Source organism: Rhipicephalus microplus, chromosome X, assembly GCF_043290135.1.
Source record: "Rhipicephalus microplus isolate Deutch F79 chromosome X, USDA_Rmic, whole genome shotgun sequence".
NCBI classification, from domain to species: domain Eukaryota; kingdom Metazoa; phylum Arthropoda; class Arachnida; order Ixodida; family Ixodidae; genus Rhipicephalus; species Rhipicephalus microplus.
This window is the reverse complement of record NC_134710.1, coordinates 449,269,578-449,341,666: the sequence shown is the minus strand read 5'-3', so window position 1 is coordinate 449,341,666 and position 72,089 is coordinate 449,269,578. Positions and strand designations below refer to the sequence as shown.

General features: G+C 46.4%; 1 protein-coding gene across 1 annotated transcript; it reads left to right on the top strand.

Moving 5' to 3' along the window:
* The first annotated feature begins 23,898 nt into the window (after positions 1–23,898).
* On the top strand, positions 23,899–67,520 carry LOC142775514 (uncharacterized). The gene is made up of 5 exons (XM_075876957.1): positions 23,899–23,934; positions 24,936–24,950; positions 30,128–30,251; positions 54,145–54,204; positions 67,428–67,520. The coding sequence occupies exons 1-5, from the start codon at positions 23,899–23,901 to the stop codon at positions 67,505–67,507; spliced, it is 315 nt and encodes a 104-aa protein (XP_075733072.1). The 3' UTR covers positions 67,508–67,520.
* Positions 67,521–72,089: the final 4,569 nt, after the last annotated feature.

The following is a 72,089-nucleotide window of genomic DNA, read 5'->3' as shown; positions in this document are numbered from 1 at the left end:
CCTGGCGAACTGCGGTAGTGGCGCCAATCCTGAAGCCCCGGAGGAAGGCCACGGCTCTCTCCTCGTACCGGCCAGTATCTCTCACCTCCGCGCCCTGCAAGGTGATGGAGAGGGTGGTTCTAGAGAGACTGGAGTAGATTGCCGACCTGGGCTTCTTCCCGGAGCAGCAGACGGGCTTCAGGCGACACCGGTGCACGGCAGATTCGATCTCAGACGTCGTCACTACTCTCGAGGACACCAGGAGCAGCGGGGACGTGGACATGCTGCTGATGCTTGACGTGGAGAGTGCCTTCGACGGACTCCCACACGTGGCGGTTTAGGCGGCCCTGGACCGCCTCGGCATCGGCGGGAGCCTCCGAGGCTTCGTGACCGCCTTCCTGTCCGAAAGGACCTTTCGTGTCCGTGTTGGAGGGGCAACCAGCCAACCATGGGACATCACTGCTGGTGTCCCAGAGGGTTCAGTACTGAGCCCCTTCCTCTTTAACATGGCACTAGCAGGACTTCCGGCGTCCCTCCCGACAGACACCATGTTCCCGGCCCGCTGCTCCGTCTACGCAGATGACGTAGCACTCTGGGTCTGGGGACCAAGGCGGTTCATCCCAGCCATCAGGAGATCACTGCAGGCGGCCCTCGATGCAGTGATAACCTACCTCGGAGGCATCGGGCTTAAGGTGTCTGCCACCAAGACCGAGGCCCTGCTGATTCAGCCGCTAGCGGCAGCTCGCACCCACGTGAGACGGCTGAGGATTGGCAACCACAGCCTGCCTTGGAGGCTGGTGGTGAAGTACCTGGGGCTCACCATCAACCACCGGCTCACGTGGATCCCAGCAGCCAAGGCTGCTGCCACCAAGGTGTGGCGCATCCAGGGCGCCATCAGAAGGCTGCAGCTGCGTGGCCGTGGCTGCTCCACCAAGTGGGCCCTCCGGCTCAACCAGGCTGCGGCGTCCTCGGTCCTCCTGTACGCCTTACCACTGGTGAACCTGACACCGGCCAGGAGACACCTGCTGGAGGGACTCCACAGGGGTGCACTGAGGGCCATCCTGGGGCTTCTCAAAAACTCGCCGGTGGCAGCGACTCTCGCGGAGGCGGGAGAGTGGCCCCTGATGTTACGTATGCTCCAACGTGCGCTGGGCCACATCGACAACCTTCACCACGCCACCGACGGCAGGGCCCTCCTGGAGCGTCTCCCCAGTCAGCCAGGATCACGGATGGGAGGCTTCTGCCTGCTGTACCACCAGATGGTCCCGGAAACGTCAGTCCCGGTTTATTTATTTATTTATTTTATTTATTCGAGTACCTACAGCGCCCATTTGGGCATTACAGTAGGGGGGAGGAGACATAAAACTTGAAAGTGATACAGGGTATGAATACCGATAACAAAACAAGTAAGCATGCTCAGCTTATACAGTGTGTACACATTCTCGGGAACACGAGGCAATCAAGGAAAAGTAAAACACAAACAGAAATGCAGACAGAAATTGGCATCTTTCATTTCAACAAAAACCTCTCCACCGCCTCACCACCAGCCACCAGAGGTCCACCTCTGCTTAGAAGGGCCAACCAAGCGACGGACGCCTGCAGCCGCACTGCAACAGGCGGCCTCCTGCAAGCTCCAGGAACAACTTGAGGGACGGCTGTAGGTGTTCACGGACGGATATGTGATGCCGGACGGGACCGCAGCGGCCGCATGCGTAATCCCGTCCAGAGCCAACAGCAGGCAGTGCAGGCTACCCTTCCCGGTGAGCTCCACGGCTGCAGAACTGGCTGGACTCCATCTCGCAGCAGACCTGTTGCCCGAGGACATCCCCCTTGAGCCAGCCGCGGTCCTGTGTGACAGGTAGGTGGCCCTGCAGACCCTGGCCAACTCCCGCCGTGCCGGACTGACGGCCTGCCTCCTGACAGCCAAGGTTCGGGCCCTCACCGACGCCGGGGTGTCTGTCTCCTTCCACTGGCTGCCCTCCCATGTGGGCATCGCTGGAAACGAAAAGGCGGACACACTCGCCAAGGTTGCCCACCAGCCTGGTACCCCCACTCCTGTGCCGTGGCAGCCAGAGACTATTAGCAGGCCCGTCTCAAGAGGCTCCTCGTCACAGTCCACACAGACCCGAGGGTGGCCAGCGGGCGAAGACCAAAGCCTCTCCCAGAGACGGGTCTCACCAGGAGAGAACGGGCCTCCCTGTTGCGACTGCGGACCGGCTGTGTGTGGACAGTGTCCCGCCGCCACGCCAAGGGCCTCTGTCCCTCCCCGGCCTGCAGCCATTGCGGGGACCCAGAGACCCTCGAACACCTCCTCTGTGGCTGCCTTGGCTTAGCACAGGAACGCTTGAGGGCCTACGCGGCCTACAGGAGACAGGGTCTGCCCGTCTCCACCCTGGAACACCCGCTGTTCCCGTCTCGTCCACATCCAGCAGCACTCCGCAGCCTGGCGGAGTTCGTGGAGGAGTCAGGAATCGCTGCCTACCGCTGATCCCAAGAGCCATGCTGCCCTTGACCTTGCCGACGGCCTGCTGCTCGCGCTGAAGTGAACCGGACATGCCTCATTACACACCACACACTATTTCTCCTATCCTCCTTCATCCCCCTCCACCTCACCCCAAAGGCACTGCGCCGTGTCACCTGTAGGCAGACAGAAATAAGGGGCCTTCTTCCTTTTCATCATGAACCACTAACAACAACAACAACAACAAACATCACAAATAAGGATGTTTGATAAGTGTGTAAAAAACATTCAACTTTTTAATGTTTTTGTAGCGTGTACCTGTGCTCAATACCCATCAGCTGTGTGAGACAATTAAAATCGCAACTGCCACTCTCCACTGGTTCCGGAAAAGACTCAATAGAAGAATGCAATTACGTTTGCTGGGAACCTATGTTCGTTTGTCAGTTTGATTTCTAGGCATGATTTTAATTCCTATATAAACAAAAATAAAACCTGCAACATATTAAAACAAAATGGCTGCTATTTCAAGATGTGTGTCCCTCTTCGTGATTTTTTTAAACTTACGCCTTTGCAAGCCTCATCTGGTGTCACAAACTTGCAAGTATCCCGTCTCCTCCCCACGACATCTCCCGATCCCCCACCCTTCAATAAAAAGGCACCAATGTAGACCTGTGTAGGCCTCCATGATTGCCTACTGGCGCGTGGCGGGCCATTTTGGTGGCTATAGGGCCAACAGTACCGATTTCGACATGCCTTATTGGAGGTGCTGAAAGATGAAGAAAAGGCCGATCATCGTAAATTTCTTCAAAGTTCAGTAATAGTTTATTTGTAGATACCATGGAATATTGAACCTCACTTTGTGTATAATGCTCTAATGAAAAAAGAATGGTTTCACCCTGTGACACTGCAGAGTCAGAAGCCATCACATGTGCAGGTATCATTAAACTTCTACATAACATTGCTATGGTTCTGCACATTTATACAAATAATTGTCGTTAAGTGAACATTTTGAGTATAATCCTTGCTTGGGTTAATATGTGTGAAACATGAATTTGAGATATAAAAATTGCCATTGTAGGTTATATATATATTGTTACGCCACGTATGTGCCGGACGAAGAAGGAAAAAGAAGCAAGGGGTGTGGAAGAAGAAGATCATCATCATCTGCCTGCGCCGATACGGCTCGTCCCTCGAACCGTGTATCAATAAACCCCCAGACGCCTACTGAGGTCGTAACAGAGTGGTGGAAGGTGCTGGGTATAGGAACCAACGACGGGACCGCTACCCCTCGGATTTCGCCGGAGTCGTCGCCTCGCCGGCCTGCCTCCTTCTTTGGCCATCATGCCTGACGAAACAGAAGCTCGGGAACCAGTCCCCAGCAGTTCTTGGCCGTATCACAGAGAGCCACGAACCTTCTCCGGGAGGGCCAATGACGACGTGGACTCATGGCTCAAACATTTCAAGCGAGTAAGCAACTGCAACAAATGGGATGCTGCCTCCCAACTGTCACGCGTTGTTTTCTACCTCACTGATGTTGCCCTCGTTTGGTATGAGAACCATGAAGATATTCTGACAACATGGGAACGCTTTGTTGAAGAAATCAAGAAGTGTTTCGGCAACTCAGCTGCAAAAAAGAAGCTTGCCGAGCAGAGTCTTGCACAGAGGGCCCAGCTATCCGGTGAGACCTGCACCGTGTATACTGAAGAGATTTTGAGGCTGTGTAGGGAAGTCGATTCCAGCATGTCGGAAGAGGACAAGGTGGGGCATTTGCTGAAGGGAATTGCAGAAGATGTTTACAACTTCCTTATTAGCAGGGAAAGCCTGACTTCAGTGTCTGACGTTGTACGGCACTGCCGCACGTTTGAAACCCTGAAGCAGCGCAGAATAGCGCCTAAGTTTGGTCGTCTGGCAAATGTCACCTCAGTAGCCAGCATAGAAGCGGCCTCAACTGGTGACCTTTCGGCAACCATCCGCCAAATTGTTCGGGAAGAGTTACTCAGACATGGCGAAATGACACGTGAACGGGCAGCTGCCACGTCTCCATCCTATTTCCCGCAGGACACCACTGCCCCACAGCTTACAGTTTATGAACATCCATCCGTCAACGCAACGGAGGTTGCAGGGCCTCGGCGTATTCAGCAGTCAAGTCCGGTTTTTTACGAGCGATCACAGTACCCTCAACGTTTCCGTTCCGTACGCCCATACCACCCACCGACAACTGATTTCATTGAATCTCGGGCTTACGCGAACGCTCGCAGACGTGAACACTTCGAAGAACGGCGACGACCTCGTCCTGCGCCTGTGTGCTACAACTGTGGTCTGACTGGTCACATATCGAGGTATTGCGATCGTTCGCGCATACCACGCTATGATCAGTGGACAAGCTTGACCGATAAACCTGCTGTCCCACCTTTTCAAGGACACTGGCCCACCGACTCAAGACCCGGCAGCAGCTTCTGGCACGGACACTGGCGCAACAACTCCCCTGCCTCTGATCGAAGTGTGACGCCACCTCCTGCGCCTCGATCCCACCGGTCTCCATCGCCACGGCGCCGCCCATCGTCACCACATCAGGAAAACTAAACAGTGCGGCCGATGGGGGTGAGGTCGCTGGTGACTTGCTGCAAAACGAAATACCCCCGTCTGTGTTGATGTTCAAGAACAAGGTAGAAGTTTTTGTTGATGGTGTGTGTACGATGGCTTTGGTGGATACTGGTGCTACAGTTTCGATTATGAGTGCTGCTTTTAAACACCGTTTAGGACAAAAGGTGATGTTTTTGTGGGAGAAGGCAACAACATTCTGTGGCGTTGGTGGTAACTCGCTGTGTCCCATTGGTGTCTGTACCGCAGAAGTGTGCTTGGGTGATCAAGTGTTTGTCACAGAGTTTACGATTCTTCCAAGGAGCACACACGACATAATCCTGGGGATTGACTTCCTTCGAATGTGTGGCGCCACTGTTGATTGTAGAAATGGAGAGGTGTACATATGTGATGCTGCCCCTGGAGAACTATTAGAGAATTCAGACAGGGAGCACGGTGCGCTCCGGGTCAGTGAAGATAGCATTGTGCCGGCATTCTCTGCAGTCTGTGTTCCTGTATACTCTTCACGCATTGAAAACAGTGACAGTGCGTTCGACGCATTAGTGGAGCCCTTTCATCTCAGTTGCATTAAGAAGAACACATTGGTGCCGCATTGCATAGTGTCACTCGTTCAAGGACGCACAGGACTATGGGCGGTAAACTGTTCAGCTGAGTCGGTGGTTCTACCAGGAGGACTGAAGCTTGCCAAGTTCAAAACATACTCACCGATGGCAGTGGCTGCCCTCAGTGATGCTCCAGGTGGGGCCTCAGCCAATACTTCTACGGCCGATTCAAAACTTTTACCTATGATCGACAAGTCACTTACTACTGACAAACGCCGCATGCTTCTGGACGTTTTGTCGAAATACGTGGCGATTTTCGATTTTTCCCATGACCATGCGCCCTCGATTCCCGCGTCTCGGATTCTCCACAGGATAAACACGGGAACAGCACAGCCCATCCGCCAGAAACCCTACCGAGTGTCGCCGTCTGAGCGCAAGATAATTGATGAACAAGTGCGTGATATGCTGCAGAAGGGTGTCATTCGAGAATCATCGAGTCCTTGGGCGGCTCCCGTGATTCTAGTCAAAAAGAAGGATGGTACCTGGAGATTCTGTGTGGACTATCGCCGTCTAAACTCCGTCACAAAGAGAGATGTCTACCCTCTCCCACGCATTGATGACGCTCTAGACTGCCTCCATTCAGCATCCTACTTTTCGTCCATAGACTTACGCTCAGGCTATTGGCAAATACCTGTGCATTCAATGGACAAAGAAAAGACGGCTTTCGTTACTCCGGATGGACTATATGAATTTAACGTGATGCCTTTTGGTCTATGTAACGCGCCCGCTACATTTGAAAGATTCATGGACACCATTCTGCGCGGCCTGAAGTGGAACATCTGTATGTGTTATCTTGACGACGTTGTTATCTTCGGGCGTACATTCAGTGAACATAACGAAAGGGTAGAGCTGGTTTTGAAATGTATTCGAAATGCTGGCTTGGTTCTTAATGCAAAGAAGTGTCATTTCGGAGCTCGACAAACACTGGTGCTGGGACATCTCGTCAACAAGGATGGCATCAGGCCCGACCCGAATAAGACGGCGGCTGTTAGAGCTTTTAAACCACCTGGCTCAGTGAAGGAGCTTCGGAGCTTCTTGGGCCTCTGCTCTTACTTTCGCCGATTTATTCCCGCCTTTGCAGAAGTTGCCTTTCCACTGACCTGTCTTCTCCGCCAAGGTGCTAGTTTTGAATGGACTCCTGATTGTGAAACTTCTTTCAACCAACTGAAGTTCTTGCTCACGTCGCAGCCTATCCTGCGGCACTTCGATCCTTCTGCGGCGACTGAAGTTCACACCGACGCAAGCGGCATTGGCATAGGTGCAGTCCTCATACAGCGATGTAATCAAGTGGAACACGTAATCGCATATGCCAGTCGTACTTTAAGTAAGCCGGAACGCAATTACACTGTGACCGAACAAGAATGCCTTGCACTCGTCTTCGCTGTGCAGCGATTCCGCTCATACCTATACGGTCGTCCTTTCCAAGTAGTTACGGATCATCATTCTTTGTGCTGGCTTATCAACCTTCGGGATCCGTCAGGCCGTCTAGCACGCTGGGCCCTCCGGCTGCAAGAGTACAACTTCACGGTATCGTACAAGAGCGGCAGGAAACACGCGGACGCAGACTGCCTTTCAAGGATGCCAGTTGATGCTACAGTTTGCGACGCTGACGATTTCGATCATCTGATTGCGTCCGTAGCACCAGCGTTCCCGGATAAGGCCACCTTTGAAACTGAGCAGCGGAAGGACGTGAGTTTGAATCCGTTATTCGTGATCGCACAAGCATCCACTCCGGAAAGCCGCTTTTGCGTCCGTGATGGTCTACTGTACAAGAAATCCATCTCCGGCACCGGTTCCCGCTTCCTGCTGGTGGTTCCAGAGGCACTACGGTCATCTGTTTTGTACGCCATGCATGATGACGCCACTTCAGGTCACCTCGGAACGACGCGCACTCTTCATCGTACCCAGGAACGCTTCTACTGGCCACGTATGCGCCAGTCAGTTGAGTTGTACGTGGCCAGTTGTGCGCAATGCCAGGCGCACAAATCTCTCTCAGCAGCTCCGGCCGGACATCTACAACCTGTGACGCCTCCCAGTTCTCCGTTCGAACAAATTGGCATTGACCTGGTGGGCCCTTTTCCGCGTTCATCGAAAGGCAACAGATGGATTGTGGTATGTGCTGACCATCTTACTCGGTACTGCGAGACTGCTGCCCTGCCATCCGCGACTGCTGGTCAAGTGTCGTCCTTCCTTCTCCATTCTATCATACTGCGTCATGGGCCCCCTCGCGTCATCATAAGTGACCGTGGACGTCAATTCACGGCAGACGTTGTCGAACAACTTCTCCGTATGTGTGGCTCAGAGCTCAGACACTCGACGCCTTATCACCCGCAGACGAATGGTCTCGTCGAGCGAACAATTCGAACACTGGTGAATATGCTTTCTATGTACGTTGCTTCGAACCACAAGAACTGGGACGATGTCTTGCCGTTCGTCACATACGCGTTTAATACTTCCCAACATGAGACCACCGGCTACAGCCCGTTCTTCCTCCTCTATGTTCGACCCCCCCGTTATACTCTGGATACAATATTTTCCTTCTCTGATCGGGACCAATCAGAAATCTCCCTAGCAGAAACTCTTTGTCTCGCCGAAGAAGCTCGTCGTCTTGCTCGTTTACGTACAATAGCCTCGCAAGACAGATCGAAAGTTCGTTATGACAGCAAGCACCGGCAGGCCACATATATTCCGGGAGATCTCGTGTTGGTGTGGAAGCCTTTACGCAAACGTGGCTTGTGCCAAAAACTGCTCGCGCACTACATCGGACCTTTTGTTATCCTTGACCGCCTGAGCGCAGTCGACTACCGCATCGCACGTCTTACAGCTAGCGGGAGACGTTCCAGAAAGACAGAGGTCACGCATGTCGCTCGCCTGAAGCCTTTCAGTCAACGCGACACTGCATGAAACGCGCGGCGCGCTTTGTCTGCGAGGGGGGAAATGTTACGCCACGTATGTGCCGGACGAAGAAGGAAAAAGAAGCAAGGGGTGTGGAAGAAGAAGATCATCATCATCTGCCTGCGCCGATACGGCTCGTCCCTCGAACCGTGTATCAATAAACCCCCAGACGCCTACTGAGGTCGTAACAATATATATATATATATATATATTTATATATATATATATATATATATATATATATATATATATATATATATATATATATATATATATATACGCAGGCATGGTGGTTGAGTGGCCGTAGCGTTGCATATAGTCCAGTAGATACTCCGTGAGCGGTCACAACGTGGTTTGTTTCGACGTTCTGGCCTAGAGTCTGGCCTTCATCAGGATTAAAGATACAGTTTGTTGGTGCTCAGCTTTATACAATCTCAAATCAAAGGGCAAAGAAAGAGGAAAAAATACAGAAAAGAAAAACAGAAAAAAGGAAAAAAGAAAAAGAAAAGAAAAAGAAGAAAAAGAGAAGAAGAGAAAAATAATATACGGTGGACTCCCCTCGGGCGCCACCCTTCCACTCTTCCTTCCACTTCCCCCCTTCACTCTTCCCTCCACTTCCCCCTTCATCTCTCTCCCCCTTCTCCCCTTCACCTTTCTGATGTCAGCGGTCTGTGTATGTTTCCTTTCACTAACGCATTCCTCCCGACCAGACGGCGCCTCCTGGCACTGGCGGTTCGGTGTAGGAGAAAAAAGAGCTTTTTTAGGAAGTTCTAAGCCTTTAACTACTTGGAGTCCCATAAAAAATTCGTCGCAGGAGGAGGGGTGCCGCGTATTGTGGCAGAGGCTGTTAAGCGGGCATTTTAGGAAGTTCTAAGCCTTTAACTACTCGGCGCCCTGTCAACATTTTGTCGCAAAAAGAGGGGTGCCCCGTATTGCAGTAGAGGCTGGTAAGTGGGCGCAATGCGAATTCCTTGCCCGCTTCTGGATTACGCGTGTAGTGGGGACCTCCCGGCTGTGCACAGGGTTGCTGTTGGGCATGTCATGCATGACACAATTGATTGGGTAGTAAAATAAAACAGAAAAGAGATCACAGCTGCACTTTTGAAGAGTAGTTACACTTGAAATTGTTTCGGGTTGTCCAGTGCCCTTCGCAGCTGCAGTGCCGTGAACTCAGTTACTATTTTCATTGTTGCCGTTATTGTTTTCTAATGCTTTATTTACTGCAAGTGTACCAGGATTCTCATTTATTCCTCTATCGAGGGTGTTAAATCGGTGAATAAGGTATTACTCTCGTTGTTCACGTTCTCCATTTGATTTAAATGCCGTCTCTAAGAGCGTTACTGATAGTTTGTCGAATGCATGGTCGGGAAGATTGAGATGTTTTGATAGAGGTAGACTTGGGGCTGATTTCGCATGGGCTCTGTGATTATTGAAGCGAATCCTAAATGGTGTTTCTGTTTGTCCGATGTACTGCATACCACACACGTTGCATTCGAGTAGGTATTTCACATTAGAGGAATCGCATGTTAGGTTTCCTCGTATGTTAATCGAAAACTTGGATTGCGTGCTGGTTGTTTTGTCTGTTTCTCGCATCGCCTTACATACAAGACATCTCGGCTTTAAACAAGGGCGGCATGAATTATTGGGGGGTGATGTGTTAATTTGGGAGTGGACAAGGGTGTCTTTGAGGTTACGTGGTCGTCGGTAAACGACGCCTGGAGCGGATGGGAATGCGCTTTTCAGACGTTCACTTTGTGCCAGAATGTTGTAATGTCGTTTAAGGATTTTGCTTACATTGGGGAAGTTTGTGCAGTAAGTCAAGCAGAGGGTTGTTTGTTGCGGGTCTTCTCGTGGTGGTCGCTTCATAAGTAAGTCTTCCCGCTTTAGTTTTCTCGCTTTTGAACAGCGTCATTATTTACATGTGGGGGGTATTTTTGTTTCTCGAGCATAAGTTTTAGCCTCTGTGAGCTCGTGTCAAAGTCAGCGTCTCTAGAGCAGATTCGCTTAAACCGGTGAGCCTGGCTGTATGGAATACTGTTTTTACTGTGGCGTGGGTGATCGCTTTGGTAATGGAGGTATTGTTGTCGCTCCGTTGGTTTGCGATATAGGGTTGTAGAGAGCTTCTCTTCTTCTATCGTTATGGTAACATCAAGAAAATTTACGGTAACTTGCGAGTATGTGTGAGTGAAGTGTATGTTCATATGTACAGCATTGTAAGTGTCAATAAAGCTGAGAAGTTCGTCCTCGCTGTGGGTTCAAATAAGGAAGATGTCGTCTATGTATCTTCTGTATAACATTGGTTTCAAGGAACTTTATGCAAGAAATTCAGATTCTAGCTTTACCATAAATATGTTAGTATAATTAGGTGCTATTTTGGTGCCCATAGCGGTCCCGCTGATTTGTCGAAAATACTCTTGGTTAAACTCGAATGAATTTATTTCGGGGACCATCCTCGTCAAAGTTGCAATGGCAGAGAAATCTGGGGTGCAAGATTGTCTATGGTTTGTGTGCATGTTTTGTAATGCAGCTATGCCGTCATCGTGAGGAATATTTGTATATAATGAAGAGACATCAAGAGTAACCAAGTGCGAGTTTGACGAAAAACTCGTACTTGGTTACTCTTGATGTCTCTTCACTATATACAAATATTTCTCACGAAATGGAATATTTCTCACGAAATACTTTCACCGAAATGGCACCTAATTATGCTCATTTTCGGCCAATAGAACCTCTCTTTCGTGCGACTAAGTGTTCGTGCGATGCCTAGATGGCCAGAGGTGGGGTCATCATGCGTGAGATGCAGAACAGACGTTTGGAGAGACGGAGGAACAACTAGCAGAAAGCGGGCGCCCGTCGTGGACAAGTTTCTCTGGTAAAGAAGACCATTTCGGATCGGACGCAGAATCGGCCTTCGCTTAATAAATTTCTCGCTCCAGGGAACAGAGCTTTCAAGCTTGGGTCATTACGCTGCTCAGCGGCGAAAGTCATGGCATCGGGAAAACCAGACGACAGCGAAGCGATAAGGTGGTCAAAGTTATCGCTTTCACAATCTGTCGATGGTAGCGGCATTCTGGAAAGGCAATCCGCATCAGCGTGTAGACGGCCGGTCTTGTATGAAATGGTGAAGACATGTTCTTGCAGACGAATGGCCCATCGTGCGAGGCGGCCGGATAGGTCACGAAGGTTGACCAGCCAACACAGGGAATGGTGATCTGTGACGATAGTGAACGGGCGACCATAGATGTATCAGCGAAACCGTTGCACGGCAAAGACTACCGCTAGGCATTCCTGTTCGGTCACTAAGTAGTTGCGTTCAGGCTTGCTTAAAGAACGACTTGCGTACGCCACAACGTGTTCCTTCTTGCCAGAACGCTGAAGGAGAACAGCACCGATACCGATGCCACTTGCGTCTGTGTGAATTTTCGTGGGTGACGAAGGATTGAAGTGCCGAAGTATTGGCTGCGAAGTTAACAAACACTTAAGCTTGTGAAAAGCGGCATCGCACTGGGAGGTCCACTGAAACGGGCTGTTCTTGCGTAGAAGGCTCGTCAAGTGGTGAACGACATCCGCAAACTTGGGTACGAACTGGCGGAAATACGAGCAGAGCCCGATGAAGCTACGCAGTTGTTTCACAGATTTAGGACGCTCGACCGATTCAACGGCCGCTGTCTTTTGCGGGTCAGGTCTAATGCCATCTTTGTCCTAACACCAATGTCTGTCGCTCGCCAAAGTGGCACTTTTTTGAATTCAATACAAATCCAGCTTTTTCAATCCAGCTGAGCACGAGGTCTAGGCGAGTGTTGTGCTCCTCAAACGTACGCCCAAAAATTACGACATCATCAAGGTAACGCATGCATATTTGCCATTTTAAACCACGCAATATAGTGTCCATAAATCTTTCGAATGTCGCAGGAGCATTACATAATCCGAATGGCATAACGTTGAACTCGTAAAGTCCGTCGGTCGTAACAAATGCCGTCTTTTCTTTGTCAGCTGCGTGCATCAGAAGTTGCCAGTAACCTGATCTCAGGTCGACAGATGAAAAGTAGGACGCAGAATGCAGGCAGTCTAGAGCGCCATCGATGCGCGGCAGTGGATAGACGTCTTTCTTGGTAACAGAATTCAGTCTGCGGTAGTCAACGCAAAATCGCCACGTACCATCCTTCTTCCAGCAGCCCACGGACTCGCCGTTTCCTGTATTTATATATATATATATATATATATATATATATATATATATATATATATATATATATATAACACAAAATCTCCACGCAACATCCTTCTTCCTCACTAGAATGACGGGAGCAGCCCACGGACTCGCCGATTCCTGTAATAATATATATATATATATATATATATATATATATATATATATATATATATATATATATATATATATATATATAACGTAGAGCCGTGAAGTGTTTTCTTTTTATTAGAGTAACAAGTAACGTATTTAGTTACTTTTTACTGTAACAAATACAACACTAAATGGACCAGTGATGTAAGCCCACACCGTCAGTTGTGGTTGCGGTCTATAGGCTGGCTGTAAACATTACATGGATATATTCCTTTGACCCAGCACGCAATAGTGAAGGGTTGCACGACCATTGAGGATCTCGGACTTTGAGGAATACACAACAGCTTCTTTATGCATATTATCCCACCGAAGCGTGCACTTTGTTTCTCTAAAATTTACAGCCAACGTGAGTGCTGTCGTCACGCCGTATGTTTTAGGTAGAAATTTAGCCTACTGAAATGACCCAAAGACGTCGATCCACCTTGCAACGCGTGGTTATACCCGCTGACTGTTCTGTTTGAAAATGGCATCCACAGTGAAAGCTGTTGCATCTGCTGAAATTTTATTGCAACATTATTATACTGCAACGCTCGCTTGTATTTTTATGTCACTGTCTTGCGCAAAGGCACTGCCGTAGCGGTTCAGTGGCTAAGGTACTCGGCTGCTGACCCGCAGGTCACGGGATTGAATCCTGGTTGCGGCGGCTGCACTTTCGATAGAGGCGAAAATGCTGTAGGCCCATGCGCTCAGATTTGGGTGCTTGTTAGAGCACCCCAGGTTGTCAAAATTTCTGGAGTCCTCCACTATGGTATATCTCTTATAAACAAATTGTGGTGTTGGGACGTTGAACACTACTTATTAACAATTGCCTTGCGGAAAGCACGCTCGGCTGTGTGCGTAAATTCTAGATTATTTGACTAGGCACATGTTCACTCAATAAAAAGTGTCGTCTTGGGCAACCCAAGTACCATCTTTTTTGCCGTCGCAACCACATGGCAATACCGTAAATGAAGAGAGAACGGTGAAATGATTGATACAAAACAGTGAGATGGGGCGTAAGTGCACGCCCAAGTTTTGTTTAAGATGCGTATACCACAAGATATTTTCTTCTATAGAACCAATATGATGCGGATTTGTTAAAACACTGTGATGTTGAATGTCAAGAAAGGAAGAACATGAACTTATAAAGAGACAGTGGAGACGAAAAGTGATAGGTATCGACGTAAAGTTTGATCGGTCGTTCCCCGCCAAACGTCCAAAACGCTTTGTCGACAATCTCAGGTATATTCTAAAAAAAAAGTGGGGCTGATTTACTCCATTGAAACCAGTCTATCGCGAAAATTCTTTCTAGAGAAAAATATTTTTGGTGACCTATATGTGACTGAAATTTCAGCTATAGTCTGGGCCCTATATTGAGTTCTAAGATAAAAGCATATTTACTGAGAGAGTCTATGTATAGGCTGTATTTATTTTGCCGACCTATGGTTTCGAATATTTAAAACCTCCCACTATGGCGTACCTTGGTGTCGTATTGACGTTCTGACTTGTAAAGCCGAAAATTTTATTTTTCAAATTTTAAACTGTTCATATCTTCCCCCCCTCCATTCCCTGGCATTCGTTCTAGGGTTGGTGCTTTAATAAACACCAGTCACATATCTTTAAAAAATGCTTGGATATCAACTATTCATAACTCTCATTTAAGGATGTGGAAATGAAATGATGTCACTAAATTACCGATGAGGGGAAATATCAACTTTAAAAGAACAGTACACGTGACTAAAAATCTAATTCAACGCTAAAACAATGTAACCTGAACGAATAAAGTCACCACACTTCTAAAGCCTCATGCACTGTATATTGCATACCTGCAAGGTGCAGTTATTCGAGCGCTTTTTGCAGTGAAATTTGGCCATGGAGTTAATCCCGTTCATGGCTGTGCTATTTCTATATTTGATGTTTGAATATCTAACGTAGCATTAGGAGTTTCTTTCGGTTATATCCGTGTTTTTGGCGATGTAATTGAGGATTTTATGCTTGTGCTGGCACGAAGTGTATTGTAGATGATGTGTTTATAGAGTACACCGTTCAACGACTGTGATGAAATAAAAACAGCAATTTATGTTAATTCATCCTACACAACTCTCGTGATATGCTCCCAGAGAACAGAAAAACGCATAACGAAGTACATTACTAACGAACAGAAGAATTAAATATTTTTCGGTCTTTTCATGTTGTTTCTGTAGTCCAATCTACAAACAGTCGTATTAAACGAGCATGATGGTGCGAAGGCATGGAATTGGGTTCTGCAGCATGTTGTGAAACATGTGCCACTCGAGGTCACCTTTATTACATGCCATCGGAATCCACACTGAGCTTGATCTATGATTATGTACCTAATCAACGGAAAATAAGAGCTAAGCTCCATATTCATTATTATTGTGGCTTCAAAGACGAGAAAACAGCGCGATTCGCGAGCAATCGAGCGCCCGTTCTCTCTCTCTATTTCGTTGAACTGCTTGTGCCCTGAGATGCCACTTCAATTTCTTTTTGAATAAATGTGGCGACCTGGAAAGTTGTGAGTGCCAAACAAGGCGCTAACAAGAATGAGAGAGACAGGACTGGTGCTTGTGAACGTCGTGTGGAGGCATTACTTAGAGCTCGAAATTTTCCGATAGCAATGCGCCATCTGGCAGGATTTCAAGTTTTGTTAAAATGTAGCGATGACACAGATTATGGTGTGATGGTGTAATGTGGGCCCAGGATCCGGAATAAATCAACCGGCAGTCAGGTGACTCTGTACACACACAGACTTTAACACAACCGATAACTCTTAGAATTCACACACAACACACTATAGCGTTCCTTATTTACATGCCAAACGTCCTACGCGCCTCGGCACACGAACTGTCCTACTCGCTGTTATGACTGTTGCCGCTGCGGCGAGGTCGGTCGTCACCGGTGTTCTTTGTGCAGTCACGCTGCCTTGACCGTGGTGAGGTGGTGGTGGTGGTGATGGTGGTGCTGCAGGCTGGTAGATCTCCAGGCCACTGCAGTGCAGGTTAATGGCCCGTCGCCAACATGAGCCGCGGCCACCTCGTGCCACCACTCGGGCCCCAGGATCCCAGGCCACGAACAGACTATGCTGCCGGTCCCCGTGTCAGCGCCGGCCACAGAGCGGGAAGCCAGCTCACCAGGTCCGCAAGGCTGCCGGACACCTGGTTGAGTGACGCAGCCCGAAGCAGGAAGCCAGCTCACCAGGTCCGCAAGGCTGCCGGACTCGGGCCCCAGGATCCCAGGCCACGAACAGACTATGCTGCCGGCCCCCGTGTCAGCGCCGGCCACAGAGCGGGAAGCCAGCTCACCAGGTCCGCAAGGCTGCCGGACACCTTGTTTAGTGACGCAGCCCGAAGCAGGAAGCCAGCTCACCAGGTCCGCAAGGCTGTCGGACGCCTGGTTAAGCGATGTCGCGACCCGAACCGCCGACCAGCAGCTGCCGTTCCAACTGTGTCACGCTCCAACTGCTCGAGCCGCCCGCCCCGCTCGCGCTTCCTTTTCCTCGTCTTCGCCTCCAAGGCGTACCGCAGAGCAGAACTGCCGTTCCCTCTTCGCCCCGTCACGGGCCACACAATCCACATCATCACACCACCCCCCACTTAAGATAGTTGTGAGCAACTATTCCACTCCACGCCAGGCGGTGAGTAGGCAAAAGTGCAGGCGCGTTTGTAAAGAGGGAAAAAGTTCACACGAATCCGAATGGTTGTGATCCACACAGCACGTAATGAAAAAAAACACACATGAAAAATACACAAGTGGAGAAAGATTAGAGCAATTCAGATGCGACTTAAGTAGTCCGCTCCTACATTGTCTGAGCCTTTTATGTATTCTACGGTAAAGCTGTACTCTTGCATTAGTAAGCTCCATCGTAACACTCGATTATTGACGTGTTTGGCTGACTGCAAGTACCGGAGTGGCTGGTGGTCGCACTGAATAATGAAGGGTTTGCCGCATAAGTAAATGTGGAACTTCTGAACAGCCCACACGAGCGCTAAGCATTCACGCTCTATTGTGGAATAGTGGGCCTCTCTAGGCAGCCGATTGCGACTAGCATAAGCAATCGGATGTAAAATATTGTCCCCACTGTTTTGCAGAAGCACTGCGCCGATGCTTGTGCTTGAGGCATCAGTACGGAGCACGAAAGGCTTCGAAAGATCCGGTGCTTGCAGTATGAGACTTGCGGTGAGCTTGTCTTGCACCCCGGTGAATGCTTTTTCTTGCGTCGGTCCCCACTATACGATGTAATGTTGGCCTTTCTTGGTAAGGTCAGTCAAGGGCTTGGAAATCTCTGCGTAGTTCGGAATGAACTGCCTGTAAAAGCCCGTAAGACCGAAAAAGGATTGTACAGCTTTCTTCGTCGTGGGGCGCTTGGCGGCTAGGATCTTGTCCAGCGTTTTTAGCATTGGTTCTACCTTCGCCTCGCCAATGCGATGTCCGAGAAATGTAATGGTACGCTCTCCGATCTCACACTTGCTCGGTTTGATTGTGAGGTTTGCATTGCGGATTCTTTCGAAGACAAGTCGTAAGGCTTCCATATGTTCATGCCATGTGCTAGTAGCGATGACCACATCGTCAAAATAATGATGCACATTCGGCAAATCACCTAGAACTCTCCTCATAAGGCGTGCAAATGTCACTGGGGCAGTCTTAATCCCAAAAGGCATGTATTTGAAGTGGTAGAGCCCCGACATGCTTGAAAATGTCGTCTTTTCACGACTGTCTGGAGCCATGGGCACTTGCCAATAGCCCTTCGTGAAATCGAATTTCGAGAAAAATTTTTGTTTCCCCACAAGAGCTAGAACAACATCAATTCTCGGAATTGGCTCACTGTTAAAAACCAAGGTCTTGTTCAGCTCCCTAAAATCAATGCACAACCGTGTGGTGTTGTCGGGCTTCTTGACGACAACGATCGGCGCATGATATAGCGACTTAGGTTTCTCGATTATGCCCATTCGAAGCATCTCCTGTACCTCTTTTTCGACGTTCTCACGCAGCGCTAGAGGAATCGGGTACTGAGGCACGTGAACCGGCTTTTCGATGACGAGGTCAAGAGAGCATTTGACAAGTTGTGTCTTGCCGGGAAGGTCCGAAAATATGTCTGCAAACTCTTCGCACAATTGTCGAACTTGTTGAAGTTGGTCTGTCTGCAGTTTGGGCGATATCTTGACGTCTGATGCTGTTTGTGTTTGGCATAGACTGAAAGAGGGGATGTTATCCTCAGAGTCGTTGCTCTCACTGTTCGCCTCTTCCCCAGGTGTTGCACTTGTAGTATTCACTGCAGCCACCTGATGAGGAGACGTTATCCCTCTTTCCTCATACTTCTTCAGCATATTCACGTGGAAGACCTTGATGCTCTGCCCTAAGTCAATTGCATAATCAACATCATTCTTGGCTTCAGCAACTTTAAACGGGCCCTTCCACTGCATGAGAAGCTTATTGGTGTCTGTAGGAAGGAGAATTAAAACCTTGTCACCGGGCCGTAGCCTTCTTTGGCGGGTCTTACGGTCGTAATAAAGCTTTTGCTTTTCACGTGCTTTACCAAGCTCTTCATGAGCGAGGTTACAAGTGTGTTCGCGTCGGTTTCAAAGGTCCACAAGGTAAGTGTACGTTGTTCGCACTTCATCCTTAATGTTCTCGTTCGTCCACAGTTCTTTTAAAACACTCAAAGGTCCACGCAAATGTCTGCCGTAGATTCACTCAAATGGTGAAAAGCCCAAGCTGGCTTGCGGTACTTCGCGATAATCGAAGAGAAGAGGAGCAATGTAGCGATCCCACGACCGCGGCTTCTCTTGACACACCCTTTTGAGCATGGCCTTCAGCGTACCGTTGAATTTTTCGACCAATCCATTGGCCATGGCATGATATGGGGTGGTACGAAAAAACTTTACAGTTAGTAGTCGGCCCACTTCTTTCATGAGTTCCGACGTGAAACTTCTACCTTGATCGGTAACCACTTCTCGAGGCAGGCCCACTCGGGAAAATATTTCAAGGAGGGCTTCTGCAATACTGACAGCGTCGATGCTGGGTAGGGCTACTGCGTCAGGATAGCGAGTAGCAAAGTCAATGAGGGTAAGCACATAGCGGTTTCCCTTATCTGATCGAGGAGATAACGGTCCGATCAGGTCGATGGCGACTCTTTGGAATGGTGTCCGTATGAGAGGCATGTTGCCCAACGGAGCGACTCCGACTTTCCCTTTCGGCGTTGTCCTCTGGCAGACGTCACACGACTTGACAAACCGTCTGATTTCTTCATGCATACCTGGCCAGTAAAAAATCCCCAAGGATACGGTCTGTGGTACGTCGCACGCCTTGGTGACCAGCCATAATGCCCTCGTGTGCAACCTTCAAAATGTGTTGTCAAAGTGTCCTTGGCACGACTACCTGCTTAAAGGTCCTCCCCGTAGAAAGGCGGTAATGTCGATACAGTAGACCAGCCTCTTCAGAAAAGTGGTACGTCGTGTCTTTATTGGAGTGAAACTCCTTCTCAATCTTGCTGAAGCAACTCTTCAGACTTGGGTCGTCTTTTTGGCTCTCAGTTAGCTGCACTCGGATCACTTCTAGCGAACCAACTAGCGGAATCTTCATCATACTCTTCGTCTTCTCCTGCGTCCGGACGACGGCAGAAAGCAAGGTTGACTTTTCCCAGCAAGCCGGGATTTCGCTCGAACCAGTCGATTCAGGGAACAGGGCGTCAGAGTACTCCCAGGTAGTATCTGGCTCCTGTGGTCCTTTTACTCCTGGAATATTGCCGAGCACGAGGTCGTACAAAGGGTTAATCATGCATAAAGCGTTTACATCACCAACGAAGTAGGGCGTGTGTATCTGTATGTTTGCTTCCGGTAGTTCCTTGGCCTTTCCATCCAAAAGCATAACTCTTGCCGTCTTCCCGGTCAGGCATCGATCCGGCACGAACTCGCGTCGGACGATGGTCGTATTGCTCCCTGTGTCGAGTAAGACACGTGCGCGTTGTCCAAGCACCCGTCCTTCGACCACTGGCATGTTGTCGACTAAGAACATAGGTTGGTTCTCGCACTTCTTGGGGCATTCAGCAGCGCATGTCTCATCCTTGGACTTGGCCATAGGGAAGTAATCCTGTTTTTTCTGTTCTATCATGGCCCAAGACACCGACTTGTCTTTGCTCTGATCCTTGCAATTGGTAGCTTTGTGGCCAAGCCGCCCACATATTTTGCATTTCACAGACTCTTTCCGAACCGCACGACAATCCGGAGCGCTATGTCCTTTGCGGTGACACAGAAAGCAACTCGGCTGTTTGTACTGTGACATAGCATCGGGTTTATTTGCCTCCTGTGTATCATCTGCAATTTTACCAACGTTATTGACTCCCTGCGCTTCGAGAAAGCGGTCAGTGCACTCTGAAAGGGATGTAAGGGTTTTGCATTCCCTCTCTTTCAGGAAGATGGCCAGCTTCGGATTACAGCAACGCAAGAATTGCTCGGCTATAACATGGTCACGAAGACCCTCAAATGTTTTGGGCACATCAGCCATCTCAATCCAGTTATCAAAATAGCTCGAGATCCTTGCTGCTAGTTGTTTCCCTGTTTCGCCATCTTCAGGCCGAGGTTTCCGAAATTTGTCTTTATATCTTTGTGCCGTGAATCTGAAGCGCTGAAGTAGGGCTTTTTTCACTTTATCATAGTCGAGGGCCTCGTCGGCAGTCATTCGACCAATGACAGTGAGTGCCTCACCAGTTAAGCACATGCTTACAGCTACTCCCCATTTATCTCTTGGCCATTCTTGCCCAGTCGCCACGCGTTCAAACCTCTGCAAATACGCGTGCAGGTCATCGCGTCGCTCGTCAAATAGCGGTAGTAACTTCTGTGGATTCAGGCATGACGGGTTTGCCGATGGGGCGAGTGCTGCCGCCGCAGATGGCTGACTTTGAACGCTTTCCTGAAGCTGGAGCTTAAGTTGGAAGATTTGCAGCTGCCTCTCGTCTGCTAACCGTTGCCTCTCGTCCGCTAACCGTTGTCTCTCGGCTGCTTCTTTGGCCTCTTCTCTCTCAGCTACGCGCTCATCTCTCTGCCTAACTTGCTCTCCTTCAATCCATTCGCGAAGTTCCGCGCCAGACAAGCCTAACTGAGCTGCTACAGCCGTTAACTTATCGAGATCCATGTCTCTCGTCTTGTGCTGCGTGCACACACCTGACTGGCGATTTCCGCGTTCGAGATGTTACTGGCGGTATCCTGGCAGGCTCGCCAAGTTTGTGATGGTGTAATGTGGGCCCAGGATCCGGAATAAATCAACCGGCAGTCAGGTGACTCTGTACACACAACACTTTAACGCACTTTAACACACTTTAACTCTGTACACACAACACTTTAACACTTTAACGACTTTAACACAACCGATAACTCTTACAATTCACACACAACACACTATAGCGTTTCTTATTTACATGCCAAACGTCCTACGCGCCTCGGCACACAAACTGTCCTACTCGCCGTTATGACAGTTGCTGCTGCGGCGAGGTCGGTCGTCACCGGTGTTCTTTGTGCAGTCCCGCTGCCTTGACCGTGGTTAGGTGGTGGTGGTGGTGGTGATGGTGGTGCAGGCCGGTAGATCACCAGGCCACTGCAGTGCAGGTTATTGGCCCGTCGCCAACATGAGCCGCGGCCACCTCGTGCCACCACTCGGGCCCCAGGATCCCAGGCCACGAACAGACTATGCTGCCGGTCCCCGTGTCAGCGCCGGCCACAGAGCGGGAAGCCAGCTCACCAGGTCCGCAAGGCTGCCGGACACCTGGTTGAGTGACGCAGCCCGAAGCAGGAAGCCAGCTCACCAGGTCCGCAAGGCTGCCGGACGCCTGGTTAAGCAATGTCGCGACCCGAACCGCCAACCAGCAGCTGCCGTTCCAACTGTGTCACGCTCCAACTGCTCGAGCCGCCCGCCCCGCTCGCGCTTCCTTTTACTCGTCTTCGCCTCCAAGGCGTACCGCAGAGCAGAACTGCCGTTCCCCCTTCGCCCCGTCACGGGCAACACAATCCACATCATCACACATGGGTTTTTGTCATGTCAATTGCTACCAAATAAACAGTGGCTGCGTATTTTAGGTTACCATGAAAATTGTCGAGGCCATATTTCAAGAAGAAAGGAGGCAGAAACGCACCCTTCATGCCATGCGTGATCCTTCATCACTCGTGGAAATAAATTTATTCAAGCTGTAACGTGATTGAAGAATTTTGTTACTTCTCGGCAATCAGAGAGGCTTTTACTTCTCCAGTCTCTTTATGAGATATTGCTGCCATCTTTTTCCAACAGGCCTGCAGTTCTGTTGTACCGACATAGCAACACCCATGTTTTTGAAGATTTTTTTCATTCCCATTCAAAAACGTTTCCAGTCATAGTCATTTCTGAAGCGCATAAGAACTGAATTCCTGTCGTTCGTCACCCGTCGCTGCACGTTGGTCCAGTACACACTGCAAAAGGCTTGATGGCAAAGTCGTTTTCTATGTTCAAGTTCCTCGTACCCAACCTTTCGCGCTCTTTGTGCACTTCAAGGAATCCAGAAAGACTAAATACAACCCAACGAGCTGGTATGCATGGCGCAAACATGTTGCGAGTGGTCTCGCAGTGTTCTGCCATTGCGCTCCGTTCGCTGTTCTTTGCGCTCAAGTTGGGTCGACACGCGCCGTCGTTGCGGTGTTTCCCGCGTCTTTTCTTATACACAGTGTTCTGCGAATAAATGCCTCTGTGTAGCCGCTGGTGCCGAGGTCACGGATTACATTTTTCTTTCGTTCCCCAGCTGTGGTGACAATTGGTGGTTTGAATATCGGTTATTTCTTTATTTATTTTAATTTTCTCGTTTGGCTAGTTTTCTGTATTCTTGCCCAAGAAAGGTGATCTAGAACATTTTTTTTCGTGGGAATGACCTTAGGTATTTGCGTATTTGGTTGCAGCTCCACATTTCCAAGTCGTGCGATTCGATTCGGAATGCCCTGCCAACGGCCCCTGTTCTCCTTCTGCTCTAGCAGCCATGGCCGTCACGTTCTTCCAAATCTTCTCCTCCTAGCTACTTCTAAACTCTTTTCTCCTCCCCCCCTCTCCTCAAGGCGCTGAGCAGTGCTTTCGCAAGAAAAGAGAGTGACTCTTTCCTTTTTTTTGACGACAGATTCATCCATTCAGGGGAAGCTTGCTTGCCTTAACTGGTTTGTAAGGCAGGTAAGGTTCGCGGAAACTCACCTCACCCTGAGCTGCCGAGCACAAAACAAAGCTTAGCCGAGAGTCATGAGAAGACAAGGAGATCCCACAGCAAGACAAAAAGTGATGATATTTTGCCTAATGAAGTATTGCGAAAGCCACTACGGCAACCCTTTCCTTTACCACCATCCCCACTTCTAGTCGTACATTGAAGTAATGAGAAAACTCCAGCTATAATATATTAAAAAACCGACGTTTTGAAGCCAATCTCTCACCCCTGAGGAAGAAGCCGAACCAGCTTCGAAACATCGGGGTTTTTTTCTATCTAAATATATTTTAGTTGGAGTTCTCATTCCTTCCGTTTCGATCCAAAACAGGCAGACTTATGTCGAACGTTCATCTTTGATTCCAGTCGTACGTTATATCCTCGCTGCTCCGACCAACCCCCTCACGCTGAAACATTTAGAGAAAAAATGACAGGTGCACAACCATAAACAGCCCCTATTCCTTCTTGGACGCTTATAGCTCTGGTGTGCGTGTGTGTGCGGGGGGGGGGGGGGTAGACAGAGGAGTACTGACGGGAAAAAATGTTTCTTTTTGTTTTTTCGTCTCAGCAGGTAACTAATATTCTAGTCCTTATTTTTCTTTGAGAACGCAGCACCCAGTACAACACAATCATGCCCGCCTAAACAGACGCAAACACAGGTCCTGTATCGCAAAACGTGTTATTGTCGCAAGACTGAGCTTATGTAGGATAACGCGTACATGTGCACTAACACCAGTGCATACAATGAAGATAGATTTTCTTGCAGTGTTTTGCAGGAAGACTTGATAAATGATGAACCATGTATGTAGCTTACCTGATTCAAAACTCGGGACAGGTAACAAACCTATCACAGAATGCAACCCTGTCAAGTCATGGTTCTCAGATTTTCTGCTGACAAAAATTTTATAGTACAGCATTCCGCAGAATGACCAAATTACAAGCGAGGGCGAATGTATTGACCAGCATAGTATCATCAAATTTCAAATTAGCACAGGTATTTAGAGCAGCCAATTCATGTGGTACTCATTGTATTTAGTGCTATCAGCGCGCATGTGCCTGTTGCGGAAATTGCGTGTAATGTTAAGTTTCTCTTTATATAATATTTAGAGGCACGGGAAATAACTTGTTTTTGTATGTTGAAAGCTATTATGTATATTTTTTTCTAGGTTGCTTTGCAATTTCAATTCTTTCACATGTGTTTTTTAATGGCGCTTCTTCGACGTTTATTGCACGAGCCAGAACAAGTCGAATATCGCTCATTTTTCGTCTGAGTGCGTCTGTTTTAGAAACATATGGAGAGTCTTTGAGTCCGAGCGAGACCTTTTCAGGGAAATTTTGGTGAGTATGAGTCTGCCAGAGTTATATATTTGTTTTATTTTGGTGAGTTTAAATCCGAGTGGGTCCGCTGGAGGAACGTTTTGATGAGTCTGAGTATGCGTGGGTATATTTCAGAAAACTATTTGTGGATCCGGCTGACAAAAACATCGGCGAGTCTGAGTCCGAGTGAGCTTATTTAGAGTGAAATTTCGATAGCCTCCGTCCGAGTGGGTCCAAAGCAAAATATTTTTATATATGGTTATTGAGTTAGTCTGAGTGAGTTCCATTTATTTCGCCAACCCATGCCGTACGTGGGATCTTTCCGTTTTTGCAGAGTGTAGTGTGAATGTTGTTTGCGAAATTTATTATAACCTTGCTCGTTTGTATGGCGAATTCGGTTTTCATGTTAAGCAAAATTGTCTGTGCGTGGTGTTAAGAGCTGAACTATAGTGCTGGTATTTTTCTGTGATACAAGCATCTAGAAATCTTGCCAAAATGTTCTGTTTGCATTTCTTCCAGGTAGCGGCGCAAGGGGTGAGCACGGTGAAGCTGGAGCTCTCCCCCCCCCCTCAATTTTCACTCGCCCCCATTGCCCTCCTCAAGAGTGAACATAGTCACAACACAATGGCTAAGTTCCCTGCCTCCCTGCCCACCCTTAAGAAACTCACTTATCATGGGTGCCCCATCGGTAAAATAATCTTGACGCTGCCCCTGATTTATTTCTTTGTGCTGTTGCGTTATGCATAAATACCTGAGTAAGAAAAAGCTTGCTCTGGGAGGGTATATTATGCCTATATTTTTAGAGGACTAAAGTTTTTATTACTTTTGTTAGAAAAAAACACGGGCTTAAGAACATCGTAATTTGGGTCCACAATGAGACGCTATTTACACCACTTAGGGCTCCAAGTGAAAATTAACTTCATACCTCAATCAGGAGCAAACAAACAGCTTTATGTGGCAAGTGTTATCTCTGGGCTATTTCATGCCATCTCTCCAAACCTTGGCGCTCTACCATTAGAGATTAGCTTTAAAAAACGGAGGATCATCTTTTCATAGAGCAAGGGGTTTCTTGTGAAATGTTTCTTGACATACATTTTTTAGTACCGTAAGGCGCATGCGAACTGTTTTCGCGAAGCTTGAAGCTTGACTCGTAAAGTGTATTGCCAAAAACTCCGTTCTACATTCTCGATAAAATTTTTACTGACTCACTCCTATATTAAAATAGGGAAAAGTTTGTCCCATTGCGCAGGGGTGTCCTTTTAACTTGAAATAATTTTCACGAACCCTTTCATGGGTGTTTCTTGCTGCCTTAAGGAAGAGAAATATGGCCCATATTGCAGAATGTTTCCATAGACAGATAATAGTGAAAAGAAATAGATTGTAATAAAGAACCAATACTTTGTTTCAGTTGTGGTTATGTTTATGTGTTTGACAAGATGGGGTATTGTAGGCACTATTGGAGGTGCGAAAAGTGAGGAGACTGCAACTCCAGAGTGGCTACCGACCTTCCTGTAGAAGGTACTCGCATGGCAATCTCGAAGAAAGCGATCTACGACAGCCATGCACTTTCGGCTTATTGCTACCATGAAGAGGAAGCAAGCCAGACTCGAAGACATCGTCAAGGGAGTGACAACCCCGCCGTTTACAGAGCAAGAATCGAGGGTTACGCAAAATCGCTTGATGCTGCTCTGGGCAACCCGGACAATGACGTTTCAAGTTTTCGACATCGAATTGCACACAAGCTGTTTGCGAAAAGCAAGAAATCACTATGACGTGCGATTGGAGGTGAAAAAGTATATAGTTTTCTATTTGTATGAAGGCTTGAGATAAATGTAAAGGGACAACTGGAAATGAGGGCGAAAGAGTGGGTTGGCGTAACCTCTAATTTAGCTAAATACTTCATCCTCCAGTGTAGCTAGGTGACGCAGACATTTTGATATTTCGGCTTTTGGATGGTTCGGTGTTTAGAATTTTTGACATTTTACACTTTCAGTGTCTTGTATAATCGGCTTTTTGATGTTCTAAATTTCGGCATTTCAATAGTTCGTCCTTTTGATTTTCGGCGTTTCTAGCGCCACATTACCGTACATTTAGTCATAAAAATACGAACCCTACGCGGGTGTATTTAAACCACGTGCAGCTCTCCGCTTACTCGGAAGTGATACCAACCTGTGCGACAAAAGCAACGAATTCATGAAAATAAAAACAAGTGTTGCATGGCAGAGAAGCCACAGTTATGAGCTAACTCAATAGTATTTGAGTGACCATGTTTAATTACCCAGTAATCATGTGTTGTTTTACAATTGCAACTTATCCGTCGCAAAGCATATCTTTTTTATTTTTGTGGATTCGTTGATTGATCGTTTTGCTATATCAATTTATAAATATTCGGGTGTAATTAACGAGGTGCTTGACACGTCGGTATCCTTTCACAGTGTCACGAGAGGTTCACGTGGCGAAATCTAAATGTATTCGGATTCCTCAGTGACTAAAACTAATACTTGCACGTAAATAATTGGAATAAGTACTTAGAGAGCTAGATATGCTGTCTAGATGATTCTCGCGTCCGCTCAGCTTGCACCTAATGCTAGGATGCATTGCTTAAAGTATAAACTAACCCCCTTTATGTAAACACATGCGAGGACTGAGATTAGTAGAACGCCAATTCAAAATTATTTTTCTGACTATAACAAAAAAGTTTTTTTGAAAAACTTACAGTCGGTACACAGGGCAGGCTAATGCGCTGTTACAATTTTTCTGTCTAGACACATCTATGTTAAATTTAGAACCTGATGCGGCACGTCATTGGCTGAACACCTTTCTGCAGAACACCACAGTCTTTATGGGGATGGTCTGCACGTCCTTCAATTAGCGCTAAGTGGTCTCTTACAATGTACTTTACGTTTCCAAGTGTGTCAGGTGTAGAGATATGCAGCCCCCTAGAATAGGTTTAATTGATTGACTCATTGAAGAAGAGATACAAGAAGGTTTTATTTTTGTACCAGCACCGAATAGCAGATTGGCACTACATTGGCACTACACCACTGTCCTGGACTGAATGGACATGCAGTCTATCAGTTTACAGTATTCTGCAAGGCGGCTTTCATTTAAGACTTGTTTTCGATCCAAAAACTCTCGTTCACAGGCTACTTTTCTCTCTCATTGTGCCTTTACTTCTCCGTGTTCCAGCGAATGCACGCGAGCACGCGAGTACAACAAAATGTCACCTCTCCAAATTCCAGCGAATGCAAGCGAGCACAGCAAGATCTCAAAAAAAGGAATGGCAGAAACAAAATGAGCGAGAAAAGTAGTGCGTGAACGAGAGATTTTGGTTGAAAAACTAACCCTACAGAAAATCTGCCTTGCAGATTATTGCAAACGGTCCATTGTTTTCTCCTGCAGAGAATTTTAGGAAGACCAGAGCCTAAAACGCGAGCACCTAGACGCCCTGAACGAGCTCTCAGAAGCTCCCATCAAGCTTCCGTGATGCTATTATTAACATATAGCTTAACGCTACCTTTAGTGTGTAAATTGTGTATATAAACGTTCCTCTTATCATCCCCGGCTACTCTACTCGAATTCTACCCGAGAGTTGGCTAGCTGCTTCAAATACATCACGAGCAAGCAAAAGGCCACTGAGTTGAACAGGTGAAAATGTGCGACATCACATCGCTTTATTACGTGGCATATTCGTCCTCCGCTGTATTCGCCCACTCGTGTCTACCAATAACGCTCCAGTTTTTATAGCGACGACACATTGTTGATTGCGGTCATGTCATTGAATATCAGTTAAACAGCGGTTGCATTATTTATTTGGAAAATACCTCACCATAACGTACGGTTAAGTAATTTATTACTTGGCCACCTGAGGCGCTTTCTAACTTGACTTACTTTTTTATCAAGACTTGAATATAATGTTAAGATTTGTTTGGTTTATTCTGAGCCTTACCTTCGCAATAAAAGTACATCACCACTGTCCGTGACAATTATTGTTTATCTCTCCCAGTGCCAGTAGGTCCGTTCAAGTGACGTGATAAAAACCTGTTTGCTGGACTATGTTATATATATATATATGACATGTCGCTCAAGTGTCTGTCTCCGTAATAATTGACGAATACAGCCGTCTTTTGTAAACTTTCTACTGGGGTGTTTTCATTTTTTTAACTGGTGGTCTCAGACTAGCTTATTATGCCTCTGCTCACCACTGGATAGATGTTACGCGCGGCGCCTGGCCCGACTGGGGATAGCGGCGTTCTTTGTTCATCAAACTAGTCACCGAAGGGCTGCCAGCCTGCTGTCCGCCGTGTATTTTCCTTCTTAGCCGGGAAGTGAGGTGGCATTCCGACACGATTTGACGTTCGACTAGACGACCACAATGGTTTCTTGATGTCACAGGTGCAGTGTGGTGGCCACGCCCCAATCAAAGATCTTGACTTAAGCGAGTGTGAGCGGGACCGTCAGAAACGGTGTGTGTGTCCCGTGATTCAACAGCGCACTCTGGACCCATTCCCTGATTTAGTCAAAACGCACACTTTATAATGAGCCACCCAGCTCATTCACAAGAAACCTCTCGCCCTGTCTGTACAGATTGTAATAAATCCTCTGTTAAGTTTGCCATCCTACTCCTGGGTGCACATACGTTTTCTTTTCTCTCTCTCTCTACACCCCCTTTCTTGCCCCTATTTCCTCATCCCCAGTGTGGGGCAGCGAACCGGATGCCAAGATATGGTTAATCCCCCAGTCTTGTTTCTCTTTCTCTCTCTTGCTATTTTACTGCCTTGGCATCTTCATCCCGGATATCTGACGACTGGAAAGGCCGATACCAACAGATGTTAAAGAATAAGACATATGGTGAATAATTTCTGCGGCATGTTCAGACGCTGCACATGAGTGATTATCCTTGAAAATTATTAACTTTAACACCGCGGACAAGTGATGATATACCCTGAGTAGGTTCAAGCATGTCTAATGCCTCGACGCTTTTAATCTTCATTAAACTTCTGCCTTTCAATTGCATCCTTCGGGGCTTTGTGTAGTTCTTCATCTAACTTGCTGCATTCGTGCTGCACTGCTAGTACCTAATTTCCTCTGTATATGCGCCCTGTTTCGGGCCCGAACATATGCTGCCATCTTGGACTGATAATGATGCCGTTTTGCATCCGTATGAATATTTGAATAGTGCTACGGGGAACTCGCACGCATCAAAACGCTGGTCAAGTACATTCAACGTCGTATTACCATAATTATTGCTAATTACGGCATAGAAAACCAGCAAAAATTGATTTTAAGCTTAAAATGGCGGCGTCTATGCTTTACTGTAATTGTTACATTGGATTTTTGTCAACTGTCCAATATGTCATTTCATGCAGTAGCAGCCGAACTTGTGCCGCTGTTCATAGTGGTATTCTCGGTGTCTGAAGCTGGGTGAAGATAACTAAGAAGCCTGGTTTTTGCTAGCTACATAAAATGTGAGACGAAGCTATTAATCAAGATGAAAAAGAAAAGACAAATCTATCTGTGAAAAGTCAGTACTGGCGCATAAATGGTGCGCCGATGAAAAACGTTGGCGGCGGCGGTGGCGGCGTGGCGAAAACTCTCAGCGGCGGCGCACCGACGAGTCGGCGCACACCTCTATGCGCGGACTTCTCTCGGCGGCCCAGTTGTGGTAGACTCCAAGTCACGTGATCAACGTTTCCCGCCTTTCGTCTCAGTCGTGTCTCGGCGCACAGTCCGATCAGTCCGAGTGTTGGTTTTCGTCGACATACTGTTCAGGCAAGAGACTGCAACGACGTTTGACGATCTTCAGAACAGGACTCGCTGGGAATTTTACCGCAGGTACGCGTGCTTCACTGTGGCTTTTTCTATTGATATTCCACATAACAGGCATCCTAAACGTATATGCGATCTAAGTAAGGCTTACTCCCGATCAGTTAGCAACGTATCAGCAAAGCGTATAATCTTTATTAAAAGCATAATGGCCGTGGTATAATGGCGTGAAATAAGGTTCCTCTTGTCAAACCGTTTACTGCTCTTACCAGAGCGGCACTATGAGGTTTATCTTTTCGGCAACAACAATTCGAAATCATACATTGTCACCCGTTGAGTGCTTAACCTTTCATGTAGGTGATTGTTAACGTTTGAGCTGAGCGTGTCGCGTGGGCTCATCGTTGTGTATTTGTGTTGTGCTGAGAATGGTCAGGGTTTATTTGTTCAAGCTGGCGCTAAGCGTTGAGTGACGTAAACACGTGTTTCTTGAGAGAAAAGTACGTGTTGCTATACCTATAGGTGTGCGCAGGCTTCTCGTTCGGGGGGAGGGAGGTTTGTCGCAGTGCCCCCCCCCCTTCCCATTATACGTCTATGTATGGGGCTGACTTTGAGCACCTCGTGCGCACGTTTATTATACTGTCCGTTGTTACATGTGGCTAAATGCTTGACCTATATTTTTCCGTGTTACACGTGTATGCTTTGCTGGCACCTCACGTATCACGGAATATTTTCTGGAGCCCTGGTGAACCAGTGGAAGTGATGAGGACCCCTTGCAGTAATTGAAATGTCATAAACTAACACAACATGCTGCGTCAAAGAGGTGCCTTTTTTTCTCTCTGGTATGGATCAATTCAGGTTGCCAATTCGATCTCAGCAGCTTGCCAATGTGTTGTGGGGTCTGCTGCCAAATTCCACCTGTTTCTAGCTACGTTTGGTCTTGAAATGTGCGAACATATAAAAATTATTTCTGCGTGCATATGCCGTAGAAAACCACAGCAGAGTTTTTTTAGCCATTTCGTGGAGAAAGAGCAACACAAGTCAACTCCGCTGCAATAAAAAAAATGTCATGTGGTGATGCATATTAAAAATAGGAAAGAGAAGTTGTTACGGGAGATAGTCTTTGTTTGCTTGTTTGTTTGTATTAAACAAAAGACGTTTGTTTGTATCAATAATGGGTTTCACGCAACCCCGTGTGAAAAGTTCTGGTGTAAACGTCTTGTGTTTTTTTGTCTTCTAAGTGCTGTCTCTTATTTCCTCGAGTTTCTGTGTGTGATGCTTTCAGGTAGATAATTAAAGGTGCAATATTACGTAGTGGGTGGCGTCATCTCCGACCTGACAACCCGTTCTGATCCGACCACTGCCTTGTACAAAAATGTCATCCGATTGTATTGAGCCTTTTGTGTGTGTGTGTGTGAAGCTCCCCGTCTGCCCTTGCAACTACTATTGTGGTGTGCACCATGCAACCACACTGAGACGTTCAGAAGAGGTTCAGTCCTTAAAGGACCAATAGGCTGATAGCAAGTGGTCGTTGCTATTTGTTTACAGCACTATATTTCTTTTTGAAAGACTCCGTGTTCGTCCAGCCCCGCCGCAGTGGTCTAGTGGCTAAGGTACTCGACTGCTGTCCCGCAGGTCGCGGGTTCGAATCCCGGCTGCGGCGGCGGCTGCATTTCCGATAGAGGCGGAAATGTTGTAGCCCTGTGTGCTCAGATTTGGGTGCACGTTAAAGATCCTCAGGTGGTTGAAATTTCCGGAGCCCTCCACTACGGCGTCTCTCATAATCGTATGGTGGTTTTGGGACGTTAAATCCCACATATCAATCATCATCCGTATTCATCCATGCAGAGCGAGTAAGTGCTGGCACTTTTCGGGGATAAAATGTATTTTCTTTTTTACTTTACCTAGCATGCTGTTTGTTTCCTTTATCAGCAAGTTTTTGCTATAGCATCCACGTATTGCAATGTGTGGTCGTGCGATGGTTAGTGTGGTGTCGACGATATTTGTTTGCCCTTAAACTTGTCCATCCTGTTTCTCAACAAGATAGAAAATCCCTCCTCACCCTTCAATTCTCTTCGATTTCGGAATCACATCTGTTCACAGGTGAATACTGGTGCATAAAATTATGTTATTGCTCACCTGCCTGTGTGCCCCCTCCCCCTCCTTTCTTTATTGAATATATTGAACAGCATAGCTGTTGAAAGTCGTCGTGATTAGTGAATCGGGAAACGGAAAGGATCACCATGGATCTACTTCGCGTCCCAGAACGCGTGCGTCGATTTTTCTGGCTTGGGGTGCAATGCAGCATGGCCCGAGCTTCTCGTGCAGCCAAGTTTGCTCCGAGCTCGCTTGCGGTAGCTATGGCACGATGACAGTGCGGAGCGCGTGATAGCCGTGTTGACAAAAAATGGCTGCACGAATGCGCGAGGCGTTAGAAACACGTGCGGGGCATTTGCGGTGTTTATCATAAAAAAACCGCTTGCGAGCACGTCAGCGCTACTACTCAATTACATTTTAGCAGTGCAGCGACGTTAGCGTCATTGTCGTGCTGTATTTTTGCCACAGCCACAGGGCCGAACCACGAGATTGAAGTAACTAGAAGAATAAGAATGGGGTGGAGCACATTCGGCAAGCACTCTCAAATTATGACAAGTAGATTGCCACTATTCCTCAAGACGAAGGTATATAACAGCTGTATCTTGCCGGTACTTAGCTACGGAGCAGAAACCTGGAGACTTACAAAGAGGGCCAGCTTAAATTGAGGACGACGCAGCGAGCGATGGAAAGAAAAATGGTAGGTGTAATTTTAAGAGACAAGAAGAGAGCAGTGTGAATTAGGGGACTAACGAGGGTTAAGGATATCATAGTTGAAATAAAGAAGAGGAAATGGACATGGTCCGGGCATGTTGCGCGTAGACAGGATAACCGCTGGTCATTAAGGGCAACTAACTGGATTCCCAGAGAAGGGAAGTGGGTTAGGGGGAGACAGAAGGTTAGGTGGGTAGATGAGATTAGGAAGCAAGTCTTGTGGGTGCGTACCAATTTTTACAGACCGAAATATTCTGTCAACTCACAAGAGAAAAATAACAGGGAGTTGATTGAAGCATTCTATATTAGAAACATGGAAGAAAAATGTGTTAGCCAAGCTTCGGTCACCTTGTTCGATAAAGAATTTGACTTTTTGGAAGGCACGTGCAACAATCTGTCTGCAGATGCGTGAACTCTTCAATATTTGTTGTTTTTATGGTTCTTATCAAGACGTAGCACTCAATAAGCTTTCTTTAGGTTATCTCGTTTGTGCTTGGATCCACCGATGGGGGGGCTTGTGGGCTACGTGAAGATATAAGTACAGTTCGTTGTTCAAAATAAACCAGTTGTGAGTTTGCGCTCGCGTCGTTTGCCTCTTTTTCCTTGTGTCCGTGTACGTGTTTGCGCAAAGTAGTCATGAATGAGTACCAACTCGCCCAACTTTCAATACTGTTGAGATCAAGAAGTTTGCGGGTATAAATTGGCAGCAGCAACCACAGGACCGGGTTAACTGGCGGAACATAAGAGAGGCTTTTGTCCTGCATTGGACGTAGTCAGGCTGATGATGAGGATGGTGATGATGATTTTTTCCAACTCAACACGCGCCTCCCACAGGCGTGTTCGTGGGCGTATGTCCTCTTTCGCACAGGTTATTTCGCTCCACCTGCAGTATGGAAGTTTTCACACTCGAAAGCAGCAAGCCTGCTCACGCTGCGCTCTCGTGCTGATTCTATCGGTTCCATGAAGTATTAGGGATAAATGTAAGGACAGGTGGTCACAAGGGGTGCTCGCATCTTGTTGACAACGCGGCTGTGATGTCTTGAATGCGGTTAAATGGAGTATGAGATCATAGGGAGGTTTAAAATAACGTTTGCGGGTGCTACGGGCGTTGCTTTAGTCGCGGGCGCCATATGTGCTCTTCTCGGGAAAACTTTCACCCCGACCGCAAACCCAAATGTACGGAAGCTACACACAGCAATTCGCGGGCCTCACGGGCCACGGTCGCCGCGCGCTATTTCGGATTATCTGCAGGCGGGCCACGAACGCGAACAGCGGCTCGCGTTACAATGCATGTGCAGTGGCAGCTACCGCACCGCAAGGGCTCGCGGTGTGCTATTATATACCTCGCTTATAGTAGCGACATGGCTTCTTTTACTTCTGCGTGCGCGTGTGCATAGTCTGTGCAGTAAAGCTGGTAGATGAACCATGCGCTCGCTGGCGTTGCGGCGTAAGCACTGCTCCTCTGCAAAAGCAAAAGTGGTGGGTGGATTCGATACTCGCCGCGGGCTTTTGTCAATCAAACTGATGGATGAGTGAACTCGGATACAAACTCGTTGATTCTGAGAAGGCCCGAGTTAAACTCGTGACTGGGATGGGTCTTCTGAGACTGTCATGCGTTTGATGCGGTGAACGCTACGCAAAAGCTTCCTTGCATATAAAACATGCGACGCGCTTTTTATCCCCCTCTGTCCGTGCACGCGCTTCTGATACGCTGACTGGGTGTCACAGCGTTCGTGTGCGACGCGGACCACGCGTCACTGGCACGCTCGTGCGCATTCCTTGCAGTGCACGTGGGAGTGTTCCCGCGCACTTGTGGGACGCACACAACGTGTTCGTCGACGAGCACCTCTTGAAAGAACTCAGCCGATGGTTGCACTGCCAGTCCCCAGTCATGATGGGGTGCACTTCTGCACTCAGCGGAACGACAAATAAATGAAAGAATTAAGATGCCTCTGGTTTGAAAACACCACCCAACTTAGCCGACCGTTCTTGACGCGATGACTGGTTCGTCAAAACCAATAAATCGCAGCGCGATGAGGGGTGCATTTGACGTTTTTGTACTGTTGGCTCGTTCAAAAGGGGGGGGGGGGTCGCCAGAGCTCGGGAAGATCCAGAATTTCGCGAAACTCGGCCGATTCAGCATAGCGCCCTTGGCCTGTAATAACCACGATGGTTGAGGATGCGCCTCGGAGCAACGTTTTTAGATAGCTTCAGTTGGCAAAGCGCGCAGCATTCCATTGGCGTGGGGCGGCTTACCGCAATCGCCAAGCAGGCGGTGGCGCTGCGGTAGCGTTAGAATCGATCCCAGCGCGTCGTCTGCTACTGCTACAACGGAAAAGGCGCCGACAGGAGACTACCGAAGCGGTTAACCCTTTTATTCGAGAAGCAGAAGTGAAACTTTGCTCGCATTTAACCTTTACCGAAAAGAGCTTTCTCGTTTTTTTCGCAACATTATAACCAGAAACAAACAGCACGTAAGACATGACAAAAAGAAAAGGCAAACTATAAAGCGCGCTTACCTTCATTTCTGTTCGCGTTTTAGCCGGCGTTTTGTTTTGGCCAGTATATGTGCAAATCACCCCAGGATCCCGTAATGCTCAGCTATATATAACCTTACCAGAACACGTGTTACACAGCCAAAATCTGCTGAAAAGCTTATAAAATCAAGAACGAGCAAAGAAGCCAGAAAAAAATTGTTTTGTAACTTTTATTTGACGTCATGAAACTGAAAGCAGCAGCTGCATTATTTACAGGGACATATTTACAAGGGTTAAGTGGTCAGAGTTGTACTGCAAGCCTTCACATCAGCTTCACTTTCTTTCTAGCAGATGCGACTTTTTCTGAAGAGCTGAAGCTTTTACAAGTATCTCTGGCAGCGAAATGCAGTCTTAGCACTATGTAGGAGTGAAGAAGCTCTGCCGTAGTGGTGACCTTGTGAACAGAACAGCCCACACTAGTAATGTCGCAGTCCTCAAGAGCGTCGAGGAGGCCCCAAAACGTAACTCCAAGTGTAACTCCAAGTGGCTCCAAGTTTAACTGCAAAATGGCTTCTAAAACAAGCCTAGCTAGCACTCTTCCAGGGGCGGCATGTCTCGTAGCAAAACTTGCAATTGGTTGCACCCAGGAGTGAAATAAATGCACAAAAATGAGTACCAAAGCGTGGTCAGCTGTTGTTTCTGAGTCATGATTATCTCCATAATCAACGAAGCCATAAACCTTGAAAGTACTCTTGTTAAATGCGACAACTTCTCGCACCTTCATTTCATCCAGTACTAGCGTTCCGTAGCATTGTACTCCTGCTTTGTTCTTCATAAAGGCCCCAATACTGTCAAGAGATACCTTGTTGAAGCCGAATTCACATGGCATTCCTTTCATCATTTGTCTCAGCCTTGTGGTTGTTGGAAGTGGCATGAGCTTCATTTTTGACATTAGTCTATAGGCTCTGGGGCTTGAAATTCTCAATAGAAGACAAGTCATGAGCCATTCGTGTTCATAACACCTTCCTCGCGGCAATTTTGCCTTTGCGACTTTCAATGCTGACCTAAAGGCAAGTTGCTGCGCTTGCGGAAGACTTTCCACTGCTTTTTCAACTTTGCTCGCTGAAACTTCAGACAAACAGCGTCTCAGTGTAGACACATCTCTTAGCTCTTTCGCGAAAGACAGTGGCCCTGATAACCTTTTTCTTTAGGTTTTGAATTTCACGTTCAGCCTTCCGTTTTGTGCTTTTTTTAGAACGACGCTTCATTCTATCTCCAAAGTTTTTTTTGTTTTTTTGCATGGAGGGCACAAGTGCTCACCTGACAGCACCATGCATTTCTTGTTTCGCCATACACCCTGCCTTTTCATTTCTGCCTTTGACGATAAAATACCTGGAAACAGCTCACATTTACACCCAGGGCAAATCTTGAGCGCATCGATGAAGCGAAGAAACATTGTTAAATTCTTCTGGCTTGTTAGCAGGGTCGGAATGTTTCCATCTTTCTCGATGTAGCTGCACGGCGGGACAAGCACACCTCTTGAACTAACTTCAGTCGCCAAGTCTTGCCGGATTACAACCGTCTTTTCAATGTACACAACGCCCCCAGACTCTTCGAGTTTGTAGAAGATAACTTGGATGGTAGAAGCCCTCACATTCCACGAATCAAATGTCGGGCTGCCCTGCACACTAGCAAGCAAGGGCGCAGTTCCTAGCGTGATAACATCGGTGCATTCATCAACATCCATGCCGTCACATGCGTCAGTTTTGTCGTACAAATATTCATCACTTTGGCAGGAAGAAACTTGGGCGGAAACCACTGACCACACTTTGGGTGGCTTTCTTGCTGACTTCGGCACCGTTGGTTTTGAGAGATGCTTAGGTACGTTCGGAAAACTTCGAGGCACAGCGCGCTCCTTCAGTGTCCATCTGCCTCGCGGTATCGTTACGGTTTGACCGTTCAATGTGTGCTGTTGCGGATCCCACCGCTGAGGACCCGTTGTTGCGGATCCCGGCACTGTTCACCAGTTGTTGCAGATCGGGGGCTGCCCGGTCTCTTGTGGTAGCGTGGTGTAGCTTCGGGTTGAGGAAACGAACGCTGACAAAATGGGGATACGAAAAACAAACAGGTTTATGCAACTATTTACACTTATTTACAGCATAGAAAGGTTAGGAGTTCACAAACCACGAACGTGGTGGTTGAACCGTTACATGGTTCAGAGCGACGTCCTGCACTCTGCGGCGTCGTTATAAGCCCTGTCGGGCTCCTCCTTCTTGAGTGGAACACCAATCACACACACACACAACAGGCGAGGGGTACGAGCATGCACGGCGCATGTGAACATCCAATATTGAGTCGTGATCACTGCACTGCAAGTTGGCGCCAGAGGGGCTCTTCCTTGTCGTGTGTGTCGCTGGTCGAGGGGTCCCAAGCTCCGGACAGCAGACATCAAACGGTCCGTCAATCTGTCCGCTCAATTAGCAGGACAATTTGTGGCGGCGGCCGCGGTTTCTTCCAAAGAAGACGCTGTCTTTGTTGTCCTCTCTGGAACGGCTTACGGCGTCGTGGTGGCTAACAGGGACAATATCTGGTGGGCATAGGCAGCCAGCCAGTCGGCTACTTGTTTGAGGATTAAAAGAGCGCCGCTCTCCCGTCATCTCTGGACGCTGGTTCCGAGAAAACTGTGTTCCAGGCGTGGGAACGCTGCCTGGCTACGCTTCCCAGCGACAGCATGGCGCCTACTGACGGCGGTCATAACAGCTTTCCCCTCGCCAGATGAGTCACGGAGGGCAGCAGTCACCGCTGCTGCTCGCAGGGATGACGAAAGGGTCAGTAGTTGAATGCCAGGAACTGGCCTTCGCTTGTGGCATGGTCCGGGTGATTGCCGAATCTTCGACAGCATCTCTGATACTCGACCACATGTATTAGCAAGCACTCGGCCCCCCTCGAACAAACCAAGCCAAAAGAGGGATGGCAAACCAATTTTAATTACTAGCTTTAACAAAAGCTCACACTCAGAACTCTCAGGACTCCTTTGTGCTGAGAAACCAGACGTGCTACCTTACACAGTTCACATAATAAGGTGCACGAAAAAAACTAAAATATCAATTTTGTGACATTAAGAGCACCCTAGAATGGCTTAAAAAGAGCGGCGGAGCACGTCAGCGTTTCCATTCAATTTGCCTTTTTTTACCTAATGTCAAAATGATATTTCTGAAAAATCAAGCTTCGCCTCACCAGGCGACTGTTCTTTGATGTCACGGTTTGCAGCCACGTCAGGAGAAAATGGTCTGTGTCTAATTTAAATTAAGCACCTCCGAGATAACACTGCAACTGATGAATGGCCTACCCATTGCAAGCGCACTCCTTTCCTGAAGCGCAGTACGTTATCACACGAGTGCCCAAATTCTAGCTAAAGTAAAGCGCATCTTTACCTGTTACCACTGTCGTACTGACATAAAAAAGCTCCTTCCTTATTTTCATCGCTGACCACTTTCATCGGTTCTGTCCTGCTGAGAGCATCGGTCCAGAATTCGGATTCAGCGAGCGTTAAAATTGTCCTGATGTTCGTCTGTTTACGGTCGCCAATAACCGTCTACTACTGAGACATGAAGCTCACCAGCCTCCCGAAAGCTTAACCTAAGCTTTGACCTAACGGGCTACCTCAATGGTTAGGGAAAGCTTAAATGATCCGCTCATATGATCAATCGTCTCCAAAGAAAACCAACAAAACCTAGAGACGAACACTGGTTTCTAGAAGGTTGATTTGGTTAAAGTTACCTGCCTATGCTAACGTCTCTGGGAAAAAAGGAAATAAACCACTGAGCTCTTCTGAGCGTTTTCAATTCACCTTATTCCTACAGCGCTGCAAAATGCACGGCACTACTAACCAAACGCTTTAGCCTTCAAAGTTGATCTAATTACTTATCCTTACATTACGTTTCAACACACCGTGTACAACACAAAAGTAATCTTAGGTGCAATACTTATCAAAAGCACCCTACAACACTTGCACTGGTTTATGCTAAAACCGTGCGCCAATTGTTCTCAATTCTCATAGCGCGTAACGACTACACCTTGTCACGCCAAGTTTAATCATCTTACAAAATTATTTGGTTCATTCTAACATCTTCCCTCAAATGCTCATTCACTCCAAATCGACATGGCAGTGAAGGCACGCAATATGAGACTAAACCTTTGAAACACTAAAAAAATGAAACATTTTGTTCAGTTTTTTTTGGTATATTCGTAAAAATGATTAAAGCTTCGATGCTATCTTTCAGCCTTTGGTTCGGCGGTTTTCCTTTTGAAAAAATTACACCGCATCACGTAACTTACAAAATTTAAAAGACTTGAATACGCATCTTGACGTACCCTGAGTAACAGTATTTAGCACGCCTGTGAAAAAGTTACTCGAACTGACCGTTCCCCCTTTTTCAACTAGATTCTTTTGAATCGCACCCTATGGGGCCATGGTCCCGACAGTTTTCGAGCACGCCAGAAGCTACAAAATGCACACACTCTAAGCAGTGAACAGCTGTCATACCTCATTTTACACTTGGGCCTGTTCCCCTCAGGAATTTGAAAGGGACGCCAGAAACAGGGTTGAGACCGGGGACATTGTCTCTTTGTGCTCGCCCCGACGCAGTTTTTAGCCACTCTGCGCTTTCGACTTTGATCCATCGGGCAAGGCCGCTTTTCCGAAGTCGTCGAACGCAACCGCGCTTTTCGTTGGGGTAAAGCACCTCGTTTCTCCCCTCTACACCTGGCTCGCCGCTTGTGCTTCCCTGAACGTTCCTTGAAACGGATTAACGGCCTACCCTCTCGTCTTTCTTGCGACTGAGTGGGGCCTGTCCTAGGCTTGCGCAGTGACGAACGCCTCCGCTTCTTCCTTTTTCTGCGACGTTTGCAAACCAGCTCGGTATTATCGCTGCACTGCTGAAGCGTGGCGCTCTTGCTCTCATCAGCCACTGCGCTAACCATGCCTGCATGTGACGATCTCGAGACGTCCTCTCGAGGCATGAGGTTGGTTTCCAGCTTCTTACTGAGCCCACTAGGGCGGCTGGCACACACCTCATCCCCGCAAGGACCATCATTTGATACTGTCTCTACCTCGAGACCGGCCAAGGCCTCGTTCTCTACGTCATTTACATTGATGCATTTGAGGATATGCGGGCCCTTTTCTGGCGCGATCTCTCGTTCTAGCGCTTCCTGACACACTTTGACATCCAGCGCTTTTTGACGCGCCTCACTTTCAGACTCTTGTCTTTCTGCTTCGCGCTTTCTTTAAGACTCTTGCCTGAGCTGCTCTTCTTTTCTACAGACAGAAGTTCCGAATATCCTGAACATTTCTGCCTTAACTACCTCGTAGTTGTTCGCGTCCTGCTCACTGAGTCGCGCAACAGCTTCATCTGCCTCGCAAGGCAGAACCGTGAGTAGCCTATGACACCATGTGTCTCGTTTAAATGATAGTTCCTCGCCCTTCCGCTCAAATATCATAAAGTACAAGCCAATATCCCCTGAATCTGTATATAGCTGCATGTACCTAGACATCCAGAACTCTGCCTTGAAGTTGCGATAAGGTACCACTTGCTGGGGACTACTGCCCGACCTATTCTTCAACTCAAGTTCTCGTTTGCGGATCGCAATCTCGTGTTCCAGTCGTTCAATTTCACGCTCGCGTTCTAAGCGGCGTTTCTCTCTCTCAGACTGCTGTCTTTTTGTTTCACGCTCGCATTCTAAGCGACGCTCCTCTCTTTCGCACTCACGCCTCTCCTCCTCTTCCTTCTGCTGTCTCTTTCTTTGACTGATGAGGTCCCATGCTTCACAGAGCTCCTCATCATCAGCCCCCAAATCATTAATCACTTGTATGATTATAGGTTTTCATGCCAAACCCTTTGTATCGATCCCCAATTCCTCACACAACAGCAACAAGTCCGGCTTCTGCAGCTCCCGTAAGTCTATGATCGTACTGAGTGCTCGCTGCTTCCAAAATAACTTTCCGAAACGGCGAAACTGAGTCTTTCGGCAAAGTTAACTACCTGTTCTAAAATTTAACCCTCTTTTAGAACCTGGTTCACTCAAGGGAAAAGCCAAGCACTCACCCATACGTGATTTATGTCTCGAGCCAGCTGCTTCCCTTGGGCCGACTGTTGTTGTCACTTGTAGCTTCGTATCCCACCGCTGACAACCAGTTGTTGTGGGTCGGAAGGAAGGTCGCTGGAGGATACAAAACACAAAACAGGTTTATGCAACTATTTACACTTATTTACAGCATAGAAAGGCTAGGAGTTCACAAACCACGAACGTGGTGGTTGAACCGTTACACGGTTCAGAGCGACGTCCTGCACTCTGTGGCGTCGTTATAAGCCCTGTCGGGCTCCTCCTTCTTGAGTGGAACACCAATCACACACACACACAACAGGCGTGGGGAACGAGCATGCACGGCACACGTGAACATCCAATATTGAGTCGTGATCACTGCACTGCAAGTTGGCGCCAGAGGGGCTCTTCCTTGTCGTGTGTGTCGCTGGTCGAGGGGTGCCAAGCTCCGGAAAGCAGACATCAAACGGTCCGCCAATCTGTCCGCTCAATTAGCAGGGCAATTTGTGGCAGCGGCTGCGGTTTCTTCCAAAGAAGACGCTGTCTTTGTTGTCCTCTCTGGAACGGCTTACGGCGTCGTGGCGGCTAGCAGGGACAATACCTGGTGGGCATAGGCAGCCGGCCAGTCGGCTACTTGTTTGAGGATTAAAAGAGCACCGCTCTCCCGTCATCTCTGGACGCTGGTTCTGAGAACACTGGGTTCCAGGCGTGGGAACGCTGCCCAGCTACGCTTCTCAGCGACAGCATGGTGCCTGCTGACGGCGGTCATAACAGTGCTCATAGCAGCTTATGATGTCTACAGTCTCAAAATGAATGTCACAGACGTACGTTTTTGGCGTTACCTTAAAGTTCTTCCGTGGAATCGCGTTTTGTCATGCCTTCAGTAAGTCAGGGTCCTTTGGGGGCTTGAAAAAATGTCGCCGTCCGGGATTTACAGCTGCCGAAGCATACCCCGAACGACCGCCGGGCGCGCTGAACGTCGGCATGTCGAGAATCCGTGCTGACACTTCATGGTATTCACTGCAAAGAGTTCATACCACTGTAGAACATGTCCAAGCTGGAAGTACAGGCGTGATGAACGTGCGAGCGCCAGCAACACACCAAAAGCACGTGTCTGAAGCAAGCGTCACCGCCACTCACTGCTTCCCAACCGATCTCAACTAGGGTGCCTTGATGCCCGCGCGCTCCGCTGAGAGTGAGGACACCCGCGTCGTCTGCTAAGACCGCCGCCATTGCGCCTCCCCACCACAACTCGACCGTATGCGAAGCCCGCTACGCAACGCGCGTGTGTTGCCCTGATAAGCCCGGAAACATGTGCAAGCTAGCGAGCTTTTCTTCTTATTGAAGCTTGGACATCTTTTAGAGTTAATTTTGCCTGAATGCATGCAGCGAGCGCATATTTCATTTAAGCTGACGGCTTGCGCGTGATTTATGCGCTAGAGGCAGAAGCTGACTCTTTTATGTTGAAGAGAAATCCCTACGCCGGTTACCACAGAGGGGATTCTAAATCTATATCGGTGGTGTCGTTTATATGCTTTCTTTGTTAGTGTTAATTGTTATCTGAGGCTTTTACGTTCTAAAATGACACCAGATTGCAGGACTGCAGCAATTTTGACAATCAGTTTTTTTTTTGCCTGCACTAGCTGACACAGTACATGGGTGTCCTCTGGTGTTTTACGTTATTCAAAATGAGACCGCCGTGGCCTAGATCGAAAGCGCGAGTCTCGCGTCCGCAACCGAGCACCTGCCCACGGTAAAACTGAGGCGGACGCCTTTCGTATTGCATTAACTATTTCTCCACGATCTTCTCATCGCACAACTTGACTTGTTTTTTTGTTTTTTTTGCGACATAGCGTGTTCATTCTACACAGCGGTGCCCCGTCTTGTCTTCATGCATCTTCTTTGTATGGACGCTTCGCGAGTACAGTTTGCATAAGCACTTGTGTATGATCCCTGATAGCTCACAGTATTAATAAATAAATTATTTACTTAAATAATAATGCGTGCTGACAGAGTTTAAATATTGACGGTGTGTGTGTGTGTGTGTGTGTGTGTGTGTGTGTGTGTGTGTGTGCGTGTGTACACGCCTGCCGTTTCCCCTATTATCATCCAGTGTAGAAATAGTTTATTTTTGCGCATAAATGCAGCGCTGCCAGAAGCAATTCAAATTATACGCTCCATGGCGGAATTCACTGAGTACTGTCACTAGTTGCTTCGCAGTGGTCGTAAAGGATTAAAAAAACAACATCAATTGCGTAATGATTCGAGACAAGACAAAAAGAAAACTTGAAGTACAGGAACAATGAAAAAAAATTGAACTGCACACATTCTTACAAGGGTCATCACACCAGCATAGAAGGCGTACCTAAACCAAGGAAAAGATCGTAGAAAGAAAGAACCTGCGTGGCTTTGTAATGGTTCGGGCGCTTGAACGGTCAGTAATCGAATTCCGGCCGCAGTGGCCCCACTTCGATGGAGATGCAATGCCGGAGTTCTTAAACTTAGGTGGAAGTTACATAAAAACACCTGTTCAAAATTTCCGAAGTCCTCCAATGTATACCGCGTCTCTCGTGATCATATGGTGATTCCTGAACGTACACATAGTCTTCAAACTTCATTGGGTACGACACCACCGCTGCGCATTCCCACAAATGAATATTACGAAAAAAAACAAGGATATCATCTGCAAAGAAACACGTGTAATGTATATTTAATGATAAAGTTTTCATCGCACATAGTGAAACCAAGAATGAAGGGCAGATACAGTACCAACCAAGAGCAGCAAGCAATGTTTACGAAGTGAAATACGCGATTCATGCACACGAGAATCAAGCATACAGCCGTCAGCGTGTCTGTTGCTTACACGAAATTGGTGCCGGTAAAAATTACGCATGCGGAATACCGGCTGGAAACTTACGCTGTAAATGGATGATCTGTTTGTTGGATGCCACTTGTCATGTTTGATTTTCACTGTTGAAAAGGCCTTCATTTCGGGTCTCTTAGGAAACGATACAGCTTCCAGAGTTTCTGCAATGATTAGTGCCCTGCGACACGCAATAACCGCTACGGGGACGGTAGCGAGCGCATTAAACCGGAGAAAAGCGAGCGCCAGCACAATTATTCGGGCGCAGCGAACACGCAGAAGTGACTGAGTGGAGTCAAAATGGCGGCCATGCCGCCGTTAAGGCCGAGGAGGCGGCACCTACCCTTGCAAAAGCTGACACCACTCTAAGCGGCGGCGCGCGCATCGAGGCACTCTAATCTCAACGGAACGCCAGCGCCACCTTTCGCAACGACGACAAAACGACGCCGCCTCTCGAAGCGAGTTTGCAAACTGAAAAGTATCTAAAAACGTTGTCTCTGGCATGCGGGCGACGGCTTGGTGTGTGTGTGTTAAGGCTGATTTGTGTGGCGTTATCGAGCAAGTTTTCCATGAATTAAGCCAGCCTGCGGATTTTATTTTCTTCGTTACTCTATAGGACGGCCAAGAATTGGTCATTAGGGAACCACTGCGCTGTTTCGAGGTGCAGTAACAACAACAGAAAAAGGAAACTGCTACCGAAAGAAATATGTCACATGCATCACCAGAAGCAGAGCTTTTGTGGCTGTGGACTCTTCAAGTTCCATTATTTTCCTGTTGACGAGGAGAAGCGGCTTCTATGGCTTGCAAAATTGAACGGGAAATACTTTGTACCTTCCGCGGGTACTCGGGCATGTTCAGAGAAATTCTTCTTAGGCGAACAAAACCACAATGATTAGGCTACCTACAGCATTTTGTTGCATTTTGTGGTACATTCCTTACATGCTTACCATGTGTACTTGATTCGCTATCATTTCAAACCTGTAGTTATTCTAAATTAATTTAACAAAGTTAACGTTTTGTTCAGTATAATTGGACCACAAAAGAAATGAACCCACTGGCAAAGGCTGGTTTAAGAATTATTTGCACTCTTGTGCTGTTTTGATCTCCTGTGATGTTAAACACTGTCACACAAAAATTGGTTCAGCTCATGTATTTATGAGCAGACCTTGGACTTTTTTTGCAAACGTGCTACGAAAGCATAAGTTTGAGCTATATAATTTACCCAAATTTCACACTGATAAATTAGTGTTTAACTTCAGGTCAGGCTTTCTTTGGAAGGTCATGAGTGACCTTATGGCCATTTACGTGATGTGATCTTAATTTGCATGAAATTCATTGTAATTTTTGGTCTTCTATGGACCATTATTGCCAATTAAAAATGTCTTGTTTTCACTCACCAAAAATTAGTGGTGATGAGGAGAGGTTCTTGAGGTTACTTTTGGACAGAAATATACAAGAATAAGAAGGAGGTAGAGGAAATTGGGCAAGCGCTCTTAACTTGTGACTGGTGTATACCTCAAAAAGAAGTTATGTAACGACTGCATCTTGCCGGTATTTATCTATGGAGCAGAAAGCTGGAGGTTTACGAAAAGGGCTCAGCTTAAATTGAGGACGACGCAGCAAGTGGTGGAAAGGAAAATGATAGGTGTAACCTCAAGAGACAACAGGAGAGCAGAGTAGGTCAGGGAATAAGCAGGAGTCAAGGATATTATAGTTGAAATGGACATGGGCCAGGCATGTAGCGCATAGGCAAGATAACTGCTGTTTGTTAAGCGTAACTGACTGGACTTCAAGAGAAGACAAGAGGGTGAGAGGGAGACAGAAAGTTAGGAGGGCAGATGATAGGAAGATGGCGAGTATAAAGTGGCAGCAGAAAGCAAAAGAGCAAGTTGACAGGCGGAACATAGGAGAGGCCTTTGTCCTGCAGTGGGTGTAGTCAGGCTGATGATGATAATAGAAGAAATTTGTTAACGTTGTATTTGAATGCCGTCTTTTAACTTATAAGCGAAGTTGTGTAATTTGGAGGAATGATTCAGGTGAAAAGGATCTTTCTATATTCAAAGAATGGACCATATGCAAAATTGCTTTGTGCTCTGGCAACACTGTGCATTTTGACCCCGCCGCCATTTTAATGTGGGCGAGCGGTCGACGGCAACGCGTTCGCTAGTACGGCCGTACGACGCCTGAACATTTACTTCACTGCGCTGAGCTACTGCGATAGCCTCCGCAAGACGTTTCCCAGTGCCCGAACATGTGATGTGGAAAACTGTTTAGGAATTTCGCCACATATATTGAATGACACTGTAGCGGACTTTATAAACCAGGCTCCGACGTCATCCAAGCAGCAAACCAAATCTTGTGCCTTCGCCGTGGAAGCGCACACCTTGCCATTGTCGGTTGTGACCAACGCCTGTGACACAAGGTACGTAAGCGACGTTTCTGAAAGCATGCAGTGCTTTTCCTTTTGGAGCAACGTACAAATAGTGCCGCCGATGTTAATGTCGTGCGGGCGTTCTCGGCGAGGTCGGTCATGTCACTGCGTGTTTCTTTCACTGCACGTGCTCGCGTGCATGGATAACTTGTCATTATGGTTTTGCAAGAGGAGGCTATGTTTTAGCGTTTATTTTTAGCATGTCCAATCAGCCGGCGTGGTCGCATAGGAACTTCGCAGCTGTTCCGGTGGTTCAGCGTGCATGCCTCGAAAGACATGGCTTGTACTATAAAAACAGTTTTTTGCGCAAACAAATTTCACTTCCGCACATATGCAATACTGGTCTAATATTAATGTGCTGCCTTTACGAGTGCGCATGCTGCTTTGTATGAAAAACGACGTACACTAGTTTGTTCACTAAACATTTAGACTAAACGGGTCTACAAGGACAGCTAGAAAGAACGGAACTGATCCACCACAAGCGCCAACGTAAGTTAACAGCGAGACTTCTTAAAAATCTGATTCATTGGGTGCACGTTAGTTCGGAGATTTTTATTGGCATGTGGTTTTCCAACTCGTGAATAAAAACCAGTGTTTTTGATGTTACACAAGAGGTTGTTCACATCAAAGCACTTCATTCAGGTTTTGTACTTTTGCACTGTAACGTAAGCTGCGCAGGGATATTCCCGAATGACATAGTCAGTGCTTTGTGGAGAGTAAGTTGCATAATCTTGTTGCTTTGCATAAAGCTGTCTTGGCCAGTACCACGACAGCTTTATTCGTACTTGTGATATGGCACTCGGTAAAAAGATGGCAAGCTTGACAGTATGCAGCTTACAAAGTTCTTTTTTGTTGTTGTTCTTATAGTCTCGGAATTGTCTATGCACGTGGCACGTGCTACCGAAGCCAGAAGAAGAGTGGCCGGCCGCGCAAAGTCTGCTTGGCTTTGAAAACTGACAGTGGAGCAGTGGCTGATTCTACTTGTGAGCACCCCGCTGGGAGTGGTGGTGCGTGCAGCCACATTCTTGCGGCTCGGCGCGTCCTTCTTCTGCTGAAGCAGAAGGGCTTCAAAGAGGCACCACCAGAGCTTTCATGCACAGAGTTGCCACAGCAATGGAGGCACCCCCGACGACAAGGCATCAGGCCCATGGCCATGCAAAACATGGACTGGCGGAGTCCACGTGAGGGTGGCATGGACATGTCAATGTCACCCTTATTCGCTTGCATTAAACACCCACGGTCCACCTACACTGACCACAAAGCGAGTTCACCAGTCGAAGTGACACTACTCGACTGGCTGGAGCGCATCATCTCAACTCTAAATATACCCCACTCGAAGTTACACCGACCGCTCATTGCATCCTCCGCTGCGTTTCTAAAGGACACTTTCATAATAAAGCACCGTTTTATAAAAACCCTTGTCAGAGCACGCGTAACTGTCTGGATCGTGGGCGCGTCCCCGCCGCCGTATTCAAAGCGTTGCCAACGCCTCTGGCGCGAACGGATGGCAGACGACGTAACTCCTTCGCTAACTGCCCATCCGTCGCATTTTCCCACGTGCACGAAGCCGGAGTCCGGCTCGCATTTTCCGTCGCAGGCGGAGTGCTGTCCGAAAAGCCCAGTCACCCAAAGGTGTTGTGGTGAGCTAAGAGGAGACCGTAGACAATAAAATTTCTCTCCCGCATCCGCCCCGCCAGACAGACAAAGGCGCGTTGCGTGTGAAAAAGCCATCAGAAGTTTGTGGTCGCCCGCGCGTAGTGGTCAAGCCTCGCCAGCATAAAAATGGCGGATATGGTACCTGCTAGGTTCACTAGATGGCGCTGTTAATTTCGCATATTGCCTATTGATGAATGAAATCTGCCACTTGTCTTACTAGTTTCTGGGTAGACTTCTTGCTATGAAATGTCATGTGTAGTTTTATGTATTCCTAATGTCTTAGACTTCAATAAAGAACTAACTTGTGAAGCCCTTAACTGAACTTGTATAGCCCTTAACTGTTGTGAAAATTGAACTACCAGAGGTTCGGAAAACATTACCAGTATTTTATCTCTCTGACACAAAACTCTAAGAGCTTGACTATCATGCACATGATGACACCACCTCAAGTCACATATGTAAGGACATTTGTTACGTCCTTGTTTTATATTATTTGAAACAGGGGTTTTTCTGAAGGATTGAATGGAGCTTGAGGACGAACCCTTTCAAGAAGTTATGAATGAGCTCCCCCTTAATGACAGGGTGGTGATTGTGGCTGAAGGGGCTCCAAAAGCTTGATGCCCTCTATTATTGTTTGTTTTATCAGTGGTTTTCGAGACTTGCAATGTATTGACTTTTTTACAAGATTTCCAAAATGAATGCTCTGAATTTTTAGTTCATTGCTTTTGCACTCCAAAGGAGCCAGTGTTGTTACCCTTATTCTGGAGCTTTTTTTTCTTTAAGGGACACATTTCAAATTCTCTCTTTAGTTAATTTTCTCCAAAGTCTGGCAGGCATCCATTGAGTTGGAAAAATTTATGGCAGGAAATAGCAATGAGCGACCAACAGCAGAAATAAAAACATTTGAGACCCTGCTAAAGGGGCCTCCTTAGCTTAATGAAATGTGTCAAGTAGCATTGGCTATAGTGGTTCTGATGATGTGTCATAAGCAACGAGTTTACACCATTGATTGGTTGCGTGAGTTGCGATTGTGTTTACCAATGCGTAAATATGGCAGTACTTTCAGATTATGCCTTGACATTCTTTTTTGAAATATTTTTGTGCTTTTCTGGTCAATGCCATGGTACATAACGGCTGTGTGTTCTGCATTGCCTTTGCTGTGATGGGCTTGTTTTTTTGCATCAAAATTGTGCTTGGGCATCAAACTTGTTGAAAAAAGCACGCTGTTCGAAATGCAGTATTGACAGTCCGTGGCATTGACTGGGATTCCGTCAAGACAAGAAAATGGCCTTAATCTCAAACTTCCGCATGTTCTAGAAAAAAAAACACTCAACTGCTACCCAGGCAATCGTCACCCAATATGCACATGATTTTCGGCACCTCATAGAGCCCGTATAACTATTAACACTTAGAACATATCTTTCATACACAACAAGCCCTTCTAGCGCCGCGAGGTTGAAATGTCTTCTCATTTTTATGACCGGTTCATTTTCTGTCATAAGTACGTGGCAAAGAGCTTATACTGTGGCATGATGTCAGGGTAGAGTGGGAGCTGATACTAGCCTTTAAAAATGCACAGTAATTAACTTTCCAAGGTGCACCTATGCTTACTATTGTTTTTTAGTGTTTTTTGGTCTTGGGTTTCAGTTGACCTACAAAACCTAATTTATAATTGTAGTGTAACTACCGTTTTAACATGAAATCAGTCATTGTGTCTAATTTTATCCCTGATAGGCTGCTTATTTTTCTAATTCTATTCTTTCAGGCACTTCACAGGGGGGCATTAGTTCAACGGGTTTTAGTGAAAGGTAACAAATAATGGGATTTTCATTTCCCTTTGAAAGCTTGCTGGAGCATGTTCGAAATGCTCTTAAAGCCCAGACGCCACTTTCCTGAAGAGAAAGAAAAGAATTGGGGTGGTGTGTAGTTGAGAAAATGACCAGAATATGCTCCAGGCCCAGACGAGACTTCATTCGAGAGGCAGCCATGATAGTAGTGCAGGCTTTTCCTGATGCCCTTTAAGATCGTGACCATAGTGGGGATCTGCTAGGAAGAGTGTATGACTGATTGTTTCAGGAATTAGAAATGCGAGTTGAAAACATGACTCGGAGAAAAGCAACTACCTCACCAGATGAGCGGAGGCCGAAGAAGCTGGTTAAGTGGTCGTATGGATGCGTTAATTGGTAGCCTGTGAGGAACTTGGAACCACCAGAGGGCATTAATGAAAGGAATAATTTTTTAAAACGAGAGCGGCAGAAAAGCCTTAAAGATGTGAACACGGCACTTCGTACAATGTGCATGGAAGAAACTTATCCCGAACAGAGAGTTTCATAAATGCCGATCCTCCTTCCCATGTTTCCACTGTGAAGGAAGAATGGCCAATGCTCATTCACAAGCCATTCTTTTATAAACATGGGAATAAGCTCCTCGCCAAGGACGTCAAGGTGCAAAGTGTTTCATTACTTATAATCTTGCTCTTATGTCCAAAAGTTATTTATCTTTGCTTTCCCTCTTTGACTTCCGACCATCACGGAATATAGGCCTAATGGCTAACATTCTAATGAGCCTCGCGCTATTATTCTGTTGTGGTTGCCTCACGAATTGCCATCAACCTAAGTTCTTGCCAGCTGACTTGGTCTTACTTTTCTACTTTCAGTTCTTACAGCAATATAAAAAACTTTACCCTTTTTTCACCGTCAAGTCATATTAACAGGCCGCCATGACTCATCCCAGTGTCTGTCACTAAAGTTATCTCCCATTCACTGACATCTTTTCTCTGTCAATGACCACTACTTTATGAGTTTTAAGCTTCTTGTTCAATGTTTTTGGACGATTTTTCTACCTTTTGCTTTCTCTTGAAATGACAAATCAGTGAAGGCTTGCTCTATTTTGAGCTTATACTGTTTAAGGTCTATATCACTTCTACAACCCTCCAATCTTGGCTGCAGAAACCATCTATGTAACCTGGTATGAACCTTTTTGACTATAGTAAGATACGACTTAAAAAGTCTGGGAGTCCAGGGAGGGCTCTCCCAAATGATCGAAGCGTGGCAGCTGATTGCCTTGCCTTCTACAGAAACAGTTCTGCTACTGCAATCAGCCACGCTTTCAAAAGATGTGGTCACATGCCATCTGGCTCATGACTTCAGTCTGGAACATGGGCCCATTGGTGCAGGCTTTTGCGCATCTCCTTTTGATTTGTAAATGCCAGATTTCTAAAGATATATCCAACTATAAGTGTCTGACTTGAAAACTTAGCCCTGTTTAAACCATTGTCGCAGAGCATGTGTCCTTTATTCTTTATCATCCTTGTACTTTCTTTGTACTGTTTCCTAGTTTTCTAATCTCTTTACCGCTTGTTTAAATGCTTGATACTGCATGAGCTATTTATTATATTAGAAGAAGGTGCAAAATGTTCCTAATTAACTTTTTTCGTGTGCAAAGTTATACGCAGGTAATTAAAATTGGACAATAATTTCTACAGAATCGTTCTATAGAAAAATAATTTCTAAAGGTTTTCTGAAGTAACATATCACAGTTGAGTAAAGTTTATGCTGGTCAGATACTAAGGGTATCCTGTCTGCTATCATAGCTAAGAATTTTTCTTGGAGACAGTAGCACAGATCTGAATTTACTAGCAACAAACAGCAAACTGTAGTGTTTAATCTAGCATTTTTTAAGCATAAGCCAAGTGATTCTTATGGAACACTAGGAAATAAAAGTCAGATATTCCTCAAGGTTATGAACAGCTGCTAGCAAGAAAGAATTTTACCAACATTATTACCACTTTCCCTTATTTCTACCTGCCAGTTATAGATATTTATTTATATTTTAGGTATATTTGGTAATTGTCTTCTCAATGCGAGTTTCTGCACTTCCTTAGTTTCACCATATATTAGAAGTATTCTGTGCATTCTTTACCGCCAAAACATTTGTTACCCAGTGAAGTTAATTCAGGACTCTGTGATTTAAAGATGCACTATCATTCATCAGTACATGTGATGTTTCAGACAATATTTGATAAAAAAGTGTCAGCGTACACACCACCACTTATTCAGTACTTAGAGACGGTCCCAAAAAATATTGTGTATTGGCTGGTGATCATGCAAGAAGATACAAAAAGGCAACACGAATGCAGTGGAAGAAGCTCTGCTGCCTGTTCTCTGCGCACATTTCAAAGAAGACGAAAGCCGTTTGTTCCAAGTCTTTGAAATGAGTTGCATTTCACTTAGAGGTTTTAAGTGCTGTCTTGAACTTTCATAAGGCATAGAGCACATCCTGTTTACAAGTGTTATGGCTGCTGCTAGACAAAAAGAAGCATTAACAAAATTTATGTTCAAGAAATTATTTTTTATATTGCTGTATCAGTTCGTGAATCCCTATTTTTTAATGGTGTCATATTACTTCGGAACTAAAAGAGCTTTGTTTAAAGTCAGAAAGCCCACAAAATCTTTACGCACGTTATTTTATTATTTATTTAAACAATAAACAATAAAGCCTTCTGTTACATATACTTTAGCTCAGGTTAGCCTAGAACATTGATTCTTGCAACATTGTAATCTGATGATACATATTATTTTAATGTGCTGTTATCTTTTTTAATATCAAATATTTTAGCAGGAGGTAACTTCTAGTGCAGTCCGCACAGAATTTATCAATTTTTAAGTGTATGAAACCTACTTTTTACACACACACAAAAAAATCATTACGAGTTCGAAATTGGCACGCAAAATTACACATTTAGTACTAACATGATTCAAAAAGGTCATAGAGGAAAATAATACTTCCTTTTTCGCGCTCAGTCATGCGAAGCTTGGCACATGGAAGCATGGGCAGGCCATACTTGTACTCTCTGTTGTCTGATGCCAAGCGTCAGGATCTGCGACTTCTCTCAAGAGTACGCACTTTTTTGGGATGCCTCTTCACTATCTGGCCTCGATGGTGGTGCAGCCAGGCTGTGCATCATAGAGCAAAGGTTACATGCGATGCCTAGTCCTAGGCATAGCTTGCATGCTTAGTTTTTGTTCTCACTCTATTTTCACTGTTTTCTTGATATTTCCTGTCTCTATTTTTGCGTTTACCACTGTTTCTCTGTCATTTTTATACGCTCAGTTTTACTTTCTCCTTTCCTCATTTTGCTCCTCAAGCTCGGTATCCTTCCATACCTTTTGCTACGCAATATGATACAAGGCTATGCTGTGCTCTGCTAGCGTGCTTGCTTTGGATTAAGAGTACGCAGGTTAACATCCCACCCTGCGAAGATTTTTCTTGGTAGAATTTTTTGTTTTATATATGTTTATTTCTTTCTCTTTTTCTATACTCATCCTCTCACCCATAAGGGCTACTACAGGCTCAATGCTACGGTATGAGCCCACAGGTACATCAGCGCACGACTACACCTCAGATCTATGACGTGAGACGTAGCAGCGAGTAGTGGGATTGGCGCTAAATTTGGTACATTTACCTGTTCCTAATGCCAGTAGTTTAACAGCAGGATCAAATATATAAGACGGGCATAAGTAGCTTCACCTTTATATCTGCTCAAGTGGAATGTCCAAAATGCTGAGATGCGTTTTTGAGGAAACATGCTCCTAACATTGCTCAAGTGTATTCCTCTTTATTTTCCAGGACCTAGCATCACAGAAAAACTCCCTGAACTGCCACGCACCCCTACTATCATTGCACTTGGTAAGTTCAAACATGAGCTTTCATTGCATTGCTATATATGTCCGAATAATTATGTAGCCTAATTGCATTGCATTTGCCTCGCATGTTATCACCACATTTGCTGCCTTTATAGTAGGGAGGGCAGGAATAATTGCGATGTCAGGAAAGATTATAATGTGCTCCTTTTTCTGACCATGTACAAGAGTTTCTTTCCTTTGGTTAGGGTTTCTGCTGGCTGTGCTTAAGGAATATAAAGGATACAAGTGTTTTTGTCTTGCATATTGAATAGGTACTTTTTGTTTTTATTAATATTAACTTGTCAGTACGGCTTTTAATGTGCTCTGATGGTGGAAAATCCTGTCAGTGATAACCACAAGCAGCCTGCACATTCATTGCATCCCCTTGGCTAGCTTAAGTGAGACGATTTGTTGAAATGACAACATAGCACATTGTCTGCTGCAAGTTGTCATCATGAGGAGAAGGTGGAGCAATTTCGATTACCAAACCGTATTGAATTTGTGTGCACTTAACTACTGTGTGGCTCCCATCTGCAGCAAACACATGTTCAATTGAGTGCTTATTTAAAGAAGTGACTTTTGACACTATCTCTGCCGAAAGTTGTTTCTATGCAGCTATACAAATGAAAACCATCTAAACTAAATCTGTGGTGGGCATCTGTCACTGTAGAGCCTTTCAATGCAAGTTATCAAAAAGTAGAGGTGCTTATCACATAAAGCTCTAAAGTCATGATAGAACCTACCTAAATCAGCTCTCTGAGCAATGTTCACAGTGTTCATCAGTGAGTAACGAAAGATTTTTGGATCTCCTGGGAAGAAGAAGACGAAGTGATTCTTTGTAGAACACATCTCGCTCGTCTCAGTGCTCTTCTGGACTTTTCGCTGCAGTTGCGGGGTGTATTGCCCCGTCGGTTGCGGTAATGGATGTACAACCTCACGAGGCGACGTCCGACTCCGGTTTTACCGCGGCCACTACCTCGAGGAAGCGAGGAAACACATCCTGTGAGAGCGATCACACTGAGCTGTACTCCGCATCTTGCGACGAGTCCTCAGACGACGGCTTTCAACCTGTCCTGCACCGCAAGGCCAAGCGACGGATCATCAATCCATCGCCGGTGTCAAGTACAGCCACCGTGAAAACGGCGCCCCAGGGATGGCCCCATTCCATCCTGTTTGTGCCAAAGAACGCTACCGAAAGTCTGCGTGTTCTGAACAGGCAAGCGTTTTCGCTCTATTTTGAGAACACAGTGCCGAACGAGATTAAAGACCTACGGCTTAATACAAGAAGAAACATCCTGGCTGTCGATGTGTGGCACCCAAGTGCGCTGAGCACGCTGCAACAAGTAACACAACTGGGAAACATTGCAGTTAGGTCCATCATACCAGCTGATGGTGGGACCACATCAGGAGTCATTTACGACATTAACACGGAAATCCCAAACGCAGACCTTCCAGCACTTATAAAACCAGCGAGTCAAGACAACGTCATTGTCAGCGTCGGACGGCTTGGTAACACACGCTGTATAAGAGTAACGTTCAAAGGCGACTGTCTTCCCGCATACGTTAACGTTGGCCACTTTCGTCAGCAAGTTCGACCGTTCATTCCTAAACCCGTGCAATGCTTCAATTGTCAAAAGATCGGCCATGTAAAGGGTGTTTGCAGAAGCTCCGCAGCGTGCCCCCGGTGCGCCGAACCACACGCGGAAGAGAACTGTAGCGCTACCACACTGAAGTGTCCTAACTGTCAGGGTGCTCACAAGGCTTCTTCGAAAGAATGTCCACACATAAAGAAAGAATTCTCTATTCTGAAGCAAATGGCACGAGACAGCTCAACCCACACAAAAGCTGCCGAGAAAATCCGGCGAAGACGACGTCACCGTCGAAGGTCTTCACGTCGGAGAGCGCCAACTTCAGGCGATAAGTCGACGCATCAGGAAAGATCGCCAGCTGCAGTTTACAGCACGGCAAACACAGACGTTGGAAAAGAGCAAAGGGGCAGACCAGTTTCTACAGAAGAGTGGCCTCCACTTACGCGTACACAACGCTCAGAAAAGCCGCAGCAGAAGCCGTCTTCTTCAGAGCAAGCTGCTGCAATGGAGGACTTGCGGAACACAGATCAGCAAGTGATAGCTCTTTTGCGACCCTTAATTAACGCCATCCGCTTGTTGTTAAGCGACATGCACACACCGTCAGCAAGAAGTGTATTGCAATTACTGGACGCTTTGAGTCCAGTACTCGCAGTGCTTGAGTAAACAATGGCTCACCAGCCACTGTCTTTCAGAGAAGAGGTCCGAAAAGCAACTATTATTCAATGGAATGCCCGGGGACTGAGGTCACGCATCGCCGATTTCCGTCGGTTCGTATACACCATTAAGTTCCCCATCAGTGTCATCTGGGAGCCAAATTTGCTGAAAGAAAGCAGACTTTCTTGTTATGAGTCATTCATGTCGTCTACAACTGCGGACAATAGCAAAGTTCTGATGTTTATTCGCCGCGACCTCACCTACATCCATCACCCGGTGTCACCCCACGACGACAATCAATATATAAGTATAACAGTGAAAAGGAGACTTACCATCACGGTTGTGGGTGCCTACCTCTCTCCGTCAAGCCGTTTCGACCATACAAGACTACAAGGTATCCTGTCAGCAACTTCTCACCCGTACATTATAATTGGGGACTTCAATGCCCATCATACAATCTGGGGAAGTTCGAAGACCAATGTTAAAGGGAGAAAGTTGGTGTCCTTCGCCTCCGAAAACCAACTTTTCTTGCCAAATGATGGCAGTTCAACGTTCCTACGTGGTTCAAGGTATAGCAGCTGCCTTGACCTGGCCTTTGTCTCACGTGGCCTCGTCAGGCATGCTGAGTGGTTTCCAGACAGAGAAACGCATGGAAGTGACCACATTCCCACTTACGTCAAAATCGAAGGATTGTCCCATGCTAAGATACGCGATAGTGTTCAGAGAGTGGACTGGTTGAAATTCTAGTCTCGCATGGAAGAGCAATGTGAAGCAAACATATCCCTCGACATAGAGGAGATAATTAAAAGCACAATACACGATACTACGTGTACCATCACCTGCTCTCCCAAAGTAACGGAATTGGACGTCGAGCTAGAACGACTTCGAGCAATCCGACGGCGTGCTGAACGAAGATACCGACGCACGGAGGCAATAGAAGACTTACAGATTGCTCGACGTATACAAAAGAAGATTCAGCGCCGGATAAATAAACTGGAGTCACAACGTTGGATGCTTTTTGTGAGTCACTTGATCCACGAAAACCTTTATCCCAATTGTGGAAGACGGTACGAGGTCTCCGCACAAAACCCACTCAGTGGTCACCATTCAGGGCTCTCGCACTTTCTGAACAGAGACGCGGCATTGACGTGGCAGAAGACTTCTGTGCCAGAGTGTCTGGGCCACCCGCAGTGCCAAATAGCCCATTGCCCTCGACTAAATGTCCAGAAACACTGGATTCCCGCATGGATATGCCTTTTTCCATCGTGGAGCTCAGAGCAGCACTAGCTTTGTGTGGACGCACGTCGGCACCAGGGCCCGATGTAATTTCTTATAGGGCATTGTGTCATCTGGGTGAACGCGCGAGAATCGTCTTTTGGAGTTGTACAACAAATCCTGGCAAGATGGAACGCTCTCGACAACCTGGAAGACAAGTCGCCTAGTTCCACTTCTGAAGCCAGGCAAGTCACCGTTGGACCTCTCATCTTAACGTCCGATCGCATTGGCCAGTTGTGTATGCAAAGTTATGGAGAGGATGATCCTTGGACGCCTGGAGTGATTCTTGGAGTATAACAACATCTACCCAGATGCCATGGCAGGCCTTCGGCGTGGTCGACCATCGATTGACAACGTAGTCGACCTGGTCACTTATGTCCAACACGAAAAAGGCCGTAAGCGTCTCTGCGCATCTTTGTTCCTAGACGTCAAAGGGGCGTATGACAACGTTACGCATGAAGCTGTTCTCACCGCTCTCGAAGATATAGGAGTAGGTGGTCGGATGCATCGCTGGATACGTAGTTATTTGTCAATGCGATCCTTCTTTGTGAGCACTGAAGATGGTCCAACCTCTCGACATTACAGCCACTGTCGCGTCCCCCAGGGTGGCGTACTCAGCCCTGTGCTGTTCAATCTTACGTTAATTGCTCTCACTGAGCATCTGCCAAGCACGGTCAGGCTATCAATGTACGCAGATGATATCTGCGTTTGGGCATCGGCTGTAACACGCCTGCAGTTACGAGAGAGAATTCAAAAAGCTGCCACTGTAACATTACGCTACCTCAGAAATTGAGGCTTGGAAATTTCTTCCGAGAAATGCGCCCTCGTAGCTTTTACACGAAAGCCTATGGATAAGTACACTATAAGCATCAATGGTCAAACTGTACCATACGTTCGATCGCACAAGTTTATGGGCGTCATAATTGACAGGAATCTATCATGGGGCGATCACGTTTCGTACATGAAGAAACGGTTAATGGACATCTGTAATATACTGAAGTTCTTTGCAGGGAAGACTTGGGGAATGTCTCCCAGTGCAATGCTACAGCTGTACAGAGTACTTTTTTTCGGTTTCCTGCGGTACAGTTTACCGGCATCGACCAATGCAAGCAAAACAAGCCTTCGAACGCTACAGAGTGTTTAGTCCCAGGCACTCCGGATTTGCCTCGGCTTGCCTCGTAGTGCGTAAACAATGGCTACTATAGCTATCGCCGGTGACCACCTCATCACGACACATATCGACGTTGAGGCACTTAGGACACATATAAGGCATATTGCTCGGACACCCTGCCACCACCTAGCCTCTTTACCAGCAGACAGACCACGTTCGTCATTTTGCCAAACGGTCACCACATACCGCGATTCTTTGCCAACATGCTTCACACCCGCCGCCAGGCCTTCGACTCCTCTCTGGTGCCTGACTCAGGCTAACATCAGGCTAACTATACCTGGCATCAAGAAAAAGGCAGATATGTCGTCACCTGCTCTAAGACAACTTGCTCTGCTCTTGTTTTACGAGACGTATCAAGGCTGTATACAAGTATACACCGACGGCTCTGTTTTACAGAAGAGTTCAACAGCATCATTTGTAATACCGATAAAAGACACGACAAGAACATTCAAGACCTCCCACCTCACGACATCAACGGGAGCCGAGCTCACAGCTCTTCGTGCCGCATTGGAATTCATCAGCGATCAACAGCCACAAAAATGGACAATTTTCAGTGACTCAAAGGCGGCACTGCAATCCCTTTTATCACCTTTACGCCACGGCCCGTACGAACAGCTGGTATTTGATATTGCAGAAAAGACTCACAAATTTATTGAGGAAGGACTTGAAATAGCCTTTCAATGGCTTCGAAGTCACTGTGGAATAATTGGCAATGAACGGGCCGATCGAGCTGCCCGTTCTGCCCATTCTGAAAGCGATGAAATATCAATTAGGCTTTCCAGAACTGACGCCGCACGGAAACTCCGCATGCTTGCTCGCAAGCGCACCACGTCACAATGGAACGAGTCACAATTCATCCATGCACGGTTAGGTACTTTAGACCCAACCCTCAGTCTTCAAATTCCTCCGGAATTACGCCGACGAGACGCTACTATGCTGTGCAGATTATGGTTGGGCGTCGCATTTACCAATGCGTACGCGTTCCGCATAGGAATGGCTGACACTGCTGCATGTGACCATTGTGGCAGTGATGAAACAACTTGGCACATTCTGTGTGAATGCCCACAATACTGCTCGCAGAGACAGTCACTCTGCAGTGCACTAGATGAACTGGACAATCAGCCTCTTTCGGAACAAAGACTCCTGTGCTACCGACAGGACTTTATGTCGCAGAAGAAGGCTGTGAAGGCGCTCCTGCGCTTCTTGCGTTCAACCGGCCTGTCCAAACGACTGTGATCCAAACTCCCTGAATAAGTGTGCATGCGGTTTTTTTCCTAATTTATTTTATATCTATCCTCTTTCCGACCCTTTACCCCACCCCCGTAGAGGGTAGCAAACCAGTTCGTCTAGGTTAACCTCCCTGTCTCTTCCTTTTAATTATTTCTCTCTGTCTCTCTCTCTTGGATCTCCTGTGCAGCTTGCTGCACTCACGAAAAACAGCTGCTGCTACGACTGCAGGAAGACATTATCTCTGTTTTCCAATAAGTATAGTGTTGCTGACTTAGCTGCATTATGCAAGGAAATGTGCTACACATTGTATTAGCCCTTCCTCGTCCCCAGGATTCCGGCTCACGAGCAGGAGGCGCGCTTTCCCGCACGGTGGGGGCAGGGCTCCGCGTCAATGTTTGGGACCGGAGAAGAAAACGATAATAACTCCTCTCCTTTTCTTATTTCCTCATTGCTCTCATGGTTTCAAGTAGGTACTGTATGAACCTTTTTTTTTGCCGGGATTACAGTATCGTTGTTGCAATAGTGCGAGTTCCCTAGCTTATTAAATGATAATGCACGGCGCCTATGGGCGCTCTCAGAAATATCGGCTGTTTTACCGCATTTGAATCGCTGCCCTGAAGACGTGCTTGAAGATATCTAATTGCTTTCTGAGATTTAGGTACTGACATATGTCTAGTTCATGATGGTATAGAGCGTGTTTGATTCGCGTGGTAAAAAAAAGTTCCCTGTCCAGTTTTGTTCAGGGTGCGACAGCCATCCAGCCCTCGTAGCTTCATCTAGCGTTGGGATGGTTTACTATGTGGTGCCACGTAAAAATTGAAATAGGGTGCACGGGAAAAAAGAGGATTTCTGTGGAAGGCACTTATGACCCCTCGAAACGATATTTAGGGTTTGTTGAGGTAAATATCTGTAGTATAGCACATCAATAGGGTATTGTTAAAAAGGACCAAATGCCCGTTGCTGAACATCCGGTGTATGTACGACATAGACCCCTCAATTTACAGCACATTCTCGAGTTTTAAAGGTTGCATAGTAGTTTAGGCAATCCATAATTAGTTAATTAGTGCTAATTAACGGATGCATCTTAGTTCAGGCTTTGAAAGTGCGAGTAATATTCACTGGGCGCGGTATTACGAATGGTGGTATCAACTCGCCGTCTGCGACGCTTAAATCCGACAGACCTCAGGGATCCGTCATCAGGCCTCTTTTCGGTTTATATCAATAACGCCACCCGTGACATTGCAGCAAATCTAAAGGATTTTGCAAATGCCTGCACGCTTTAAAGTAGTTTACGCATTAAGCGACCAGGTACTTTTAAATAACTGTTTGAAGATTCAAGATTGGTTCAGAAATTGACAGATGACATTTAACGCGAGAAAAACTCTGGCGATAACCATGACCTGCAAAAAGATCCACTAAAATTCCAATACAACCTAGGCAATCAATTCTTGTTCTTTGTCTCACAGTATACGCACCTTGGTCTTGTTATCACATCTAAATTATGATGAAACCAACATGGTTGTTATACTGAGAAAATGGCTTTGAATATACAAAGCTACTTAAGACGGGCACTCGCTATGGCATTCGGCCAACCTAAATGACTGCATGTGAAACGTACATAATACCAATACTAGAATATTCACCGGCTGTCTGGGACCCGCACATGCAAGCTAACACAGATAAACTTGAATCAATACAGCGAAAAGCTGCAAAAATCATATTCAATACCTAAAAGTAACACATCTCCATCAGTTCTTTGGGAAGGTGCTAAACTAGAAACGTTGGAATCGAGACGTTATCGGGAAATAACGAAGCTGTTCTATCGCATATTTAATAAGAATCTGGCACTACAAAAAAAATTATTTATATTGAACCAGTCTTGCGCCACGAAACACGTGCCTCCAATCTTGATACAGGAACTGAGCCCCTATATACAGGTACCTTTTTTTTCGAACAAGCAGAGAGCGGAACAATACGCCACCAGAGATCTTTGAAAGTGTCGATCTCAACTAGTTTCTTCGTGCGTTAGCTGCTTCACATGGCTCATAACTACACCTTCATATATATTACAGTACGCTTCATTTTAATACCCATCTTGATCAGACTGATTGTTTGAGGTTCAATGCCTCGCTTCTGCACGATTCTTAAATGCTTCAATTCTGCAGTGTCTCGCTTCTTAATATTTCCGACTTTATTTTTGCTACGGTTAATATTTGAGCTCTTTTTACATTTTACCCAAACAAAGTTACCTAGTGGTCACTGTTTTTATAGTTTTTTGTTTTGTTTAGTGTATTATGGCCATTCTTGGGATTGCGGACCATGTTTTATGTTGCTTCTATTTTTTGTTTTGCGTTTTAAATCATCGCGCTTTCGTTCAACACTATCTATACTGCTGTACCTCCTACACAATGTTGCGTCCACTGCGCCACACACCCCTGCCCAATGTCCGGCACTAGACTGGCACTTTTTCTCTAAAATAAATAACAAATCTGTAAATAAATAAATCTACTTCCTTTTTTTCACTGCGCAACTTTCCAATTCAATGATAGAAATAAAAAATATTAACAGAAGTAAGTTACAAGAGAGAGATATAATGTTGAAAGGCGGGGAGGTTGAATTTGTTAGGAACAAATAACCCTAATTGCATTGTGTTATGTCCACGGTAGCCGTAATACCAAGCGTACGTAACAGGAAACTGAGTTTATTACTTTCAAGAAAGGCATTTGCGCGCAGCACGGTCAAAATGGTCCAAGCGCTGGCTTTCGAGTCCACTGTGGGCCATAAAAGGGGCGAGGAGCACAAAGGACAGGCAACCAGTGCGCGGGCGCACTGATTGCCCCGATAGTCCGTCAGTCCCCAGGCGCTTGGCGTCCGGTATCGTAGGGGGACGGGGGGGCGGTTAATGTGGAGGACAGGGTGTGCATCCCTGCATCCCTGGAACCGGCAATTCCCGGTCTAAAGCCTCTCCATGCCTTTTCCAGTAGAAGACGTGATGGAGGGGCTTTAACTTCAACAAACCAAAACTCCGGCTGAAACTTTTTTTTACGATAGCAGCCGTTCATTCGGGCATTCTGCGAAACTGGCGGGCGACCACTGGTTGTTCTTTGTGGAGCTACCGGCAACGCGAGGTGTCTTCCTAATCTGGTGTAACCTTTCAAGGTGGTTTTCGCAGAATGGCTGAGATATGTGTTCGCGGCTCGCAAGGAAACATGAGATTCACCAATACCTGGCCTGTCTGGCCCATTGTGAGTTGCTTGGCAAAAAAACATGCAATGCGCCGCTGTAATGACCCCGCAGAGTATCTTGCAAGAGCACGTTTGAGCTCTACCACGTAGCGTTTAGCCTGTCCGTTTGTGGCTGGGTGGTTCGGTGCAGATTTCACCACTGTGATGCAGTTGTCACTCGTAGGATTTCTGTATTTTGGCTGACAGGAATGCGATTCCGTTATTTAAAACCACTTTGTGGGGTAATCCAAAAGTTTCGAACAACAAGTGCAGGAAATCGATGGCAGCTGTCGAGGTTGTTCTGTTCACATGGTGACTATCAACCCATTTACTGTAGGCACAAGAATAAGACAGCAGCGCAAAACTTCCGAACGAACCAGTGTCTATGAATGCTGCTATCTCCTGGGATAATCACTTGACCAGTGACTACACATGGGGCATCATAGCTGAGTGTCTTCTATTGAAAAAAAAAGCCCGGTTTTCTGACGAATGTACGTGATGTCCAATTGTTTTCTCAAGTTCTTGAAAGCTTTTATAATAAATTTTTGTAACATAGCCTAGGCTTCTGTAAACACAAGTAATGTTCATGGAGCTTTCATCATATTGTAGCTGCCTTAAGCATTTATTTCAAAATGGTTCATATTTATTTATTACTTTCTTTTTTATCTGCTCGCTGTGCCAGCAGTGCAGCCAGAAACTTCTTTCGAGTGGAGGATTTGCCGTTCCTTATGCATGCTGGTGCATCTCTTTGCATGTGTATGTGTACACAAGCACCCCCCCCCCTCACCCCAGCACTGCTATGCCAGGGTCTGTGCAATTTTTGCAGCTGAAGTGAGTTCTGACACGAATAAAACGCCCAAATTGAGCATTTCTGTGGTTTTATGCTTGAAAGAACTGGAAAAAGATACTGCAGTGATAACGTTTGGTCGGTGATGAGCTCTATCTCATTAAGAGAAACTTGTTGTTGAGGCTCGATAAGGACAAGAAATGAAAGTACTTGTGAATACTTTGTTTTTTATCCTTTGTTTGAATGTATACAAAGTGCATTTATTACTGATTACTGTGCTTGAGCATATGTTCTTACTTCTGTTATGATCTTGGCATTTGCATCTGTTTTTAGGTATAATTTGTAAATTTGTGCACGCCATATTTCTTTTATGTTTGTTTCGAGATATGTATATAGGTTGCGCACATTTTTTGGTGGCTTTCATGTTTGATTTTTCCCGCATTTATTTCAAATGTGTGCACAATGAATGTCTAACAATCTTTTTATTTGTTAGGCACATTGTGTAAATATATCCTATTACAGTTTTACAAAACAATTTTTTAATGAAACGAGCTGCGTTGTATTTTGCATGTGCATTTTTTACTACAGAAGACAGCTACTTCTATTGAGACTATCACTTCACACAGGTACTTTACCTTATCAGTGGAAGGTATAAGGGAGGCAGTTCTAATTCTCAAATCAGGTAACAAAAGCTTAACGACCAACCATGGGCCCATTTCTTTGACCAGCACGTGCTTCTAACTATTATATAATACTTCGTAATCAAAAGCACCCTCAATTTTTTTGAAAATAACATCTTTTTTCGCCTTCACAACATGGCTTTAGGTAATCATAATCATGTGAGACTCAACATGTACCTTTCACTGATCTAATTCTTTATCGTTCATCATCCGCTGGCTGCATTTGTTTTAGATCTAGCAAAAGCATTTAATGAAGTGTGTCATAAACTTCTCATCCACAAGTTACTGAACTTAAATCTTGACTATAACCTATTAAAATAGGTCGTATACTGTCTTGCTAATCACTTACAGTACGTTACTGCTTACGGCTACAGTTCATAAGTGTGCCATATTATCTCAGGAGTGCCCCAAAAGTTGGTAATTGGTCTTCTGTTGTTTCTAATATATATTGTTGACCTACCCTCTCAAGCAGCTTCTAATATCCACCTTTTTGCTGATGATTGTGATACTTTTACAGCAGTTACTTCAAACGACAATTGTAATTGCCTACACTCCGATTTAAATAAAATATATAACTGGTGCAGCTTGTGGCTAATGGAACTAAATATTAACTTATTTAGAGTTAGGCATATATTTAGGTCACCTAACTCTTCTCGGTTATACTACTTAAATAATTTCTCTTGAGATCAAGTAACCTCATACAATACTTAGGGAGTCATATCACATCCAGTCTTACTATACGCATGGGCTTGTAATAGTGCAATGGTGACTACCCAGCGCCCTACTCAAGCCAGGGTGTAGAAGGAGAATACCCATTTGATAAACCGACGTTTTTTGTGATCTCGTTGAACGAGAGCAAGTGTTCGTCTCAAGGTAGGTGGACTGCGGAGGCAGCATGTTCTTCTGCCGTCGTCGTCCACACAATGAAGATTCGACGAACGCCTTCCTCAAACCACATTCCCACAAACACAAACGACACGCTGGGGGAAGGGGGGTAGGATGGACGGCAACCGTAGTCAGAGGTTCAGACGAGCTCCCAACAAAAGAGAATGCACATTTTTCTGTTTGCAAAGTCTACCCCCCCCCCTTTTTTTCTCGCAGCAGTCGGTTTGACAGAGGGATACTCATTACGGCGGGAGCAGGTTTTTCTTACCGAAGTGCCGGTGTGTGGACAAGTGCGGAGGAGTCAGAATCGTGTCCGAGTCGGATACGTGGCAGGATTCCGACACTGCTTTCTGCAGAGATCACCACAGCATGCAGCAGTGACCCAGTGCTTCCATTTTGGACTCGCTCACTACATATAGGCCTTATGCTGGCTGCTCTCCGTCTCCTCATATTTGGTTCTGGTTTTACTGGGCATTTGCCATTGAGCATTCTTTTTTTTGTATTCTTTTTCTATGGTGTGCCTGGATGTTTATTCACTCGTGTTCTTACCGATGAAATTGGCACACGGGAGAGGTTTTGCTACATGATTCATTTCATTACAATAAAATTTGGCAGATCCCACGTACAGTGGAAATCGATGATATGCGAAGCATGTACGAATGAGAAATGTTGATATGTCTCTTCAAAATCAGCACAACATTACGAGGTGGAAGTAAATGATGCCGTACATGACTTCCGTGTCATGATTATCATATTTGGATGTGTCGTTTACCTTCGTCATCTGTTCATGTCGCGTTATACCAAATTTAGTATATGTGGAGCTAGCAAACCGACCGTGAGCACGCCATGAGCATGGTATGTTGTCATGTTCCTACATGACACGCGTGTCAGGATTATCATGTTTCCACCAGTCGTATACCTTCGTCATCTATTGACGTCACGTAACACAGAATTTGGAATATGTGGAGCTAGCAAAACGCTGGCGAGCGCATTATGAAGGGCCCAATATACTCTTATGTAGCGTTTACGCTCGAGCACACTGGGCTCAGTGACGCTACGTTAGCAAAGCGCGAGCACTGTGTAGTCTGACGCCAGGCGCGACCAGCGTGCGTCAGCGCCGCCCGATGGCAACTGGCGTGAAATGCGACATGCTGTATCTAGTGCCGATGCGTTACCAAGACAACACTGCGTCTCCCTCTTTTCATTATGGAGAGAAACCGGACGCGCTAAAACGCGCATGCGTCAAAGCAACGCAGTGCGCCTGCGAGTATATGGCAGGGCCGGCACCTGGCGTTGCAACGCAAGCGTGAAGCGACGAAATGAATGCCGGCGAGCACGCGCACCGCGTCACGTCAAAATGTATTGCCGCCTTGACTTAGGCATGTAGTCATGTTCTCACATGACAAGCATGTCATGATTATCATGTTTGCACCAGTCACATACATTCGTCATCCAATTTGTTGCTGTAGCATTGATTTATTTGACCTTGTGGTGAAAAAATGTACAGTAAACACTCACTTATCTCTGTGAATACAGGTTTCACTTTCATGCTTTACCAATAGCTAGAAAGAGAGATCAGCCGCATTTTCGTCACTTCTTTAGTGGCTTCGAGTTTAAGCGGTGGCTCGGGCCACGTGCTCTGCTATTTGTGTTTCATTCGACGCAAATAAATCTTTCTTGTTGTGTTGTTGACTTTTGACACATAATATGTGTGACCTTTTCCTCCTTCCAGCATTTGAAGAATTCTTCGTCGGTCAGATCTGTGCAATGCTATCTTCAATCACAGCTTTGATCGTGTTCATGGAACAGTGAGCCCGTGCAGGTAGGTGAACTGATTCATGGATGTCACGAGGTATGTTAGTTTCTCTCTCATACTTGGTCTTGTAGCTTACTGTGATAAACAGGTTGCATGATTCATAGTTGCATCTAGTGTCTGCGATTATTTTGATTCGTGTATACATTGTGAACCCTTTTCCGCTCGTTCATCACTGTTTTCACCATGAATCATAAAATAAAAAATGACACAAATAAAACCAATCTTAGATTGTTGTTCCCCCTATTTGGCAGGCGATTAGTAGCAGTAGAGTATAACTTGTTTCAGAGCTAACAGTGGCAGTTACAACAGCGTTCAAATGAGGAAGTCGTATTAGTTGTGGCGGAGCAAACCCTGCAAAATCAGCTGTAGACAGGGCAGCAATGTGTGAATACTCCACTAGTGGCCAAAGCTCTAACTATACGTTAACACTCCAACATGATCTAAATAACACTTCAACACGGTGTAAGCTCTGGCTAATGAAACTTAACACGTCTAAATGCAAAACAATGAGAATTTCACGTAATCTGTTGGCCTGCCTTACTTACTCACTTAACAAAACTCCCCTTGATGAAGTACTGTGCTATAAATACCTTGGTGTGCATAAGACTAACAATCTTTCTTGGAAAAAACACATTGAACACATAACGTCAAAAGCTAATTGCATGCTTGGTTATCTTCAACGAAATTTTTCTTTAACTCCACCGAAACTAAAACAGCAACTTTACACCACCTATGTTAGATGTAACCTTGAATATGCATGCTCGATATGGGACCCTGGCCATGCTAGTCTGAAAAACATAATTGAAAATGTGCAAAATCGAGCAGCCCATTTCATCCTTCACAATTGCCATAAATCTGCTAGGGTCACTAATATGAAACTAACACGTGGCCTTCCTTTCCTTTCTTCTCGTAGGAAGTTAGCTCGTCTTTACCTCTTTCACAAGATCTACTATCATAACCATGAGCTCAAGTCACGATACATTACACCAGCATCTTATATCTCCTCACGTGTCCATCATCCTTGCAAAGTTCATGTACCTTCACAGCGCACAGCCTCCTACTGTTATTCATTCTTGCCGAAAACATGTCACAAGTGGAATCGCCTGCCTGCGTCACTTGTCGCTATCTGAGACACAGGTCGTTTCCGTAAAGCACTAACAAATGCGTTATAAGCCTTTACCAAGCTGCTCCCCTACTGCAGTTGCGATTTATAGTTTGATTGCCACTTACTTTTTACATGTATTTTTTATTGTTTTGTTCTTAGTTAATATTTAATTGTCTTTTCCTGTGGTACTTTGTATGCATTTTTTTGTCATTCTAATAATTCGGTGTTTTCGTTCCTCTTCCTGCATAACTACTTTTGTGTTTATTTATGAACATAAGTACATAACTCAAATTTCTTTGTTATATTATCAACTGCCCTTCTCTGTTTATCACTGCTTTATTATGTTGTGTCATATCAGATGTATAAATATACTTTTATTTGTAACTATTTTTGCTTGTTAATCTACACTCTTATATTTTTCTTCCGTTATAAAATTATTTTTTCTTTTATAATTTGGTCCTCGCGAGACTAACAAACTTTCTCGAGGACCACGATCTGATTCCTCACACCATGCTGGGCTTCAGGAAGAGCCTCTCCACGCAGGACGCCATGCTACAACTCAAGCACCAGGTAATAGACAGCATGACCACTTCTACCAAAGCAATCTTAGGCCTAGATTTAAAGAAGGCGTTTGATAATGTCAAGCACTCGACTATACTTACCCGAATAATAGAACTAGGACTCGGTAAAAGGACGTACGACTACGTCCGTGATTTTCTAACGGACAGGACAGCGAGGATCACATTGGGAGAATTAGAGTCAGGAGAGATAGAGATGGGCAGCGCCGGCACTCCTCAGGGTTCGGTGATTTCGCCCTTGCTCTTTAACCTCGCACTCATAGGGTTACCAGCTAAATTAGAAGAGATTGACGGGCTCTCCCACAGTCTGTACGCAGACGACATTACTCTGTGGGTAACTCGGGGATGTGACGGCCAAATAGAACAGACGCTACAGCGAGCCATCGATACGGTTCAAAGATTCCTAGAGGACACGGGCCTCACCTGCTCGGCTGAGAAATCGGAGCTACTGGTTTACAGACCTACGCGCAGAGGTCGAAAGCCCAAATACAGCGAACAAAGCGCAAATCACGCAGAGGAAGCGATACAGCTAACGACCTCGGAAGGCCACGTCATTCCCAAAGTAGACGTTATACGCGTGTTAGGCTTGTATATTGCAGCCAATGGCCACAATGGCGAAACTGTTCGCAGGTTGGAACACGCGGTAAATCAGACAATCCGACTTCTAAAACGAATTACGAACCGACATAGTGGTATGAAAGAAGGGAACACTATTAGACTTGTGCAAGCCTTTGTCCTCAGTAGAATCACGTACGTTGCCTCTTACTTGAATTGGCACGTCGCCGAGAAGATAAAATTAGATTGCTTAATCAGGAAAGTATATAAGCAAGCTTTATGCTTACCCATGAACACAAGCACAGTGAAATTATTAGAACTAGGCTTGCACAACACGCTTGACGAATTAATAGAAGCGCACAACGTAGCACAGTATGAACGACTTTCTAAGACTAAAACGGGCAGGTACATCCTCGAAAAACTGGGAATCCACTATCACACGCAGCAAGGCGAAAAAGCCGACATAACCGTGATGGTAAGGGAAAAGATAGTGATTCCGCCGTTGCCCAAAAATATGCACCCGGAACATCACACCGGCCGAAGAAACCAGAGAGCGCAGGACTTGCAGAGAAAATTCGGAAATTGCAAGGAAGCGGTATTCGTGGACGCGGCCAGATACGCGCGAAGGTGTGGTTACGTGGCCGCGGTGGTCGACGGTAAAGGGACATGCATGACGAGCGTTACGGTGCAAACGCCACTGACCGAGACGGCCGAGGAGGTGGCCATAGCACTCGCGGTGGCGACCACTGAGGCCGAAGTAGTAATTAGTGACTCGCAAGCAGCGATACGCAACTATGCGAACGGTCGTGTCTCCCGAGAGGCGCTGCGAATCCTAATGACTAACGAAGACAAAATTCGGGAAAAAAATGACACTTTCGTCATATGGACCCCCGCACACACACAAACCCCGCTGGCCGGCAACGAGGCGGCGCACGCGGCGGCTCGAGCACTCACGAACCGAGCCGTTGCGAACGCCGACGCCGCCTCGGACGAAGTTCCACGCGGGGGGGAGTGGGAGTGGGGGGACCGCATGACTAGTTACCACGAAATAACGCAGCACTATAAGCTAGAAAGGCGAAAGTACCCTCCGCCACACAACAGGTTAAATAAAAAACAGGCAGTTGCGTGGCGACAACTGCAAACATATACTTATCCGAATCCAGTTCTCTTTAGTCTCTGTTACCCTGATCTGTATTTAACAGAAAAATGCAAGGTTTGCGATGAAAGGGCGACACTTTCACATATACTATGGGAATGCTCGAGTTTAGATGAAAGCAACGATGAAAACCACGAAGAGGCAGTTTCGGACCGCAGGACACGCTGGGAGGGGGCTCTGCTCAGCTCCTCATTCGAACAACAACTGTGGGCCGTCCAGCGAGCCGAGGAAGCCGCCCGAGCCCAAGGGCTCGTGGCCGACGCCTAGGCCCGCCCCAAATCAACTTCGCTGGACTTCATAAATAAAGTTATTCTTCTTCTTCTTTATAATTTATTGTACTGTAGATATTTGTTTTTGCATGTATCGATGTATCTTAGCCCCTCCCCTCTATAATGTTTCTTTTAAGCCCTGAGGGTATAATTAAATAAATAAATAGTTGCTATCTTTCTTCAACAATGTAAATACATCTTCGTTCCACCTCTATCAACGCGTCCCCTCACTGGCGACGATGGGCTATGCGGACGACGGCGGGAAGCGAGCTACCTTAATGAAGCCCGCCGTTCCTGCCATCGACCTCGAGCCCTTTACAGCCCTCTAGTTCTAATTGAACCATAGTTTTCCTTAAACTTAGAAACACTACTTAGTCCAAGTGACATGCTGATTGTTTCATTCTTGTACCTTCTTTGCTACTGGTTGTTCTTCAAACTCTGGCTGATGATTTAACGGCACTGCATCCGAATCTACTTCATTAGTCACCTGCTAACCGGCAATCTCAACATCAACGACGATTTTCGGATGCTTTTGGTTGCTCGGCTAATACAAAAGAATTGATTCTATTCCAATATCGCATCGAAAGGAGTCTGATCCAACAGACCTCGCTCTTGCGCCTGAGTGCCTCCACAGGCTTTCAGGTTCCCTTCCTGTGAGCAGCTAAATCATAGTGGTGTTGAAACGGCAACACTGCACCAGGTTATTTCCAAGCCTTTGAAAGTAGCGTCGTTCAAACCACCGTAATTTCCTTGCGGCGCGTTCACCTTCACTTTGTTCAGAGTCTTCTCTAATAGCTTGCGTGCCGTCTTTGTAAACATTATTTGCTGCTCATTCATCGAATGATGGGTTGCCTGTATACCTTCCTCCTTTTCAGTCGTAGTTTCGGCTGTGACTGTGAGCTTGCATGTGGCTTT

Coding starts and splice junctions, on each gene's coding strand:
- LOC142775514 (XM_075876957.1), top strand. CDS start 23,899: ATGTATGTAGCTTACCTGATTCAAAACTCGGGACAG. Junction 30,252..54,144: donor CGCTGGGAATTTTACCGCAG/GTACGCGTGCTT, acceptor TTTATTTTCCAG/GACCTAGCATCACAGAAAAA. Junction 54,205..67,427: donor CCCTACTATCATTGCACTTG/GTAAGTTCAAAC, acceptor TCCTCCTTCCAG/CATTTGAAGAATTCTTCGTC.